The sequence below is a fragment of the Indicator indicator genome, chromosome 19 (genome assembly GCF_027791375.1).
Source record: "Indicator indicator isolate 239-I01 chromosome 19, UM_Iind_1.1, whole genome shotgun sequence".
In the NCBI taxonomy this organism is placed as follows: domain Eukaryota; kingdom Metazoa; phylum Chordata; class Aves; order Piciformes; family Indicatoridae; genus Indicator; species Indicator indicator.
In genome coordinates, this window is record NC_072028.1 from 18,146,002 (window position 1) to 18,199,692 (window position 53,691).

At 40.9% G+C, this 53,691-nt stretch overlaps 2 protein-coding genes across 2 annotated transcripts; both read left to right on the forward strand.

Annotated features, from left to right (window-relative positions):
- The first annotated feature begins 423 nt into the window (after window positions 1–423).
- LPCAT2 (lysophosphatidylcholine acyltransferase 2) lies at window positions 424–31,770 on the forward strand. Its single transcript, XM_054389639.1, has 15 exons — window positions 424–431; window positions 844–955; window positions 6,796–6,935; window positions 7,988–8,205; window positions 9,487–9,599; window positions 13,211–13,271; window positions 14,222–14,280; window positions 15,294–15,328; window positions 17,656–17,710; window positions 20,572–20,654; window positions 21,478–21,603; window positions 22,815–22,968; window positions 30,359–30,457; window positions 31,109–31,250; window positions 31,523–31,770. The coding sequence occupies exons 1-15, from the start codon at window positions 424–426 to the stop codon at window positions 31,768–31,770; spliced, it is 1,653 nt and encodes a 550-aa protein (XP_054245614.1).
- Window positions 24,351–25,210, forward strand: CAPNS2 (calpain small subunit 2). The gene has a single exon (XM_054389640.1). It carries the CDS (start codon window positions 24,464–24,466, stop codon window positions 25,208–25,210), a length of 747 nt encoding a protein of 248 aa, XP_054245615.1. The 5' UTR covers window positions 24,351–24,463.
- Window positions 31,771–53,691: the final 21,921 nt, after the last annotated feature.

Here is a 53,691-nt window from a genome sequence, read left to right on the forward strand (position 1 = left end):
TGCTTCTTGCCCTATCACCTGTTACTTAGAGAAGAGCCAGACCCCCACCTCACTTCAGTCTCCTTTCAGGGAGGTGTAGAGTGCAATGACATCTCCCCTCAGCCTCCTCTTCTCCAGCTAAACAACCCCAGTTCCCTCATCTGCTCCTCACAAGACCTGTGCTCTCTTCAGCATTGTTGCCCTTCTCAGGACCTGATCTGGCACCTCAACGTACTTCTTGGAGTGAGGGGCGCCAAACCAAACCCGGCATTTGAGGTGTGACCTCCACAGTGCCCAGTATGGGGGAACAACCTGCAGTCGGTGCACAAAGAAAAGCTGCAACAGATCTCTAGATTTCATCTACTCAGGACCACAATCTCCACACCAGCCTTCTGCAGTGGTGGGAACGCATCGTTCTCCTACAACCCACCTCAGCTGCTGGCCATGGCCGCGTTCGCCTCTTTTTCTCTCTCAGGTAACAGACCCTGTAATCTCCAGTAATTCGTGCTTACGAACAACGCAACTGCGGTACCAGCCTGCAAACACCGCCTCGGCCACCGGCGTTGCACTGTGTACGGGGGGCGTACACGGCTCTGGCCAGCAAGGAGCAGCCGCGAGGCAAGAGGGAAAGGCGAGAAAGGCTCCTGAGGCAACCTGGCCACGGCAACCCGGAACACCTCCTCTGAGCTCCCCCCTGCTCAGTACCCTGTCCTCAAGGCACACCCGGCCCACCCTCACCTGCCCCGAGGCGGGGCTCCTCGCAGTGGGCAGGGCCGGCTGAAGAGAGCCGGACCGAGCCGGACACGGCAGCTGCGGCTCCCAGCGGTAGCTCATGCGCAATAGCCCGGGGTGGCAGCGCGACAGGAGCATGGCGCCGCGGGTGCTGCCGCTGCCCAGGCAGCAGTCCTTCTGCCCGCCCCCCATCCCCAATCCCTTCGTCCACCCGCGCCGCCTGAGCGCCGGGGACAAGCTTCGGGTAAGGCTGGCGGCGCGCGCGTGAAAGGGTGCCGGGGCCCGCCCTGCCCGGCTGGCCGGGGCCGGAGACGCCTGGCGCTTCGGGGCGGGCGGGAGCGCGGAGGGGAAGGCTGACAAGCGCCGGCTGTGCTGCGCCGGGCCTGAGCTTTTGCCGACTTGGCTAAACCGGCGATACTCTCGCCACTTGGAACCCAGGGATTGTCACTAGTGCGGTGTGAAGGTCAATGACCACTTTACAAACGCCTCCTTCCAATGACAGAACTCGACCGTGTGAATAAACACGGTTTAAACCTGCCGCCTGCTCCGCCGAAACCGCGCTGCTATGACAGGAGCTGGGCTGCAGCCGGGCCCGCCGCTGTGTAACGGGAGTAGGAAAGGGACAGCAGCCAGCCTGACAGTTAAACATCTGCAGCTCTGGGCCTTTCGAGGAAGAGGCATCCAGGTAGGATGCTTCCTTCCCAAGTGCAGCAGAATTTGCTTCCTGATCTAGCCTAGCGACAGAGAGCAGAAAATAAACAGATTATCTAAATTGTCAAAGCAACAATGCAAAAGGTATCCAGTGTCCAAAAGTTACGAAAAAGAAGTTCTTGAAGCCATCACTCCTCAGAGTCCCCAAACTGCATGCGTGCTCTGCACACACACAGGCTTATCGACTTCAAACTTCGAACGCTAGGTTTGCAACAAGCTTTTGAAAAGATGTGCACAATCATTACAGAGAACGAACGCTCCAGCCTGAGTCCAGTTTGCTTCCAGTCTGAATCACAGGAATGAAATACTACCTCTCTGTCCATGATGTCAGATAGCTCAGCTCTGGAGTGAAGATGTAATATTCTGAGATATTCCTAATATGATAATCCAAAACAGAAAATAACTTTTTGCAATAATCCTGTTTCAGAAACTTTATTCACTTCAGGATGATTTTAAGCCTGGGTTGTGGAGGGGCAAGGAGTTAATGCCTTGGTTCCATATTATAGAGTGGACAACAAAAAAGCTATCCCCTGTTCCATTGGGTTACTGACTGGGGTCACTGGCTGAACTGAATGAGGCTTCTGAGATGAAGGCTCTGCCAGCACAGCTGGTGTATGAATTCACACAAGACTTACCAGGGTACTTTGTCAATTAAGAAAGTAAATAACATGTCTGGGCTTTGATTTTTAAAAGCAGTCTCTTTAAAAATTGAGTTGATAACAAGCCATGAACTGATTATCTCAGTGAGGACAATGAGGATGTCAGCATGTAGGTGATGTAGCAATTTCTGCTGATTGTTATAAATATGCAAGGCTGATGTGCAACTGAATATTTTATGTTTCATACAGCTCTTCCTCAACTTATAAACAATGTTTGCCCTGGAGGTATCTGGGTGGAGGAAATGTGAGAACCCTGTAAAACAATTTCAAATCCTTTTATCTCACATGTTTTACTAGTTGCCTGAAACATATTTCAAGTGCATCTGAATCAGGAGCTGTAGGCATGAACCCCCAAGGTAAAGAAACCTGTCTCTTAATGAGGTTCCAGAAATGGACAGCTCTCTCTGCTGGCTGTTCTTTGTAGGGGATACACACACTACTTTCAAAAACTTGTAATTTTAAGCTACAATAATATCCTATTTGTTCAGGAGGAAGGGATGAAAACCATGTTGTCTTAAGACACACTCCATACATAACACCACAATGCACTTGGAAGGAAAAGCACCTGGCTGGGTCACAGCCTGATGCTAGTGAGCTTTGAAGTAAAACTGCCAACAGTCCCAGAATTTTAAAGCAGAGAGACAACTTTTTTGTATTGTGTGTTGCTCCCTTCTGTTCTTTTTCCCCTGTAGTCACAAAGAGTAGGATACTTCCTGCTGTCTGTTTTATCCTGTGAATAACTGCTTCTCTCTTGGTCAGCACTGTGCCTCAGACCAGCTGGGTATCAGAGCCTTACCAGAGAGCATTATTATAACCTTCAAGAAAGGGAAGTGTTCCTTCTCTTTCCATTTAAATTGAGTGTAAGGTATTGCCATTCTTGCGTGTTAAAGAATTGGTTTGTTATATTCCACTTATTCTATACAATTCCTTTAACATGCACTGATAAAACCAGATACAATTTCAAAACCCTCTGTGGGAGGCCAAAGCTGGTTTTTCATTTCTTGGTGAACTCCTTGAATGTAAAGGCTGCTGCCCCCTGATGAATGGAGCTTCAAAGTGAGACTGGAGAGCTGTCTGCATTTCGTTCAGCTTAGCATATAAAAGGAGACTTTTTATCAGACTGAAAAGTGGAACAAGAAGATTTACAGTTTTTTGCCAGTCCTTGTACTGCTAATAGTTTACCAGGCAAAGAGATTATTCTTTCTTTAGAATGTGCAAAACAAGGATCAAATGTGCTGTGCTAAACATCTGCACCTGCCAAACAAGATTCTAAAACAGTTGTTCAGATACTTCTGGTTTCCATCCTCTGACTGAGGCTGGCTGCAGTTCAATGTTGGGATTTATTCTTGGTTTAGTTCTGTTCATCCTGGTTGCTCACTTGTCCTCCTAACTTCTGAACTGCAACTACAAAACACAAATACTAGTTAAGGCATTACTAGATCCTACTTTAATCAGAAGAAATACTTGGTGGGTTTTGGTAATGGCAGAACCAGCATGACAACATTGTATTTGACCCTGTGCTTGGAAGTAAGCAGCTAGAGTGCCTGGCAGAGTTGTGACTGCTCTGGATGCTCATGAAAGACCTTGCCTGCTTTGGCAGGTGGTCCCTCAGTTTCAGATGTCAGAGCAGCTCGGCTGGAAATGGGCCTCATTCTGGTCCCCAACCCACTCTTCTGCTGCTTCCTGGATAACTTACCAGCTGAACTAAATTTCAAACTGAATTCTGTGGCTTTCTCATAGACTTGCTTTTCTCCTTGCCCATTTCCTAACATCATGGACAATATAATCCTGTGTACTGCTCTAGCAATGGGAACAGCCTGGACTGCAAGGACTTCTGCAGGTGTCTGCAGCAACTGCAGTGTCAAGCTATGTCACTGAAAGTACACAGGGGACTCCAAATGTGGGAAAAAGTTCTTTGGATGACTCAGGATAACTACCTTTGTGATTATTGTATACAGAGGCTAGAGTGGCTCAGATCCTACTTAGTAAACTAAACCTTTATTTTCTTCTGTATGTTCTTCTCCTATAATTTTTTATTTTCTAGCCTACCTTGACCTTTCTCTTTTCTGTCCTTTTCTTACCCTACTTTGCAGCTGATGGAGCAGAAATCAACTCTGCCTCATTACACAGTGACCTAGAAAGCCAATAGCTTGCATCAGCAAATCGGTACCACCTGCGCATCTGCCTAAAATAGATTAATGAATTTATTAAAGTTTTGAGGAAGGGATTGTTTTCCTTTTGCTAGTGCATCCTGTATTGTTCAGTGTAGGTCAGTGCAAATAAATTCTTTCTCATAAAGAAAAAAAAAAAAAGAGTTATTTTATGTCCAAACATGGATTTATGCTTATGCTACCCAGTCTTGATAAATGAATACAGCTGAAATGTTGAATGGGGACAACATTCATAGTAGAAGAAAAAAAGACAAGAAAATAGGCTTGGTTGGTTTCACTTGCTACCTGACATTTTCAGATTTACCACATCTGGCACCAAAGAGAGTGGGAGCAACTGATCTCCAGGGATAACTCTCTCATACTCAGCTATTGAACCCATTTCTGTGATCCAGTGCAGTCCTTTTCCCGGTGTCCATGAAGTTAGGGTTACCATTCCACAGCTAGTTATATAAAAGAATGAAATAAGCATACCTGAATGTTCAGATCTCTCCTGGAAACACGTGGCAGTGTTTACAGAACATAAGCATCAACACCTTGTATCTGCTTATCCTAATTTACACTGTATCCATTGTCAGTCACAGTGCCTTTTGTAGCACAGAACTGAGTCCTGGAGGCCCAGAATGCCGGTTACTTCCCATATGTATCACAGGGTTTACAGCCAGAGGCCAGTTCTTCTCCTGAGTATTTATCAGAGGACAGAAGAAGGACTCAATGTAAAGATGGAAAGGATTTGGTGGGGAGGGAAAGGATCATGTTGATGAAAGGAAAATTAGAACTAGCTTAGTGTATCACAGAGTTGGATAAATAATCCTTAAAGATGCTTGTATTCCAGACATACTGCAAATACTTGTTCCTTTTTAAAGAAAAGAGATAAATAAAAAAAACCACCATTGCTTAATATCATAGCTGAAGTAAGGTGCAAACTGCTTTGTAAAACTTAATTAGTAAAAGCCTTGTTCTTCCTGTACCCTAAGCAGCCATTACTGAAAAGCTGACTAGAAAGGCTGATTTTGAGAGTTGAACACTGTTATTCAGCTATAGATTTTCTTCAGTAAAGCATAGAAAACACAAGCAGAAGTTAAACTAGCATAACTCTCCTTCAGTAACTCCTACCATACTCCCAAAACTTGGGGAGCTGTCAGCCTGTGACCAATGATACACTCTCATGTAAGTTTTGAGGAGGTTTCAGAAACATAGTTCAAATAAATGTTTTTAAATCACTAGTACAATTCTGCTTGGGTGTGTGTCACTGTGTGCACATGTATGCACACAGAGCTGATCCTCAGTGAGTGGCAGCAGAGCTGGACTAGGTGTGAGAGAGAGCTGAGGTTTTCAGTAGCTTAACAGGAATGCTGGACTAGGACTTGGACATGCTCATGCAGCAAACCTGCCTGCCAGACCTGTGCTTGCCCAATCTGCACACTGCTGTGTTGTGCCACACAGACCAGCCTTCAGGATACAGTAATCTAACCTAATGTAGTGGGGTGAAACAATTAAGGATTTCCTCCTGCCCTACCCTGTACCACAGCTGCCTGTTAACAGCCCTGTGCCAATGCACCTGTTTCCCAGAGCTGTGCCTGAAAAAATGCACAGTAAAAATTCCTTGGGGGAGGGGCTGGGGATGATATTTAAGTTTATTTGCAACCAGGGCATGTTAGTGTTTCTCCTTCCCTCCATTCCTATTACAAACACATACGAAGAAGTGGTGAACAGGCTTGGATCTGTTTTATACTGAGTTTGCTGCCTATACTGGCTCTCTGCAACTGTCACAGAACTCTCCCAAAGCAAGATGATAGCAGTTTCCTGATTGTGAGGTGGAAAGGGAACTAAGCTTCCTTGATTTATTCTGAAAAACCAAGGAGGTCCTAGCACACAGGTTAATATCCAAGACACTTCAACAGAAGGCAACAAGTTAGTCTTGATAATCAGAAGACTTCTGCTGTGTGTTTACCATGAGCAAACAACTTCCAGAAGCAATGAGCCAAGATCTGCTACAGCAGCTTCAACAGCACAGTAAAGTCTGAACCTTGCCTTAAACCACAGGTTCAGTTTTACTGAAAACCATTTTCCTGAAGTCCCAGCTCAGAAAAATGAAGTTGTTTTGTGTGTTCACTACTCCAAGTAGCAGTAGTGAGGGTCACTTGCAGCAAGTGTGACTCAACACAGATTTATCATTTTGAAAGGGCAAGAGTACATTTTATTCATCTTGACAATTTCACTTGGCTTCTAGGCAGGCTGTTAGTGACAGAAGGCTCTGTACAGGAGATATGTATCAACTGAGCAGACTGGAGCTGTTGACTGGAGCTGTTTTTGTGTTGCAAAGTCCAAGTATAAACTAAACCAGCAGACTCTCTTTACCCTGCTTAACAACATCCAAGCCAAAAACTCAAAATACTTGAACACTGAAGTCATTGGTGCTTTCCTTACCAAATCACACAGCAACAGTGCTGGTATTTTGAAATCTGTGTAATGTAACTACACAGATATCAGTGTCATCCCTCTTGATGCCATTTCTTAAGATTATTCCCCTCTGTTTTTTCCAGACTGTCCTCCAGGGGATTATTTTGCTACCCCTTCGTGCCATATGCATTACAGTCATTTTACTGCTAGCATGGCTGTTTGCATCAATCGCAACTTTCCGTCACCCTGGAAAAGGATCTGTGCCACTTAAAGGATGGAGAAGGTAAAAAGTGACCAAGAATTGTGAAAATTCTGTGCATTTTGGTTTTTTAATAACACAAAAAGTATAGCCTAAAGTTCTTTTTTTTTTCTCCTTGCTCTTGTCCTTTTGCTTAACAAAGAGTCCTCTGTCAAATCCTAGTTTTACCCATTTAGGTGAAGTGACTTTCTGATAAGTGTATTTTACAGCAATAGTGGAGCTTTTTAAATAAGTACATTTTCAATTGTCTAATGGCTAAAACACATCAGTGTAAAAATCTTTGTAGGCTATTTGTATGCCAAAACTCATTTTAGTAATAATACTGATAAAAAATATTTGAGAAAAGAAAGTCATTAAGAAAAATGTTTGGTAATGTCCCATAGGCTGAGTTTCTGTTTAGCCTGTCATTCCTGCTATGCTGTAATTTGTGACCAAGTTAGCTTTGATAGCTCCTTTCTTAGCTATGTTGTCCTTCAAGTACTATTTTATAGTGGCCTCTGTGGGTTCGAGATTTCAGCTGCTCAGCTTATGACCTCAGGGTCATGAAGTTCCCTTCTAGCTGCCTTGCACTGTAGTTGCATACAGGCAGAGGAAGACTGAAGTGAATTCTAACAAGGCCAAGAGATTATGGGGAGTCCCATGAAGGGACCACATCCCCTACTGAGGGAGCATGTTCCAAAAGGACAACATTTGCCTTACTTGCTTAAAAGTGCTAGTAAAAGAACAGTATCAGAGTTACCTAGGTTCTTACAGAAGGGATACTGAACCCACCCTCCCCTTACAATATCCAAAGGAAATAGTGTGCCAGGTAGGAGGGCTTAGCAAGGGGTTGTACATTGCCTTACCTCCAGAATTCTAATCTCGTTTCCACATGAAAAGGCAAGGTTCTACTTCTCAGTTCTACTACTTCTACAACTTCTCCTTTAGCCCTGCACTCTCCTTATGAGTAGCACTGCCACCTGTGCCTGGTCCCACTGCTGGTGAGAATTATGAAATCTTTTATGGACTTTTCTTTTGAAGTACAAAAGAGATACTAACTGTAAGATGGCTAATATTTTCATATTTCTGTTTACAAGGAGGATGATCCAGACAACCCTCTCACGGCTAACTCGTACCTTGTTCTTCATAATGGGTTTCCAAGTTACAGTGAAAGGGAAAGTAGCAAGTCTGCTGGAAGCTCCGATCTTTGTTGCAGCTCCTCATTCAAGCTTTTTCGATGCCATTATTTCTGCCCTAACTGGAATGCCATCAATAGTGTCTAGAGCAGAGAACTTGTCAGTTCCAGTATTTGGCAGTAAGTATTTATGAAAAAATATAATGTTAGAAGTCAGCATTGTGGCATGAGGCCAAAACCCTTCTCTCTGAATGGTTTATCCAATTCAGGAACAGATTCTTTAATTCTTTAGGCTCCATATATATTGATGGATTATTTCCAGTGAAATCCCTGAGACAAGTTAACATTCTGAATTGCCAGAAAGTCTAAAAGTATGCTGTTTCCTTTCAGATATAAAATACAGTATCACTTTAAATTTGCTTTGTAACTGAAAGCATGTTTCATAACTGCTCAGGCTGAGGCTTTCTCTTAAAATTCTCTCAGTGGGTAGTGTGATAAATCTATTTGACTGCATTGGACTGCTATGTTTTACCAGGGGTTAGTGAAGGCCATTTCAAAACAGACCCAAACTGCAGCAGTCTGGAAAATACCATACGTATGAATTTAACCTTGCAGACACTCCTATAGATTTTTTTTAATGGGAGTCAAACAAGGAAAGGATAAAAGAGAAGTTACTCAAAAAGGAAATGTGGAGAATGGAAAAAGATCAGGTGACTCATGCTTCGATTATTTTCTTCTCCTTCTGGCATGAAAAGAATGACCATTTGCATTATTACTAGAGTCAGCTTTAGACTTTCTGCTGGCTGTACAGTAACTCAATTAAATTCAGTGGGCACCAGAGAAAAGTGCTTTGTAAGAAATAACCTAACTGATAATATATTGATCTTCTCTTAAAAGCACAGGAGTGGGATATAGAAGACAATTCTTCCCTAAGTTTCTCATCACATCTCCATAAGTCCATACATTCTGACGTAGACTTCTGATTGAAGTACGGTGTTTTTCTGTAACTTATACAGAAGCTGTGCATGCTTGGTGGCTGAAGAGGCACATCTTACTTCTTCAGTATAGCTCAAACTATTTGTTGGTGGTAGTCTGCATGAGTCAGGCCTGAGCGTAGCCCACGAGCAAAGACCTGATAAGGTCTGTTCCTTAGAAGTGCGTGGAAATGCTCAGTGAAAAATAAGAACAATATTAGTAGAAGGTGTTTGGGTGAATTTGGCATGTTTATACCTGCTGTAGAGGTCCTCAGCTGGCAGTGTGTCTTCTGTATCTTACTTCCCATTCTGCAGGATGAGGATAATAACAACAATGCTCTTCTTATCTACTTAGACTGAAAGCTGTTTGTGCAGAGTCTGTCTCCTGGCATGAGAATAACAAGTTTTTGCTACAAGCAAGCCTTGAACCCCATGTGTTTTTTAAGAAGTAGTATAAAACAAATAAAATATATTACCTCTTTCACAGCAATTTTAAGTTCCCTTCAGCCTGTGGCAGTTTCTCGTCAAGACCCCGATTCACGGAAGAACACAGTCACTGAGATAACTAAGCGGGCATTATCAAGAGGCCAGTGGCCACAGGTAATACATATACCATCACTCTTCTGTTATGTACTCATATTCCATATTTACTGTGTATCATAAGATAATGGGTGCCCAGCTGAACAGGATTCTGTTCATATATGAAGACGAAATCAACTCTGAGGTATACGACTGGTTTAGGAAAGGACAAGAAGAGGCCGATGCCCAAAAAGATTTTTGTTGTGAAAAATGGGTCAGTTAAAGGCCAGCCAGTACCAACTGCTGTTACGAACATAGATGCTCTTGACTTTTTCTTTTCCCTATTCATATGCTGTCTTCAGCATAGCAGTTAACTTGCAGTGGTGTATGTGAATTCATATCCTCAAGCTAGGACATGCATGAGAAGCAAAACTGTTTGGTAACAGTTTCCTAACTGAGCAGCTGATGAGATGGGTAACCCAGGTAAGGTTGTCCAGGCTCCAGCATGCACAGTACTTAAAACACAAGTTTCATATGTGGAATAGAGCTCAGTTCGCTCTTTAGGTTAATAATGCACTAAACCGAAGACTTTCAGATCAGTCTGAACTACGGAAAGATTTTAAGATAGAAGCAATCATTTATGATTCTGCACAGTGTTTCCCATGCTCATTCCTCATCAGCAAGATGCTGTTGCACTTCTAGGCCTTTGATGGCTTTCCATCTTGAAGCAGATGGAGCAGGGCTTTTTCAGGAGGGAGAGAAGTGTAGAGGATGCTGCTTTCACAACAGGCAGAGGGCTAGAGTGGAAATCCACATCCTTTGCAAGAATTAAAACCTGAAGCAGTTGTGAACCTACTGACATTCAGCAATGTCCCTGCTTGCTTCTGTTCCACTGACTAGTCTCAGATTCCCTTCAGATACTACAAATACAGTATCACTGCCACTGCTACACAAATACAAGTCCTGTCTCCAAAGACACCATGTGCAAATTTGTGTATAAACTCATGGGTGCTGTTTGGAATTAGTTCTTGTTTTCTTAGCAGTTCAATTCACTTAGAATAAAAACTCAAAGTGACTGATTCAGTAGCTAAAGTCACAAGATCTCTTTAGTTATAGCTGGTTACGTCCTAAAGGACTGAGAAAAGTTAACTTCTCCTTTGCTTTTGTTCCAGTGAATGGCTTTTCAGGAAAATTGAAAGAGTCAGTGAAACTCTAAACTTCAGTAGCAGATACCTCGACAACAGCTAGACCTGAATGCACTGCTCCGCTTTCTGAATAATATCTAGAAACGGAGGACAGGCAAGTAGGGAAGACCAACACTTGCCACTTTTTCAGACTTGGCATTATTTAGACATTTCATGCATTTTTACTTAGCACGCACCTTACAAAAAGCCTTTTAGTTAATGTTTAGGCTGCTTCAATTGACTTTTAAATGCTTTTTTTCTAAGATGCTGTATTTTTAGAGCCTCCATTATTTTTTTTCAATTTGTCAGTTATATGAAAGATTTTAAATATGCCCACATCGAAGCTAGGAAGGGAAGATTTCAAATATGCCTGTGTCAAAGCCAGGAAGGGTTTGGGGTTTTTTTTAATACTGTGCTTACAAACTATACTGATGTTTACAATGTGCTAAACTGTTATGAATAAAGTGATTCCAGCAAAGCCCTGGTAGACCTAATCTCTGCATAAGTAAGCATGGGGAGGAAAGGGGAATTGGCTCTATACCAATACTGCCCTTGGGATGAAAACTAGGTATGTATTATGGTATAAATAGTCCATGAGTCAAGTAATCTGGGAATCTCCAAAAGTGAGTCATCAGTACAGATGACAGTGTCACTGGGTGATGCCTAGTCCTGCACCCTGGTCACACCTTCTTCCTACTCTGGGGTTTTTTTTGAGAAACTTGACCACAAAATGATGTCTGTCATATCCTCCCCAGAGTGCCTGGGCTGCATTCTTTTAGCACAATAGAAAAGAAAGAGTATCTGGGTCCTCTGTTCCTTCCTCCTCAGACCAAAACACAGCAGGCTGGGCAGCGCACATGCTTATTAATAGCATGAGGTTCTGATTAGTGCTTCTCCCAACCCTGTGCCAAAACAAAGGGGAAGGACGGAAGGATTACTTACCCTGTGGTCAGCCATCATTAATATGTTTTTTGGGGCTTATGACATATGCTAAGCAGGAACATGCCAATTTTTGTGTCCATAGCACCAGCCAACAATTTCTGTAGTTGAGAACTAACTGTAAATCTGTACTTGCAGCTGTCTCTTTGACCTAAGAACAACCTGTGTCTCTGGGGTGTGACCTCCTGATGTCCTCTTTCATCAGGCCTCAACCTGTTCACTGGGACTGTAGGAGGACTCCTTCAATTGTCTTTTTGATCTAGACCAGTTCTTGTGCTAAGTTTTCTTCTGAATGCTGCTTACGATCTTGTTGCCCTGTATCTGGATTCTTTACCCATTACACAAAAGCCAATCCACACACAGAGCTGAGCGGAACAGGGGCTAGGTGAAAATTCCACAAAGCTGGCATACCAGTTGAAATTTGTGGCAGATATTTACATAGTAAAATTTATTAGCTACGCCTCATGTCAACATCTGCGAACTAGCCGTTGGTTGTTTCCTTTCTTGGTTCATCTTAAAGATACAGCTACCCTTGAATTCACTGTACACACTCAGAGGATAAGGGGCCTATTCGGGCAGGGGGCTTCTCTAGGCTAGGATGTATGATTCTTCACATTATGATGATATTATACTGAGGTAAGTTCAACATCAGGGCACCAGTTTGGGGAACTTTGCTGACTTTACCAAACAATGTTAATTCTCAAGAACTCAGGTCTGGTATTTTGGGAATCTTCAGCCTTTCATTCTGATAAGGTTCCTTGGAACTAGTTATCTTGGTGTACTCTTAAAGTAGATAGCATTAGCATAACTTCATCAACTCTTCTTTCTGAGACCATCTTATCCTAAGGTAAGCAATGTCAGCCTAACTTTTAAACAATCATTCAGCAATCCCACGGTGATATGAGAAACACAAAGCTTTCTTGTATTCCATCAAGGGCTGGATTCAGTGTGTCCCGCTGCTGCTCACAGTGCATCTAACCCAGTATATTTCAGACACTGGGTGTTTGTGTCTGAGTCATTCACGTTCACAGGCTGTGTAACACCTTCAGAGCTCTGCATCACCGTTGCACATGCTGTCTCTACCTTTTGCTGCTACCCCTCAAGCTATGATCTCATCACAGCCAGCATCTTGCTCAAGCTGTACCTGCAAACAGATAAGTTCATGTCAGCCCAGACTCTTGATGTTTATACACCCACCAGTTCAGTAAGGAGCTGTCAGTAGAGAAATAATCCCCATATTGTTACCAATACTAAATATTTCAAGTGAAACACTTAAAGCCGTATTTCTGAACTGATAAAGGGCATTCTCCAGAATTCTACTCTTACAAAGCATGTGTTTCCAAATCAAGATGGATCAGGCTAATATTATTGTAAGCATCCTTCCCTTTTTGTTCATTTCCTTTTGAAACAGTAATGATGCAGTGCACCATGTCACAGAGCTTGCATAAAAAGTCAGCCTGTATGTAACTGATGCTGAAGTACAATCTTCTCATGAAACCTCTGTGTGTGTATGTGTATATATATATATATGTATATGTATGTATGTATTTCTTTCTCTTTAAATCCAAGATACTGATTTTCCCAGAAGGCACCTGCACAAACCGGTCTTGCCTGATCACCTTTAAACAAGGTGAGAGTTTTTTTTTCCATCCTTGTTGGAAAATAATGTCTGTAAGATTAATGTGGTAGTTCTAGTAAGAACTATTAGCAGCTCTGTAGTAATGTCTCCTATCATTAAGTTTTCAGTGCCTCTAACCCACAATTTTATACTAGACAGTTTACTTTTTTGACTCTGGGTATTTTGTAGGATGCAAACTAGTTATGATGAATATGGTTAGTTGGTTGAAGTTTTTTCCAGTTTTAATGTAACTTGTTTACCCAGTTTATCGTGACTGTGATTATTATGAGTTGAATTCCCAAAACACATGCTTCTTATGATGTTCTTTTAGCTCAATTTACAGCCATACATTTTGCTATACAAGACTTAACAACCAATTTATGAAAGCTCTTAGTACTTAGCTAGGCAGGCCGGTAGATTATTTTTAACAAAGAAAGGTACTTGGTAGCATCACATTGTGCTGCACTTCAGTTAAAGCCAGGTTGCTCTCCTTTTTTACTGTTGCCCAGTGTTTTGGCTAGCAAAGTTACAAAACTAGTTCTACATACTTAGATTCTTACCACTTATGAAGATAATCAGAACAGAGAAGGCTTCAGGAAATGCTCAACAGCCTTGTGGGAATCTAATCCTTTGAAGTAAATGCTAGTCAATGGAGAGATAATACACAGAAAATTAATTTGAAGAGTCCAGGAATCTTAGGCAGCTTCCTCCTTGAAATGGAAACGAGCACTTCACTGTCCTGACATCTTGCTAGTTGTGTTACTGATTTAATAATAAAAGAAAAAAACCAAATCAGTTCACCCCCCAAAAACAAACCAGAGAGACTGCAACAAGAAGAAAACTTCCCATTCTTCTCAGCTTTTTAGAAATTTCTCTTTCAACATACCATGCCTTACATCAATCACTTAAAGCTCCCAACTGGTGTATTAGTCTTAACAATCAAATCTAATGTGTGGTTGCAGGTGCCTTTGTTCCGCGAGTCCCTGTACAGCCCGTGTTGCTCCGATACCCCAACAAGCTGGTAAGCAGAGTATTCTTCTGTCACTGACTGCTAACACAGAAGTAAAAATCCTGACTTAAACACTACCTACAATAAATGTTTTGAATTGTCACTGAGGAATCTGTTGTCCTGAGCTTTAGCACTGGAGAGTTCTCGGAAGCACCCAGGCTTCCCAACTGTCACCCAGCTGCTATTATGACTGTGAAAACCTACTGCTGGGCTTCTTAACTATAGTTACGTAAGAGAGAGCACAGGAAAGTATTGCAGCGGAAGTCAGAAACTTCCTGCAAAGCCACAGAGTCTGTACTTTGAAGTCTAAAATGCACAGAACTTCCCTATTAGTCATCATTTTGCATTTAAGCTCAGAATTCTCTTACTGTAAAGGGGTTTGCAAAGTTTCTGAACAAAAGCAAAGCTGAGCCATGTAGTACCGCCAGCATCCTTCCATTAGGCAGCTTGGGAGGGCATCATTGCAGATAGGTCTTTTTTTCCAGCTCTCCCTTGTTTTTCCATGTAAATGTTTACACTGTCTGCCAGGTATTGGGGTACAGACATACAGCTCTGCTTCACTGACAGGTATGTAATGCTGGGACAGGAGTCTAGCAACTCGGTAACTTTTTTTTTTAACCATCTAATTATCCAGCAAATCCAGAAAAGACCAAACTTCTCATTCCTAGTGGTTTTTAAGATGAAAACCAATGGACTGTTGTTACTGTTTACAAAGATTCCTTTGTAGAATCCTTCTACAGATCAATGTCAAAACCGAAATGAACTACTAAAGGGGACTAGTATTGCATCTCACTGACAAGATTTAAGGATCTGCATACATTGTCAAATTTGTATATAAGAACTAATAAACATAGAATAAGGAGTGGTGGGGGGAAGCAAAGCAAAGCAAAAAAAAGGATGGTAGATTACCTATACAGGACTATGAAAATATCATCTGCTTTTACTAAGCTTGTGCATGTTTATATTGTAACTTATCTGTTCTCTAACTTTTTCATCTGGTTCTGTCACATTTTTTTTTTCTTTAGGATACTGTGACCTGGACATGGCAGGGCTATTCACTGTGAGTTTCTTAATCCTACTGAAAATTACATACAGAATTTTTTCCCCTGGTTGCTAAAGAATCTGCCAAACAGATTCAACTAAGCCAAGACACATGTTCTTCTATGTCTGTTTTTATGAGAGGGAAATACTTGAGGATAATGCTGTCAATGCAATAGATTCCATATCTGAATGGATAAAGAAAGGGAGTTCAAATGGGGAAGCGTTATTGCCACTGTTTTGTTTCATTTTCTCCAATGCTTTGCGTTTTAAACTGCAGCAAAAGAAAGATTTGAAATTCTTTTCCTTTGGGAAGCAATCTAAATCCATGGACATTTACAGTTTCCTACATAACAGGAAACCATAGACATGGTAAGAAAGTTCCTCCTACCCAGTAGGAAACTTTAGACAAGAAAAAAAAAAAAACACTTAAATCCCCTCTGGTTTTTCATTCTTCCTCCTTATTTGAAGTCATATGAGAGTAAATAAAGAAGACAGGCAAAACAAGGATTAATTTTCTTGTCTTTTCCCATTCAAACATCCAGAATTCTCCTTTAGTTGTTTGCTTTTGTCCAATTCAGTGGAAGTAATTGTTTTGAGACCCCAGTGACGCACCCATATATATAGTATCTGATATTGAAGTAATTAAAATTATTTTGATAAACCAGTTATGCAACAGATCTGTGTTTACTGCTCAGTGCAGGTGGCTTTCTAATCTGCTAAAATATCCAAGTATTAAAAAACCTTTACAGCTGCACTGACAATATGGCTGGAAAATATTTTTCACCCTATAAACATTCATTAAAATGTGGATTTGTAAAATGAATATACCACATTTTCATGTGGAACATGTAGGGTATGTAAGTACAGTAGTACTGATTCACCAAGTGACTAAAATCTTTCAGGCAACTAATTCTGAAATATATCTCAAGTAGTGGAACAGATCATGAGCACTTTTAAGCTATCATTAGTTAATCCTAGCACCTGCACACTTATAGAATGGACATTATCAAAGCTGACCTAGATTTAAATGCCCACCTCACTTGCCTAGGAAGTTTTTGCTATTAGTGCAGTTATACTTACCAGCACACTGAGAGTAATGAATATTGCAATTTATGAGAGATGGTGTAGGCAGAGGTGAAGAACGATATTAAATCATAGGGAGGCAGCTGCCCGTTCACGAGAAATGGAAAAAGTTCTCTAAGCCTGATAGCTGGAAGATGAAGGCTCAAAACCTGCAAGAATTTGAAAGGAACAGCTTGGCAAAGTCATAGGAAGAGAAAGGATCATAGAATCATAGAATTGTTAGGGTTGGAAGGGACCTCAAGGATCATCTAGTTCCAACCCCCCTGCCATGGGCAGGGATGCCTCACACTACATCAGGTTGCTCAGAGCCACATCCAGCCTGGCCTTAAAAACCTCTGGGGATGGGGCTTCTACCACCTCCCTGGGCAACCTGTTCCCGTGTCTCACCACCCTCATGGTGTAAAACTTCTTTCTAACATCCAATCTGGATTTACCCACTTCTAATTTTGTTTCATTCTCCCTAGTCCTGTTGCTACCTGACATCCTACAAAGTCCCTCCCCAGCTTTCTTGTAGGCCCTCTTAGGATACTGGAAGGCCACAATAAGGTCTCCTCGGAGCCTTCTCTTCTCCAGACTGAACAGCCCCATGGAGGGATGGCATAGAATCTAGAGATTCCTAACAAAACTATCTGGAACCAGAAAAACATCCTCCATGCAAACCTGCAGATCACAGAATGCAGAACTGTGACATTTTTTGTAAAATTTGCTGGATATTGTGGCCAGGATGGGGCATTACCAGTCTCCTCAGAAACCTCCTGACCCAATTTCTGCTTTCTCTTAGTACTTCTTTCTTACTATTGTGCCTTACTGGGAGCAATGCCTAATGTTACCTGTTAGAAAATCAAGCATTAAGAATAGATCCCTATAGAAAGTAGAAAGGCTCCCTTTAGCTATTCTCCTACCTTTCCCTTTTGTCTTTTTTATTTTGTCCAAAACAAGAACAGAATAAAGGTTACTTGAAGGTTTTCTGTTATAATTTACTTGATTTAAAGAGCAAATGCACATTTCTGTTTAAAAATCACAGTGAAAAAAAAAAAGAAGTCAGAAGTGGAGGTAATTATCCTTATCTTCTTTTGCAGTTTCTTTCTCCCCCTACCTGTGGATACTAAAAGTTGTAACTTTTCCTAAAAGCATTGAAGGTCTTAAACATATTTAAAACCCTCACCCAGTATTGGCTGGGTCAATGCTTTTGAAAAGTAACACCTACTGATGTACTTTGGGTTTAAGTAAGTAAAATATCTTTTTCTTCCTCTTTGCTTGCAGAAAAGAGCTGTGTGTAATGACCCTCTGTCAGCTCTTCACAAGAGTAGAAGTTGAGGTAAGAATTAGAAACATTTTTGTACTTAGATTCAGCAACCAGGGACTGTATACTTTAATATAAACCACATTATTAGTCACTGTTACTGAACAATAAACAGATGTCTCAGAAACAAGAACAGAATCATGGTAATATATTTAATTTGTTGTCCATAGCACCTCATCTGATGAGTTCCTAAAAGAAAGCTGTCAGAAATGCCTTTATTTTTAAAGCATTGTAAAATCATTGTTAATTATCACCACATGCATTTTACAGGCATTAGAACTAGGAATTATAATATGTTCTTTTAAAGGTAACCTCTCAGCCTCTCATTTTCCTGCTCATTTCAAAATACCCTTGGTCTTCCTCACCATCTTCCCAGACTGAACTCTAAAAGCTTTTTGCAACTAAGAGCTTACTTAAGGAGTAGTACTTGTACTGAGCCTCACATTATGCACTGGTTCCCTGGATCATTAAAATCAGCTGCACACCACAAAGACAGATGAATGACAACTAAAACATCCACACTATGACACCTCATAGTAGCAGTACTTTAACTGCCACTTCTTAATGTCAACATTCAAAACACAGTAGTGAGGAGCCAGATAACTGTGGTGAGATCGGTTTGTTAAAGTGTAGTTTACATTCTTTACCAGACCACAAAGGATTGTTAGTGTCATTTGGTTTAGGGACCTGAAAAATGGGAGCAATCCACACAGCTTTTGCAAAGTTGTGCCAAGTTCTGTGTACAAGTAGAGTTGCTTCTATTGACAGTCAGCAGTGTGGTCTTACGAAACAATGAAATTACTCTTAAGGGAGCACCTTGCTTACTGTCTAGTACATGCAGTAGACATTTATAGGTGGTACACTAAAGAGCTAAATTTAATGATTTTGTACAGGATCTATGTAATTTATATACACAGGAGCAAGAAATAATTAATGTAGCCCCTCCAGAAGAAGGTTTATTTTAACTCTGCTTCAGAACAGAACTCAAACTTACCTGTCAGAAAATTAGTTTCATGCTCCAAAAGATGAAACATGGAAAATTCTGCAGCTTTCACAGCAGTGTGTGTCCCCAAAGCAGAACTTGTTTCTTAGCAATGATGCAAAAGTCCTTCCATTCCTAAAAAGAGAAGGGAAAAATTTGCCTGGGGAAGGAGGGAATCAAACATCTCCTTTTAGGAGTGGACATTTTTGTTGCTGTCCCATACAGTAAGAAAATAGCTCTCCACTCCCATCAGCCCTAAGCTGCTTCTGCTTACTGTGTGTGAGCAATTCCTTACAAGACTGCAATCTGACAGGGAAGCTATACTTTAAATGGTCTTCACCAGGTAAGAGCTGGGTGTGTTAGAGAGCATGCATGTCACTTCACAATGTCAGGGAGCCAAATTCATCACCCCAGCTGTGGTTTTTGGCAAACTGGTTTTATTCCTAATTGTAGGTAGCTTTTTTGAAGGAGATGGAAGCATGTTTAACCTCACTAATTTAGGTTACTGTCTGAGCAGGACCTTAGCCCCAAATGATATAATGACCACTTTCAAGACCAAGACTCATGTCTGCACAGATAAACTTGTCAGTTATGACTTCATCTCACCTGGTGATGACACAGTTCTGGCACAGTGTGCCTGTCCTTCCTTTATTTAACTGATTTCTGACAGGGCCAGATGTCTGACAGAACTGGCAACTGCTTACAGAAGAAATGAAATCTCGACCCTTCCTGTGAGCAGCTGGACCTTTGCTGTCCTTGCAGGGGAGAAAGCTTTTAGCTTTTATGGCTATTTGACAGATAACCGATTCCTTAAACTTTCTGGTTTTAATCATGAAAAGGCAGCATTCCTTACAAACATATAAAGGCTGTTTGGGAGGGACTGCATTTAATGGGACAGACACCTCTGTATTAGTGCATTGCCAGCAACTCCAGTAGAACTGAAGAAACATATTGACACATAACTTACAACTATGTCTTCCAATGAAGCATAAGCAACACTTATTCTGGAATTACTGTATTCTAGAATTTAAGGGCAGGATTGCAGGGTGGAGAGTATCAGAACTCAGATCAATTATAACCATAATATAAAGCAGAGTTGCAAATGAACCCTGTAGACCAAACTCAAAAGAACAAGACACACACACTACTTTGTAAACAAACAGATGCTGATCCGTGCCGTATTAGATAATTCATCAATGGTGTATCTTTAGTGTAATGCTACTTCAGCTTCTTTTCTTGAATAAATCCTCAACAGTGAATGTATTGGCACTTAGATATCTGGAGTGTTTTCTAGGTTTGGGAAGAGGGGCTGAGGGAGGCAAGGGGGTGGTTGTTTTGTTGGGGATCTTTATTCTCTGCTTGGAGTTCTAAAGTTTTACAGTATCTGATTAGTGCTGTACATACAATTCTGAGCTAAGAGTCCTTAACGTTTTTTCATGGAGGAAAAGCTTACAGGAAGCTTCTCAGTCACTTGCTGACAGATGCAATTACCAGGTAGGAGATGGGACTGCAGTAGTAGTGTACTCACACTAGACTGGTATATAACATCACTTATAAAGGGGTGTACAGACTCACTTTCTTGCCAGTGTAGCATTTAACTTTCTAACTAAGTATGCATTTATTATACTTTCCTTCTTTGGGCGGTTGATTTTTTATACTGAAGTAGCTTCTACCGATCTTAAACAGGTAATTTGGGACTAAACGTCATTTGTGTGGCTAGAGCAGAAGAGCCAGAGTGGTTTCCGAGGCGGTTGAGACCTCTAGTGTCCAGTTCCTTCATTGCATGGCTGTTTTTTTCTTTTTCCCCTCCTGTTCCAAAACAATCTTAGCAACATGGACAATTTCTTGTTAAAGAGATGATTATTGAATTGATTAGAAAACTCATCTCTTTCAGTTCCTGCCTGTACATGTTCCCACTGAAGAAGAAAAGAATGATCCCATTCTTTTTGCCAACAGAGTCCGACAAACCATGGCAACGTATGTACTCAGCTAAGAGTAAAATCTCTGAGAACCTTTCTTTTATATCCTACCCATATAGTACAATTGAATCAAATCCCAGATACTATATATAGGAATTATTAAATTCCTGTACTAAAACACTGATTGCTTTTACACAGAGCATAAAGAAGGGAACACAGCATGTTCAAGTAAAACTGGAATAAACATTATGAAACTACCATATGTAGTTTCTCTGCATAGTTTCACAAAATAGTACGGAAGGGTCCTTTATTATTTCATTTTCCCCAGTTCTTCTTGAGTAAAAAGGAAGGCAGTGATACTAAAATTATCACAGTTGAAAGTGGCAAGGCTCTCTTTTTAAACACGTCAAGTCTAGACACTAGAGATTATTTAAAATCATAGAATCAGTCAGGGTTGGAAGAGACCACAAGGAGCAGCCAGTTCCAACCCCCCTTCCATGGGCAGGGACACCTCACACTACATCAGGCTGGGCAGAGCCTCATCCAGCCTGGCCTTAAACACCTCCCTGGACAACCCATTCCAGGGTCTCGCCACTCTCATGATGAAGAACTTCTTCCTCATGTCCAGTCTGAATCTCCCCACTTCCAGCTTTATTCCATTCCCCCTAGTCCTATCACTACCTGATATCCTAAGAAGTCCCTCCCCAGCTTTCTTGTAGGCCCCCTTCAGATACTTGAAGGCTACAATAAGGTCACCTCAGAGCCTTCTCTTCTCCAGCCATATCATAACTACCCACCAGAGAAGTTCCCACAGAAAGGAAACAGTCAACTAAAAGTAATTTTAAGATCTTGATTTTTCTTTTTTCTTAATTTTGTTTCAGTGCTTTGAATGTGCCAGTCACTGATCACACCTTTGAAGACTGCAGACTGATGATTACAGCTGGACAGCTGACTTTACCCATGGAAGCTGGGCTGGTGGAGTTCACCAAAATTAGCAAGAAGCTCAAGTAAGGAAGTTTAACTGTTGGTTACTGTAATTACTGCAGTGCTGCAGGTGTTTATGGCCATCTACAAAAGGATAAATGACCTGACAATTGACTTGGCCATGCATAACACAGTGTATTTATGGATCCAATTACATACATAAGATACATGGAAATCAGAGATGAGAAAAATCCCAGTCTAAACTAATCCCAAGTAATTCTGGGGGGCAGTGTTACAAGAAGAAAAATGCAAGATGATTGATCTCTGATTAATGAATCCTGTAACATCTGACAAAGTCAGAGACTGAGACTTTTGCAATAGCTTCAACATATAACAGAGCTGCAGCAAAAGTTCAGCATATATTGAAGGTGCCTTCTAGGTGACATTTAGCATGATTTGGGTGATGCAATAGATGTTTAGCATCTACTTAGTTTGGCTCTGGGTGTTAACTTTAATATTAAAATTGTGGTTAATTAGGCAAAGGGCCTCACTCAGGCACTCTGGCATTCAAAATCTGTTTTGAAGTTGGGCATTTATGTTATTTTAACCTTGCATCATCAGTTGGAGCCAAAACAGAGACATCTTATCTTCGTAAGACTTCCTCCTTCAGCTCTTTGGTGGGACAGCTTCACAGAGCTTCATTGAAAACAAACACCTGCTGACTGCAAATGACCTTGGTCCCAAAACTACTAAATCAACTTGCCTTCCTGTCCCATAACAAGCTAGGCAGTTATCCCACACCTGGCAATCCTAGTTGTTCTTACTGAGGTGCAGTGGTGTGTGTTGCAGAGAGAGCAGACAGTTCTCAGGCTGTAGCAGTAGTAATGTTTGGGTGGAGAGTCAGCTAACAGTGCTGAGATCTATTCCCTTCTGTTCAGGAAATACTCACCTGAGAGCACAATGCAGCAAATAATGCTGCACCTGAATTTATGGTCATGAAAAACTCTGCTAGACTAGCCTAGTAACTGCACCAATGATTCTAGGTTTGGGAAGTGACTCTAAGGAAATCTAATATATCCAAACATAGTACTATCTGCTTTTAATGTTAATAACTGTCACTAATTGCTGATTTCATATAAAATACCAAGTTGGGAGTGCAACATTTCTAAATGCTGTACACACATGTTTTGTTTGGCTATTTTTTTTGTCTGAACAATGCAATAACTCCTACTGAAATTCCATCTGTCCAAGATCTGCTGTTTACAAATATCTCCTCCCTCTCTTGTTCACATAGCCTAAAATGGAACCATGTCAGAGAGCAGCTGGATACCTTTGCTGCTATTGCAAGTGCTTCCAAAGGAGGGAGAATTGGAATCGAGGAGTTTGCAGAGTACTTGAAGCTGCCTATTTCAGATGTCCTTAAAGAGCTGTTTCTGCTCTTTGACAGGGTGAGTAGCTGCTACATGACTTGTTGACAATGTTTTGTTAAAAATCACATCCCAAGAGGATATTTATTTTATGTCCAGCTTAGTAAATGCTTCTTGATTAACAACTCCTGCAGGCAAGATAGTTTCTATAGAAAAAGTTTGGTCAGTTTGCAGCTTGTGAGATGACAGCCGTTTCTTGGGCCAACCTGTTGCACCACCATCAGATGATAATCTTCATGCTGGTATTGGCTGAGTATTTCTTTCTGCCTACCCCCCATTATGAGTTTATGTACACCTTGACAGCGTAATTAACTGATGAAGTTGTAAGTAGGTAACTTCAGGCAGACTGAAGCTGACTAGCATGTATGTTCCTGCTGTTTGTGAAGGGTGCTATTAGACATTGCAAGGACTCCTCTTGCCTACCTTCAGCCATAAAGGAGGCTGTGTGTTCATCTCATCAATGGGGTTTTCCCCCATAGTCAGTGGTGATCTCTCTTATTTCCTGTTTCTCTCTGAAGATGTGAAAATTTTCTGTATGGATATGCCCCTCTGACTATAACAGAAGTATCAGTGATGACAGCATAGCATAGAATTCATCTTACTTCTAGGCACCAGTATGTGCTACAGTACAAGCAGCACGTTGTACTGCAAGAGCTTCTGGACTTTGTTTCTTATTACAGCAGCTCTCCCAACTCAGCATCGTTCTTTCTGACCAAGTTTGCTTTAGCAGTACACCTGTCCTTGGAAGGTCACTGCACTGTATAATGCTGATAAAAGCTGTTTCAGGATTTTTCCAGATAAAAGGATTTTACATGCTCTAAAATAGAGAAGACTCAAGTGTATTTCCTTAATTGCTGACTGCACAGAAGCTCCAGCAGAGCTAGGTACTCATCTTTTCTTCATTCTTGGCTCTCCACCCTGGGGCATGGGCTCCTATGAACACATGTATGAGTCTTGAAGCACAGTACATATGGCAGTATGGTGTGGCAACTGGAATAATTAAAGCAGTCAAGACTCCTTTCACTTTTCCTTATCTGGCACAACAGTGCCAGTGACCAGAATTAGCGATGTAATGCTCAGTTCACTAACAAGTTGAAGGCATAAAACACTGCAAGAACAGGCAAGGCTCTAGTAAGCTTTTGCTGTGTACATCTCTGAGGAACAGTCACACTGATGTGGCAGAGCTGTTTTCAAATTTCTTCTGTTAGGAGCACAGGTATTTTGAGGCTTCTGCTCTGTGGCTTTCAGCCTCATTATTGTTTTTTTTCCTAAAATGATTCCTCTAATCACATAAAGCCAACCATGCAGAGAAGAGAAAAAGAAAGAGGCATGTCTACAACTGACAGAAACTACTGACACCTGAGGTAACTCTGGCAGCTGTAGACATGCACAGACAGGTAAAGTCTGAGCAGGCAGAGCAATTGTGTTTTGCCCACACCCAGCTCAGACACAATACAGCTCCCCAGAGTTACAGAAGTGCTGGATCTCTGTGTAAATCCCTTCGCAAACCTTCGCCATGTTCCTTGCTAAAGCTTTGCTGAGTGGAGCGACTGGTAGTAGTCGTGGAGCGAACCTTGCACGTGGCCTTGGAGGTCTCCTAACAGGAGGTGGACATGGAGGTAATATTGGAGGACTTGTTGGAGGTCTTGTCAATCTGATAAGTGAAGCAGCAGCTCAGTATAATCCAGAGCCACCTCCACCTCCTCACAACCATTTCACAAATGTGGAAGCTTATGAGAGTGAAGAGATCAGACAGTTTCGTCGCCATTTTGCTCAGCTGGCTGGAGATGATATGGAAGTGTCTGCCGGAGAGCTAAGGGACATTCTTAACAAAGTCATTTCCAAACATCAAGACTTGAAGACAGATGGCTTCAGCTTAGACACATGCCGTAGCATGGTAGCTGTCATGGACAGTGATACAAGTGGCAAGCTGGGCTTTGAGGAGTTCAAGTACCTGTGGAACAACATCAAGAAGTGGCAGTGTGTATACAAGCAGTATGATGCCCATCAGTCAGGCACTGTTGGGAGAGCTCAGCTGCCAGACGCCTTGAAGGCTGCAGGGTTCCATCTGAACGAGCAGCTCCGCCAGGTAATTGTGCGCAGATACGCCAACGAGGATGGGAGCATGGATTTCAACAGCTTTATTAGCTGCCTGGTACGACTGGACTGCATGTTCCGGGCTTTCAAGTCCCTGGACCGAGATGGAAGTGGACAGATCAAAATGACCATGGAAGACTGGCTGCAGCTGACCATGTATTCGTGAAGGCACAGCAGAGAATAAGCTTCATCTGGAGGATATGCATGGAAAATGACAATCCTGTACTACAGAACTTTAGTCTTTTCCTTATTCTAGGGTAAATGTTTCTAGCAGTAGATAGCTCAGCTTAGAAGTGTGGTGATTCCTCTTGTGCATGCATTAATCTGTTAAGGGTTTGTGTCAGTCGGACAGCCGTATGTGTCACAGAAAACTCTCTCTAGACCCTGAAGTGAGGGAATATGTTTCAGGATCAAAGCTTAGTTATTTCTTCATGTAAAGTGACTTATAGCTGAGTATAACTAGGATATAAAAGGCTTCTAAGTTTGGTGTTGATGTTACTGTTCAGATTTGTCAGCACTCACTAAGCAGGAATAAAACTCCTTTTGCCTGAAGGCAGTCACTAGTAAAGAGAGTTGTGCAGTTACTTCTAACAAGAGGAAAAACATGAGAGTTGCAATAACTGTAATGATAATTAATTTACATAAGCCTCTTTCATTTCCTCCCTGCTTCTGCTTCTTCATGCTTGTCTGCTGAAGCAAAACCTGAGTGGTATTGTCAGGTCTACCTGCTGGCCAGAACAAAATCGCAGACTTATATAAGGCTACTTCTACAACCTTTTCCTCCTTTGTACAATTCTATCAAGTATTTTTTTCTGTCTTTCCTTCTAGCCTTACTATAGGTATAATGACAGCAACCTAAAATACTACATTTATATTTAGAGATGCCTGCTTTAATAATGCAGTAACATAGCAGTCAGCCAGCCAAAATCAATCTCTGGCTATCCCAGGTAAATTTTATCAGGGTGCAACATCATGCTCAAGCTAGTGGGAATTGAGGCAGTTTTAAGTTGTCAACTTTTGAGTAAAAGGGCAAGGAGTAACATAAACAGTGAAAGAAACATTTCTTTGCATGAAGAATTACATATAGTTGATGAAAACAGCTCTTGCACTGCAACATAACAACGTGGATTTCTCATCAGGGCTCTGCTGCTTTAAAAGAAAATTAGCTAAGGTGTGTGCTAGCTGCCTGGAGGCAGAGTTGAGGAGTGAAATCTTCCACTACAGGATGTCTCCAAGATGTTAAGAGTCCAGGTGCCCCTCCCAAAGGAGACATCAGTGACTAATTGAGAAATACCACACAATACCTACAGGGCATCTGAATGCTAATGGTGTACTTTGGGTTGGGTTTATTTCTAAAGTTACCTCACTCTGATTTCTGAATCTTGCAGTTAGTTGGCACTTGACATTTTCCAAAGTGACTCCTCCCTGGTATACTTGCAGAAGAAGCCTTTTACTTGCAGCTTAGGAAAAAATAACCTACAGCTTCTGCCCAGGCTTTTTTATCTTTTGTACATTATTTAACACCAAGCTGGGTCACAGAATCAGTAAAAATATTTGTGTTGACCCGAACTGTGATGGAAGAGGTCAGCTCCTTCCTAATGGCATTCACACTCCTCCCAGTTCTTCAGTGCAAATGCACATTTACCCACCCACTGTGGTCTTTGGTCTCAGAGTAACAGAAAACTGAGCACAAGGGACAGTGTGACACCTCCAGGTAAGCACTATCCTACCAGGTTTGTTTCAGAATTTCCCTTTCTGACATGTTCGAACTTGCATGTATCAACAGGTGGTGGAAAATTTGGAGTTATAGCAATAGCCTCTTACATGATGAGCCTGGATATTAACTCAAGGGGTGCATCTGCAGTTCCTCCCCAAATGGCCCAGTCGTAGCTTCCCTGTAGTGGCCCTGTAAGTGATTGAGGGTTTCCTTAGCTAAACGTGAACGACTGGTGCATGCACACACACACACACTTGGGTTTTCCCATTACTTTGCATAGCGAGAAAAAAATTTTGAGGTGGTAGTATTTGAAACTTTACTGACTGCACCTGTGTTGCAGTCTTTGTGCAATTCTAAATAGGGACTGCTTATGACAATAGAAGCATTGTTTCTGGAAGTGTAAGATTTACTGTATTACAGTAAATAAAAATCAACAACAAAACCCTAGTTACCATAGCAGTAGTAGTAAAACTGTAGTGAAAACAGTAGCAGAAAACTAGTTTCCATAAAGAAAACAAGGGTTGTTGAGGGTTATATTATTTTATAAATAAAAGTACCTAAATATTGATACTCTACTAGAAAGACTGTTTCAAGTGCTTGTTTGCAGTTGTGCTACACAGGCAGTGAAGGTTTTCCTGCATTTGAGTTTAACTCCCATCTCTTTTTCCAGGCCACAACACTGTTGTTTCCCCTTAACCAAAATGCCAGAACATTTGGAAGTTAGCCAGCATCCTAGGGTTTAGTACAGCCAGTCAGAACATGATCTTGCAAGTACATCTTCCTACTCAAATGGCTGGAGTTGTGTATTTCAGACTGCACTCAATTTTGTTTACTAGGTTTTTGCATTTTTAATGAAAGTACCATGATCCTCATTAGCTTTTATCATTATACCATGTGCAGCCAGAGACGTGTTAACTTATTTCAGAAGTTGTTTTTAATGAGGCTATTTTATTTAAAATTTACTTTCCAATTCTTTTACTGTGATACATGTTCTCAACTTTAAAAATAAATTTAAAAAAATACTCTAATCATATCAATGAATCCTTTGCTAAGAACAATCTATGAAGCTGTCCAAAAATAATACTCCATGGAACGCGGAAGAACTGAAGCACTCCTGCTTCAGTTGTTCAAAGTTTAGGTTTATAATGATACCTTTATCTCTGTTATGAGAACTATGATGTAGCCAAAATATTTAAATCAATCTCTGCAGCAGAGTCAGAGCAGAGATGAGATTTGTAAATACAACAGCATTTATGAGAGAACCTTGTCCTTTTCTAATAATTAAAAACTGGCAAGTTATAGTCCATGTGAAAGTAACTTAAAGACTGTTCATACCTTTGCTACCTAAAGAGTTTCCCTAAAATTCACAGGTTTTTAAAATACAAGATGTTCAAAGGTTGTGTGTCTTCAAAAGAGATTGGTTAAGACCATCAATATGAAGAAAATAAGAGCTGTCTGTGCAGATAGTCCTGAACTGGATTTGAAGGCTAAAAAAACTTCTAGCAGTTTTAAATCCTGTCAAATTTATAGCTTAGTACAGAAAACTCAGTACTGAACATGCTATTACACATTACTTTGTTACTCAGTGAGGGTGATGGAGCGATGGAACAGGCTGCCCAGAGGCTGTGAAGTCTCCTTCTCTGGACACATTCAAAACCTGTCTGGATGCATTCCTGTGCAGACTACTCTAGGTGATCCTGCTTTGGCAGGGGGGTTGGACCTGATGATCACTGGAGGTCCCTTCTAACCTCCAATGTACTATGATACTGTGATATTAAAACCTAAATTCAGTAACAGAAGTTTCATAGAACTTTTCAGAGCGCTCTGCAGAGCAGCTTTAGCATACTCCTGTTGCAAGCTCCATACCCCACTATTCCCCAGCAGAAGATCAAGAACAGAAAAGTTGCAGCTGGTGTGCTCAATTGGGCAGAAGTTGGTAGGATAGCCAGAAACAGAATCTAGATCTGGTTGTTCACTCCAGATTTACTGAGGAGACCACCTCTCTCTCTCATGGCTAAATAAGTTTTGTGCAGCTCTCAGATCAGAAATGCTGTGTCCAGCAGAAGTAGGAAGAGAAAATTGTCCCCTTGTAGTCAGCTCTGGTGAGGCCACACCTCAAGTATTGTGTCCAGTTTTGGGCATCTCAATACAAGAGAGATGTCAAGGTGCTGGTGCAAGTGCAGAGGAGGGCAATGAAGCTGGTGAAGGACCTGGAGAATAAATCTTATGAGGAACGACTGAGGGAGCTGGGGCTGTTTAGTTTGGAAAAGAGGGCTGAAGGGAGACCTCATTGCTCTCTACAACTACCTGAAAGGATGTTGTAGCGAGGCTGCTGCTGGTCTCTTGTCACAGGTAATTAGTGACAGAACAAAAAGGAACAGCCTCAAGCTATGATTGGACATTAGGAAAAAATTTTTCATAGAAGGAGTGGTCAGGCATTGAAATGGGCTGCCCAGTCACCAACCCTGGCTGTGTTTAAAGGTCGTTTGGATGTGGAGCTTGGGGATACGGTTTAGGGGTGAACTTTGTAGAGTAGGGTTATCAGTTGGACTTGGTGATCCTGAGGGTCTTTTCTAACCTGAATGTTTCTGTGATTCTGTGGTCTAGGGAGTCCACTTCTTAAAAATCTTTCCACTTATGTTTACGATGAATGCCCTTATTGTGAATGTTCCAAAACAGGAGCTACTAATCATTCCTACCATGCTTTCATTAACTACCATGTCCCATCACCTAATGCTTATTATATGGCCTTTCCTCAAATAAGATGTCTCCCAAAGCTCTCAAGAAACTTTCAGTGTGGTCACAGGAACACTGTTGACTGAAGCATGTATTTCAGCAGGCATCTGTCGTTTTCCCTCTCTGCAAATACGTAACATAGCTTACAGAGAATTAATCACTGATCCCATCAAAGCGAGCTGCACGTATTTTGTTGGTGTAGCTTTGTAGTTAACACAGATGGAAATGTCCCTTCAGAACTGGAATTATCAGAGAGGCTGTTACAATAAATTCATTGCACTTACAGCCTAAAAGGTAGGGCAGTGTGCTGGCTTCAAAACAGCATGTAGGGCAATGCATTTGCTTCAAAGATAGGGTAAAGATGCAGACCATGTGGATTTACTGCATCATCAGGCTGTACTTCTGCTGGCATATATTTTATTGGTGAAGGTTCCTGGGAAGAATTAATTCAAGGCAACAGCCTCACTGGTGGCCTGTTTATTCTAGGATGTTGCCTTGATCCCTGAACTTTAGCAGATGCCAGTGCTACAGAAACTGTCATGGTTACCTTAAACACTTGTATTCCAGTTCTTGTTAGAGGTCATGTGCTACAGAAAACCTTGTAAGCTGTTTTACATCTTTTTTTGGTGGTGTTTATAGGATAGAAATTGAGACCAAATTTCCAGCTATTGAAAATCCTTATATTGCTACTTCATTCCTAGTATTACAAGCATTAAATGAGCTGTTTCTCTATTTTCCAAGAAGGAATACTTTTAGTACTGTAAACTCTCTTAGTGCACATTGCATAGTTGATTTATACAACCACTTTTGAAGTGATTTGCAACGCTAACTATAACTCCTGCCACGTGCTTTTGGTAACAGAACGGAGACAGCACCATTGACTTCAGGGAATATGTCATTGGTTTGTCTATTCTTTGTAACCCAGCCAACACAGAAGAGACTATTCAGATGGCATTTAAGGTAAGTTCAATTTAGTGTAAATCTACAAACCTGACAAATGAAGTCTGACTGTAAATCTGTTAGCTTTCAAATCATAAGTTTATAGCTTCAATCCGTTATGCAAATGTGAGCAATACTCTTAAACCAATTGACATTTAGAAAGTGAAGGGGAGGGGGAAAATTGCAGGTATCAGCTTCATAGATAAGGATTTCCAAAGCCATGTGAAGGCACTAATGAATATGTAACTTGGCAGGCTAACTCCAAAAAAGATTCAGCAGCACTTGCAGGTTTTTTGCCTGAGGTTTTTCCTGCAGTGATTCTTCAATGTCGTAAGTAGACAACAGATGGAGCAATATCCCCTTGTGGATCAAGCACTCAATAGGGGGGGGGGGGGTCAGAAAACAAGAAGGACTGGCACATCCAAAACTGGGCTACATCTAAGAACTTCTATTGGTTTTTATTACGGTGTCTTGCTAGTACATTCAAGGGAGCAGGAGCTCCTTTCAGATCTCAGGCACAAGCAGGCAATATGTGACCAGGGATGCCCAGGTTGTGAGTCCTAAATAGGAAAATGCTCAGGTGATCTTTGATATTGATTCAGTTATTTTAGCCACAGCAGGTTTACAAGTGAACTGCTGCTGAGGTATTTCTACCTGTAATGTCTTTTCCAGCTCTTTGACATGGATGAGGATGGCACTATAACAGAAGATGAGTTTGCTTCTATCATTCAGTCAGCTCTAGGGGTGCCTGAGCTTGATGTTGCTGTGCTCTTTAAAGAAATAGATGCAGATAAGACTGGGAAGCTGTCCTATGGTAAGTTACATCCTTCTGTAACAAAGAACACTTTGATAGTCACATTGATAGTGAGTTTCCTGCCTTTTTTTCTCCCTGAAATTATCTGGTGGTCCTAATACTCTGACCTCCTGGAGAACACAGTTGAAGCACAGACCTTGCTATTTTGGTGATGTGCCTGAGATGCTTCAGAGGAAAGTAACTGGAGATCGGCTTCAGTTAAAATGCACAGGCACTGAAATTTTCTTTGATTCTGCTGCTGCACTATAGTATCTGCGTTTTGCATTTTTCAGATGAGTTCAAGAACTTTGCACTGAAGCATCCAGAATATGCCAAGTTATTTACTACATACCTAGAGCTACAGAGATACCAGTCAGATTTGTTGGAGGAGGATGGCGTAGAGCCACCTGAAGTCAAACACAGTCCAGTTAGAAGGAGTACAATCCCAGTATCAGAAACAACACCAATCACAAGAAATAAAGTCTGTCCTGAAGGCAGTGAAGAGGATAACTCAAGTACCTCTGACAAAAAGGATGACTGAGAAGAGTGAAGAATTCAGCTCTTGAATCCTACATTATTTCCCCCAACCCCAGCTATTAATAAGCACAATTGATAAAAAATAGAGGTGGAAGTTAAAATTTAAAAAAAAAAAAATCTTTTTTTTTTTTCTTTTCACTTTCATATCAGGAGGATTTATTCCTGTTTGAATGTAAAGGGAAAAACATTGTAACTATTGGGTGTCAGTATCACAGTACTGGGAATGTTGTTCACTATCTTCCAACTTCATGCTTCCACAAAAGTAACAGGTGTGCTAAGAGGGGTAAGAGGCTCCAGCACTGCAGTGACCTCTCACAGTGGAGATAGAGGAGTCTACTTCTGTAAAACCAAACGGAATTTTTGGTGCTGCTCAGTTCCTGTATATTCCCAATGTGTATAAAGGGAAAAGAGTGATGCCAGAGTGTTTTCATTTGCAGTATCCTTAGGGCAGCTGTTCTCGAGTTTCTGAGACACAAATGAGTTACAAGAAGCTGAAAGCTGAAGCTGGTGTTTGCTTTTAGCTGTCCCTAGATTTCCCTTAACTACTTATGCACTAAGCTTCTGAACAAGATGTGCTGATTCACTGATGTTAACAGCAACAGCTTTAGGCTTAGAGGCTAGTTAGAGATGGAAATGGCTGCACTTCTAAGAGCAAAAACCTAATTGGAAGTCCAAGACAGCAGCTCTTCGTCTACAAGAAAACGCAGACAATAAGACCCAAGAATTAATGCACTATTTCAAAATAAACTAAGTGCTGTTTACAGTACCAATTGCAGGAGGAACATTTCAAACTTCAGCATATTTTTATTCTAGTAATTATCAACAGAAGAACGTGACCTTGCTCTGCAAAACTTAAGAGGCAAATATGCTGCCAAGCCATAGGTCTAGTAGTTAGTATCTACGCTAAAGTTGTCTCCTAGAAACCATGTGTGCATTACTGTGCCATTACTCAATGTGTTCTTAGGGTTTGATTCAAAACCAAGCTCTTTCCAGTCAATGATTTGAGTATGTTTTGCCTCAGTCCCCTCTAGTGCACTGGAAACTGGGCTTTTACCTTTTTCCATCCTTCATCTGAATGCACTTTATACATTATTTAACATACACTGATATTGATGCACATGCTTCAGAAAAAAAACTTGGAAGGGGTAGAGTGACAGGCTATTTTCAAATTAAAACTGAGCAAAGTCTAGAATGTCTAATACCACAAAGAAACAATTTTCTGCAGGTTTTCATGTGTCAAATGGTAACCTCTACCTCCAAGTTGTTGCTTGCATTGTCTGGCTGCAAGCTCATTGCCATGTTTAACCTTTCTGTGTTTATAACCGTGCCTAACTTGACGTTTCATATGCTTAAAATAAATCTATATTTTTAAAAGAATTGACTTGACCATCTAAATCTTTGTAGTACAGTAGGAAGGGAACTCAGTCTACCCTAATGGACTGGGAGGATTTCTGGGATATCACTCATGTTTTACCTTGATAAACACAATGCAACCTGAAACTGGCACTTTTAGTTCTAAGTGTGGCATTTTCCTTTATGGTAAGGCTAGAAAAGTATGACAGGGCTGACACTCTTCTAAAGAGTTACTTCTGCTGATGGCCTCAGCAAGAGGGGCTGATACAATAATTTGCAGATATGTGGAGAGATACCTGTTTTCTGATGGAAAATAAGGCATCACTATTTATAGGTAAAATGCAAAAACTGTTGAGAAGTAACAAGTATGGGTTTGTGTGGTATAAACATTAGGTTAGGGTTTTCTTTCAAGGAGAAGCAGACATTACCCTAAGCTGGCTGTACAGTTGGCTGTGTTAATTCCCTGGCAAGGACACCTTACCTACATTAACCAAAGTCCTTCGCTTTTTAACCAGCAGTAATCTTTTCAAAGATTAACCAGTAATTAAAAGATGGGTGGACAGAGATGACAAAGACTACCACTTCAAGATCTCTTGGAATGCCAAGGGTACCTTACACATGCTCTTGTTGGGTCCAGCCACATCCAACAACTGTGGCACTACACTGCCCACGAGTGTAGCATACTTAGAACTAGTGGCTTTATACAAACCTGCAAGTCACACAAGCACTTTGCAGCTGAAGAGAAAAATACACAGGATATCTACATATCCTAATAGTTTAAGAAGGAAAGGCCACAAGTGGGTTTGGTATGTAGCAGTGATTTCAGCTACACTCTAAAAAGAAATCAGCTAAATGTTAGAGACACTAACTCAATATACACACATCTGCTTGATGTGCGGGAAGGGAATACATTAATTTCTAGGCATCATTGTGCCTCAGGGAGCTTTTAAAAGGACGCAACTAAAAGCAGTCTACAATAAACAGGCATTACATTAAGTGTCAGGGCAGGAACTAAAACAGAAGAAGGTTAAAAAAAAACTAAACAGAAAATGGGTCTCAGTTACCTTTCTCCCCGAGACTTGCTGAGGTGCCAGTTCTTATGGATTATTTTGAGCCCTGCACAGTAGAGCTAGTAGAAAGATGTCCTGTGTCACTGTAGGAAACATTTATTTAACCAGTACTTCTCTATCATGCTATAACATGGATTTCATAATAAGTCCTTCACAGATGCCAAAATGAGACACTGTAAAGTATATAGAAACTCCATCCTTAATAAGGATGAGAATCAGACAAGGACAAGAGGAAAACACAACTAATTCTCAATAACAGAGTCCCATGGGATGCTGTTTTTCAGGTTTCCTGGTAACTCTGCACATATTTTATGAATAAATCTCATTTACATTGTTTTAAATCTAGACTCCTGTTTTTGAACACAGGAAAGGCAATGGTGGGTCACCTAGGAAAGTTTGCCTTGTTCATCCTGGAACACAGAAGATATTAATAAAGAAAATCTTGATCAATTTGTTTAAGGAAGGTGAATTCAACAGGGTCTACACTGGCCACACCAAGGGAAAGATCCTCTGATCCAAGAAAACTAAAACTTGTTTGTACTTCCTTTGCTGTATCAGAGGCACTGCCTAAATAAATACAGAGATAGAGAGAAGACCTTCAGGTTTCATACTGGTACCATCAGATGTGGTCCCTCAACTACCAAAATCATGTAATTCCTGTCTGGGTGCTGTCCATTAGTAGAAGTATGAGGACACCAACACTGATGAACAGGATCTGAAAATGGTTCTCCTGTTTTCACAGTCAATAGAAAAGGGACCAAAACAGACAGTGGATGCTGCCTCTCAGCTTCTGCGTTCATCTGCGTCAGAATAAGTGAGGTGCCAAACTGTATTCCAACAATGTTCCTGTGGGTGTTGCCTCATCATCAGGATCTTGCTCCATATCATGGAGAGAAAAAAAGTCCACTGATTCCCTAATGGTTTTCAAAGGAAGTTTTGCAAGATAGCTGTGTGCTCTACATGTTCAGGCCCCCTCAGGAACACAGCAGGACTAAGAGCCATGGGAGACCAAAAAAGGGTTGTGTTGCACAACAGACCCAATGACCATTCTAAGGACTGCTGCACAGAATAAGGGCTGCTTGGCCATATTTGTCCTCTCCCTAGCAATTCCCATCTAAAACAAAGTGTTCCTTGGGCATCAGACATCTGAGAAATATTTCTTGAGATTTTTTTTCTATGGTGGTCAGCACAACAGAGCCTTATTTCTGGGTAATTCCTCAGGCACTATGGCAGTGCAAATAAATACACCATTCTGCCTGATCAGGCTTGGTAGTGCTTGCATAGGTGCCATGGGCTATGCAGAATGCATGGATGTGGAAAATCAGAGCCTGAAGTTTAGAAACTAAATGTAAAAACTATCAGTACATGCACAAGCACATCCAGACTCCCCTGTGGACAGTCTGCCTGGGAACTGTTTAACCACAGCCTTCAAGCAAAACAGCCTGAGACTTCATGCCGAGAATTACATAGCTCTAACTTTGAGAAAGCCACAGTCAAATTGTAATTAATTGTTATAAAGGTGTGGGACGTTGTAGTTACACTCTGTCTGACCTGCTAGGGAGGCCAGACTGGTCAGAGTGGCCTTTAGTTACGTTTTTCCCGTCAGTTTTGCATCCCTTGGAACAGCTTGGCTTTTTTCCTCTCCTTTGCCCCTCCATGTTCCTGCCCAAAATGCAGCCACTGTCATCAAAAGCCATATTTCACAATAACTGAAGTATAAAAACTGTAGGACTAAAGCCTAAAAATTACTGAGCTGGGTGAGATTCAGGAAGTATTTATGCAGCATTCAGATATCTGCTTTTACTGACCTGCAGTAAAAGCAAACTTGTCAAAGGTTGCAAGGGATTTTAATGACATTTAATTAATTAATTTTCACCCTTTACTCAATGAAATAACATTTAGTAGACTGACTAGCAGTAGGGAGACGTTTGTCAGCAGTGCTTAAGTTGGTAGACTCTTTGTTACTATACATAGCCGGAGAGAGAGAAAGTAAACATCTTATAGGATTAGCAGCTATGTTCATAGCTGAGATGAAATTTGGACATTTCATTAGTATAAGATTGATTCTGACATTTCCTAAAGCCAAAATGCAAACAAAAAAATGTGTTTGATATGAATACAGTATGCAGCAGTTACCCAGATAAAGTTCAAGAAGCGCAGCAGGTTTAGTGCAATGACAAAGGAAATACAGGAGGTTCATTCAGGGACCCAACTTCTGCTAAGCACTTACTTGTATGCTTAATCCTGTGGGCATCAACCAGATACTTTGTACTTATTAAAAGTACACAATAATACTAATAATTTGAGTAACAGGGAAAAATTCCATAGCTAGTTCTATTAATGACGGTAAGAATGACACCAACCTCCCCATAGAAAACACCACCACAGCTAATTCTATTTCATCAAACTTTGCATTTATTGTGTCATCCTCTCAGTTCAAGATACTCTGTAACATCCAGGGCTTGCCTGGTGAGACTTCAGAGACACATGCCAATGTTGTAAGAGGAGATCCTTCATTACCTTAGCAAGGCACTAATGACTTGTCTGTTTTTTAAGCACCCTGCACTGTAACAGGTTGAATGTAAATATATGTCGCTCCTCAACCATCACATCATGATTATTCTTCATTTTCATGCTATTTCGTGCTTTAATGTGCTGAAATGTAAATCAGTGATAGTATTTTTTTTTACTTTTATTACACTATCTAGAAAGTATTCTATTGAAAAACTTCTTTTGTGTGTTAAGATAAGGTTTAAGTGAGGCTCATCTTTAAAGCTATGCCTGCATGCACATCGTTTTCTTCTAAACTGGGCACAGGTAAGAGCATGTTTCCCTAGTTTCTAGAGGTCTTCTTGAGCATGTTATGTCTTGAGGTTATACAACAGCTGCATGATGCTCAATTTAGTAGTATCACAATACAAGAGAAACCATTCAAACCAGCCATAGGTCTTATAAAGGAAATTGGGCAATTTGTGTTTTCTAGGAACTGAGAAAACTGAGGGATTTTGAGGATGTTACTGAGGTTTTTTTTGTTGTGAATTTGGCATAAACAATATCCAATAAGCATACAAAGTATCATTCCCTTTTATAATCCCAGCAAATAGAATTTGTTTACAGAAATGAGATTTCATCAGATTAAACCTCATTAATGGCCTCCACAGAGGCAGACTGTACAGCCTTGCCAATCTAGTCCACTGCTGAACAATTTCTACTATTAGAGAAGTTCCTCTAAGGGTCTAGCATGCACACTTCCTCAGGTAAGTCAGCAGGTCTGGTGTTCACCTTGCTCAAGGAGAACTGATTCATTTCTGTTTCTCTGCAGGGTAACTACTTCCATCTGTACATACCTACATCCAGAGCCTACCACCATGTCTGTTTCACTCCTGTGCTTCCCACCCTACCTTTAAGACGAAGAGCAAAACCTCTTGCTTGCTTTCTTTCCTCACAGGATGCACTTTCTAGACGTCTCATTATTTTCATTTAGGTTCTCTAGAGACAGCACTTCAGCTTCAGCCCTAGCATTCCTCAGTAGATTAGGCAGCTTTCTTTCTGTAGTCTGCAGGCAATATACCTGCTCATACAGATCCACCGTAAGACCAGGCTTTACTAAAGCCACACACCACTGCCCATTCACATACAGCTATCACTGATCTGTAAGTCCTAGCTCCTCTTCTAAAGAACTACTCCTTATCCAGCTTTCCCTTTTCTCTCTCCCTACAACTGCACATTCCAGGCTATTGCAATATCTTAGCTTCATCCTTACTGAATTGAAAAGACCAGTTGATCAAGAACATTTTCTTCAGCTCTAACTGTTGTTAAAAAAATATTTATTCTAATAATTAAATAAAACAATTACTTCCTTTTTGCTAAGGACATTATCTTCCTAAAACTTCACTAAGCATCTGACAGTACACTAAAAGCAAAGAACTGCAAATTAGACACGATGAAAGCTTTGAGGCTATAATTGTTCAAAAAGAATAATTTCCTTTTCAACAGTAAACATCAGCCTTGCAGACAAAGATAAGGCCAAGTGTACAAGTAGATACACAAACCTGTGTTGCTGCTTATATCTCCTGATATCAAAGATTGCAGGAAAATTCAGAATGTTTTCTTAAAACGTAAAAAAAATGAACAGGAAAACATGTAGGAGACTAGAAGGAGTCACAGCAGAAGTGCCAGCAGCTTTTAGGAAAGCTGTTTTCCTCAATGGCGGAAGTCTTTGAAATGGGAGATAACCAGCCATGAACTACAGCAGCCATTCAAAGCAGAAATTATTTGAAATGTTTAGATTTTATAGGCAGGTCTTTTGAATGAAAGCATGCCAACCTCCAGCATGGTATTTAATGACATCTCTTTGACAGCCTGTCTCTTGTAAGCAGAAAAGTATAGTGTCAATATGCACTGGGGAGAGAGAAACAGCAGCATTTCCACCCGTGCAGTTTGAATGCTGGTCTTAACTCAGAGATACACTAAACCTAAAGAAACTTGTGAAATAAATAGCAGCAGGAGCCATTCTTTCTATCTTTCCATTGCAGGTTTTGAAGGCAAAATTCTTTGTTTTAATAGTGGAAACTTCTCTCTTAGTAGAAAAGAGAAACTTTCTCTTTGGCTGGACCAAAGAGAAGCAGCCCATCAGACAATGACAAGTTAAAAGACACCTTTGACAAAACTCTCCACTGTAAATTTATTTTATTACAATGGACTTTGCAACTCTAACAGAAGAAACAGTCATGCAACTAAGTGGTATATAAAGCAAATAGTAATGGTTTCTCCATTTCCTGGATATTTAAGAGTTTATAAACAGACAAGGCAAAAGAAAAGAGACTATCCTGCCAGAAGTTACAGAGGAGGACATGGGCACAGCAGAGATGGAAAAACACAAGTTCTGACTCCTGATTAAGTGATTTACACATGTGTACTTGTGGTGAGCTTTAACGCTTCCACTGACTTTTTTTTTTTCAGCTACAAGAAGGTGAACTCAGCATCAGATCAGGAAAAGCCCAGATTAAGCTGATTTGATCATTTGTGGCATGATGGCACATTTAGACTTTCAGCATCTGTTTCTGTATCAAAGTGCTTGTGCTTCCTACCTGCAGCTATCCCTGACTTCCTGACTGTCACTAGGCGTTTTCAGTGTTATCAAGCCTGATTCTTTCCACCATGAGTTGGTGCAAACTAAAGTGCAATTGAAAGAGATCTCAGGTCTCCATACAGTTAACCAAGGGTAAGTAGAGTAAGCTCTGCCCTAGCAGACACTGGCCTGTCAGTACTGGTCAGTGTCTGACCTTCTGGTGGAGTCAGTAAGTCTCAATTTACTCTTCTTCCAGCCTAATGTGAACAATTTCATGGTAGACAAAAAACCCCTCCCCTTCTCCTAATCTCTTCTTATTTTCCCAAGTGCAGTCCATCTAGCTTACATCAAAGAACTGGTCTCATTAAGCCATTGTTTTATAGGTCTGCTAATATTTTTCCTGTCCATAATACAGAAGACACTGCTGATAGAAATATGTCAACAGGAAAACAAACAGGCAGCATTTGACATGCTATTAGTCCAAGTCTGGGTGGATAAATAAATCATAGATCAAATATTCACTAGGGGGAAAACACTGTTTATTTCCACGGGATTCATTACGCACACATCTCCCATACAGCACGGTGGCAAACACATCCAACAAAAGGATGTCACAATGTTCCCAAGAAAGGACTGTTGATGCAACAAGGACAATGTATTCCCTCCTTAGAAAGTGCTTCAGTCTCTGGGGAATATATAGAATAGAATCATAAAATGGAATTGTTTTGGCTGGAAAAGACCTCTAAGATCATCAAGTCCAACCTTCAGCCTAAGACCACCATGGCCATTAAACCATGTCCCAAAGTGCCATGTCCATACAACATGAAGCCAGCTGGGAGCATTCTTTAGCTCTACCACTGTGTAATGCAGGGCAATTCATCACGACTGAATCATTCCTAATCACTGGATGTTTCTCTGAAAGTAGTTTGTGCTGTAAGCACTTTAAGTACTTAAATTTCACCCCTTTCTTTAAAATATTGAAACTGCCACACTATCCTTGATGAGAAATATGTTCTAATCCTATTGTGATTTGGTAACAAGCCATCAGGGTATTCCACTATCTTCCAAGTGAGAATATACAAAACAACTTAAAGACATCAAGTTTTTAACCATCTATTTATATTTCAGCTCACAATGCTCTACATAATAAACAATATGGATACAGCAAAACTGAACCCAATTTATTTTGGTGATGCTTCCTAATTAAAACTATCTGTAAAGTAAACACCTTGGCAATTGCTTCAGATGCAGCCTTAACTATAATAAAGCCAGGATGATAAGGTTAGCATCTCTTCTCTCCTATTGCAATCAGGACACTCTATGGAACAAAAACACAGGTAGATGTGAAGATTTCAGTTACTGTAAGTCTGTAGCTCATATCTTTAGTGATGAAACAAACCATCAAACAAGAATTTTGGGTTACAAGTTTGACTCTAGTCAGATGCCTGTGACCCACTGGTGGCACCCACTTTCAGAGTGAAGGGAATAGTTTAAAAAAATATCGAGAGCTCTTTCCTATTTCTTCAGGAGCAGTTACTTCAGAGGAAACATCTCGAATATGTAAAAATTACCTTCATTTCTACATAAATGCTGTGTGGGAGCACCTAGAGACAGAAGGTCATGCTGTTTAAAGCTCAAAGGTGCTTCTGTGCCTGAAGAACATTTTCCAAAAGCCACCTACAGTTTAGAGGACCAAGGGTTGCTAAAATACATTTTCAGTCTGTTTCTTCAGAATATACATCCAAACCGATCACAGGGTACAAAGTGGGTATGATAGAGGAGAAGAAAATCTCCATTCTAACTGTGAAGATAAGCTCTCTGGAGGACTTGAGCACAGGACTGGTCAAAAAGGTCAAGCCACTCTTCCCTCACTGCTTATGTAGAGCCAACAAAGACTGAAGAGAAGCCAGGTAGCATCCACAGTACTGGAAGAGCTCTCATCCTGGTAATTAAACAACTGCAACTAGAGGCACAGCAGCAGCATGACACAGCCTTTTTGGCTTACAGCAGTGAGCCAAGTTAATTTCCAATTAACATTGCTATGGGGGTAACAGCAGGTGTTTGCCACCCAGTGCAACAGGCCACTGTTTTCCTGAAAGCCTCACTGATGCACAAGGAAGCTCATCACATTTTTAGAGCACCACGCCTGTTGCTGGCATTGAGTCAGTGTCAACTCACAAGGCAGGTCTGCATGTGCCAGCTTTTCTCCAACAGCAGCTTCTAGTCACTTCTCTCACTGATCAAGGCTGGATGAGGGAACATTGCCATGGTGCCATATTTAGTTCTGGCCTCTTCTTGCTTATGAGCTTCTACTACAATTAGTCAATGTTCACCATTATACTTTGGTCTCTCTTTAATTGATAAGTGGTTCAAAATCTAGTGCTGATTTTCTCTGAATCCACTCATCATGAGGGAGCAGCTAATCGATAGCTACAATTGAACACATTCAGCTCTGCATTACGCTGCAGACTGTCTTCTACAGCTTTAGCCTTACCTGCCCTAGATGGTTGTAACCACTGTGTGTTTGCTTTTCCTTGGGTGAATAAAAAGATTTTAAATATTCCAAACCACCCCATGAATGAGGGGATACAAACTACTAAACCACAGCTTTCCAGGAAATATTCATGCTCTTCCAGGCAACATTAATGCTACAATCAAGTTAACTTTAGTTGCATAACTGCTTCAATGAACGGCTGGCAATAGCAATCTGAATTTCATTTGTTTCTACAGAATATAAACTGAATTTAGTTTTTTTAATTGCTGAAACATTTCCCAAACAGGTGCTTATCGCTCCCAAATTTAGCCAGTGCTGAGTCTTAAGCCACAGAGTCATTTAGATTGTACAAATTCTCCTTTACCTTCACTCCCTCCATTTCTGTTGCTTTTCTGTACAGAACACCATACGCTGGAAGTAACCCAGACACATCTGCATTTCAAATAACTACACTTACTAACTGGAGGCAGACAGACTGTATAGTCTCAATAAAAAATAAAAATAATTTTAGAAAATAATTAAGAAAAAACCCAGCTGCATTCAAACCACATCTGTACATCAAAGTACTGTCTGAAAAACAAAAAAGTCCATGAGCCAAGAAATGAAGCAATACCATGTCTAAAGTCAAACAAATAGAAGTGTCCTACTGCCCCTTCCTTGGGCCTTACTAAACACATTTATAGGAGAAGCAGAGCAGCAGAGGCTTTCTCAGGAACAGATGAAATGGTATCTTGTCAGTCCAGAAACATATCTCCCCCATCTGTTTGTTTTAAAAGTCATTAAACTATCCTGAATCTCAACTTTACCCCTCTAGAGAAATGTTAAGGGTATTGGGTTTTTTTTACATATTACAGGCAAATGGTCACCATTAAAAATGAATGCGTGGGGTTTTCCTAAGAAACTCCAATAAAGTCATACACCAACTATGTTATTGTTGTAGTGTGGTCATTCCTTTGCTTAATTCAGTAAAGGATGCATTCCCAACAGGAGATAACAGCAGATTTTAACAAATGCAGCAAACCTCAAGGAGGTTCAAAGAATGGCTCCTGCATTCCTGCAAAAGAAACCCATTAAAGGTCCCATGCTAAAAGGAATTTTGAATGTATTGCTCTTGAATGAAACAATGTTTGAAGAAGGAAATGAATTTGTTTGTGAGCCACATTGTGGCTTTGCTGAGTTTTACCACCACAGTTTTCCTCCAAGAGGAAACAGGTTATTAAACAAGAAGGAAGAAAGACAGTATCAGTCCCCGTAAGGCTGTCAGCACTGACATGGTAAGGCTCCTACCAGATTTTTATTTGACATTTTTAATTATAAACCCTCCAGCGCTGCTGAGTTCTAATTTACATCCAAATTCCTTCCAAAAGGTTGGTATTTTGCCTTGAACCTATTACACTTTTCTTCTCTGTTTTTTGTTTTGCTTTGTTTTTAACTTTAATCCTTTAGGGCTTGGACTGAGCCTTATGTTAGACCTTTTACCGAGCCTATCACAACAGGGCCCAAAATCCCACCAAAACACAAATGAAAATTTATTCAGCACTGCGGTCTGACCCTTTCATGTACATTTTTGGGAGCTGCATTATCAGGTAGATCTGCCAAGAAACAAAGAAACAGGCCCCAGAAAATAGGTCCTACAAACCGTATACCAGAATCAGCTAATTACATTGTATGATAATGAACCAGCACAGTTAAGGAAGCATCAATACTGCCTTAGTGGTTCCTAAAAGTAAAAAAACTGAATTAGTGTGCCATCAGAACAGTGTTATTATACCACAGAAACACAGCACAAAGCTTCCAGCACTTCTCTGTTGCTGGCTCATACTCATTCCAGTAAGACAGCCATTCTCTGCTGCTGCCTCCTGTAGCTCTGACCCATTTCTCCTCCTCCCTGTAGGGACTGCAGAGACTTACCCACAGCAGGGACTGGAACACAGATTTCCTGAGATAAGCTCAGAAGAGAGGAAAAAAGAATGTGGGCAAGAGGAAATAGGGAAAAGTATAGGATAAAGAATGTGGGAGTCAGTGATCAATGTTACTGATTAATTTACTGAGAAAGAAAATAGTGAAATGCTGTTGCTGCACTAAACCCTCCTTACAGACACATAGATCAAGAGCTGCGGGAGCTGAAGTCCTTATGTAAGGGAGATATTGAAGACAACTGCAGCAATTCTAGAACCTAAAGAAGCAGACTAACTACTAACTGACCTAGATGTAGTAAAATAAAAGTTTTGCCTTCAGTAGCCCTCTCCCTGGTGAAGCTATTAACCATATCAACTTAATTTACTTCTCTCTTACTTTCTCTCTTCCAGTCTCATTAAGTCAGCATATACTCACATAACTAAATACTACAATACTCCTTCAAAGTAGTTTGCCTTGCAAATTTGACCTACAGTCTCATAGAGCACAGTTCTGATTAAAAAAACCAAAAACAACAACAAAAAAAAAAAAGATGCAGGAAGCTTCAGAGAAGTCCCACACTCAAACGACTTATCCTCCAATCCTCAAACTCCCCATAATGTTTTTCTATGCTTGCTAATTTATTGAAGGAGCTCCTATGTTGACCAGAGCCCATCAAATACACTAGCCCATTCCTTCCTGCAACCTAAACAACAAACCAGCTCTCAGCTGCCAGCACATCTACATCCTAACCACGTAGTACCTATACCTATCTGTGGTTTTTTTCCTATTTTCTCTTTCATAAAGTAAAAAAGGAGAAATCTCACTTCCTAACTTTCTCTGGAAGTTTTGAGTCTAACCCAGCTCATCTGCCTCAGAGTGCCTTAGCTCAGAGCCCTTGCTGGAAGGACTCTAAACTCCTGTCTGGAGTTGAACTTGAGGCAAACCACACTACTGTGTTGCTCAGCATGAGTCTGAGTCCTTCATAAAGGGGCGCTGAATGGATACAACACTTTCCCACCCAAAAAAGATAATTTACAATCTGCTAATGAGGTGCAGAAGGCAGGGGTGAGACCAGCCCTTTGATTTCCCTCTGCAGTATGCATGGAAGCACAGGCAGATTCTTGTCCAAACTTTGAAAATTAAAACCAAACTAACCAACAGCAAACATTAGGATCAAAAATACATTGCCTGCATTAATAATATTAATACTAGTAATTAACAACAGCCTGCCATTAACAGCAAAAGTTTCCTTGAGGAATTAGCAGCTCACTGTTCCATGTTGCTCAGTAGCTCACACTATGTATGCCACTATAGCTGGACATGCCGTAATACTGTGCCACTTTGCTTTTGATTTGCCATCTTTTGACACACATTCAGCTCGCTCCCCTTGCCTTTCTTTGTAGTATTTTTTAAAATCTCAGTGTTCTCCTTTGTGCAGGAGATCTCTGCACTGCACAGCTACAGCACAGCACAACTGAGGAGAACATTATGCAATTAGGGCCCGATCTCATTTGCTTCACTGTCTCTACCTCCTTTGCCATGGTAGCACGGCAGACCTGCAGAACATGACTTATCTTAGAAATGTTCTGTCTCCCTGAATGTTCACATGGTTTTTCTCTCTTGAAGATATTAAAAACCATATTAGAAACCCTTCTAAATTCATCTTTATTTTTCTTTCCAAAAATAGTAAGGCATTTATTGTTATTAGGCTTCTGGGTTTGAGCCCTTATAGGTCACATTTTCAAGCTTATAAGATAGAAATGCATCTTTTAATTCTTGAATGGATGCTGGGTTTCTAACAGAATTCAGAAGGCAGGACATTTTGAAACACCAAATACAGTGAGGTTTGGACAATTTGACAGCCCTGAGCCCACCCACAAAGGCAGAGGACCACTGGGGAGCAGCCATATAGCAGCCAGTCTGCCCCAGGTCCCACCACCTCTAGCCCTACTTAGCTCTGCTCCAGCTCAGCCTTGCTGCTGGGCACTCCCAGAGGCTGGCACAGTCTAAGATTCTCTTTAAAAAAAAAAAAAAAAAAAGAGTTGATTGTGAAGAAGATCCTTTCAGAATACACACTGCTGATCCACCCTGTGCTCATCTTCCTGGCTTCTTCTCTATGGCAAGAGTGATAGCATTTCCTCATCCCAGTTCCTCCCCTGAAGACAGGCCCAGGTCCTATCCCATTCCCATTGCACTGTCCTTAGGATACAAATGGTGTCATTTAAACCAGGAGAAAATCATTTGGGTTCCCATTCTCTACCCAAATCCTAAAAGAACAGTGGCCACAGCTCCCCAGAGGCAAAAGCACAGATGACAGGTAGATGGATGCACAGCAGAGCATTCTGCCATGCCTGGAGATAAGCTGTGTAGCAGCTTACCCTGCCTGTCCTGCACACAGTCATACTTTCTATGTCTAAACTGGAAAAATACACATTGCAGGCCCAGGGAAGGTAGGCAGAACACTCTTCTGCTGAGGCTGCATGGACTAGTCAGCTAACTACAGTGATCTGTGGAAGCATAGAAGACATCACCATAGGCACAGAGAATGGGGAGACTGCAAATGCAGGTGTTCCCTGAGAAGGAGCACAGCTTTCAGCACTTCTTGACAGGACAAGTTCTCCTTACATCTCATGAAGTGCAATGGGACCCCAGCCACCACTGTGGATTCCCAGTGTTAACACACTTGCCACCATGGTCCCTCCCGGGAATGTGAAAAACTTTGTATTTTTGTATCAGAAGGTCAATCATCCCAACACCAAGCTACCCAGGAGACAGATGTCAGGTAAAACAGAGACTGTCTAGTCTGCAGGTTTATCCTCAGTCTGCAGAAAAGGTAAGAATTGACACTTGGAGGATCTGATGCTGCCCATGGACTAGCAGATGACTTCTTCCACAGCATAATCTGAGCCACTGTCTATGTCTCTCTTCTCCTCTCCATCTGATCTGTCACCACCATAATCTTCTGTCCCTGTCTCTAACCATGCATGAGCACAGGATGACATGCACTGTAGACTCATTATTACCATAGGGTTCTAGACTCTGCTGTAAAGTCACAATATTGTCTCAGAAACAGCACAGAAATGACAATACAGAGTAAATTCTAATTCTCCGTCATAGCTTCTCAATGAATAATTTTTTACCTTGATCATTTTCTTATCATAACTTGGGCATCAAGAAAACGAAACATGCAAACATTCAAGAAAGCAAAACCCAATTTTTAGTGTTGAGGATACACCTGAATGCCTCATCTTTCCTTCAGAGTGTGATGCTTCTCTTGCTGATTAATCTTCCGGTGTTGCTACTCTTTCAGTTCATACAGAAAAATTGAAGCTTCAGCTGGGAAAAGTATAAACATATTTTTTAATTACATAACTTAATGTTTAGCCATTTCCATGCTTATGCTTTACTGAGATACAGGCAATGCAATTAAGAGCAATTTGAAAACTAAATGATCACTGCAAGGAGGGATGACTGCATGTTTACCTGCTGGTTACATCTCAGCTCACTTATTTGAGATGAACAAAGAAACAACCAATTCTCCACATCTAACTTTAAAAATCAGCATTTTTGTTCCCCTTCCTTTTACATCAAAGTCTGCTCAGGACAAGGAGCAACCAGGCAAAATTTGGTATTAGCTTTCAGAAATTTATATGGAATTAGGAGGTCACTGAAGTTTCAATTCCTGGAAATGGCAGAGAGACAGAAGACATTTGGTGTGTGAGAGGGCTGGCTGGCAGAAGAATGTCCAAGGCACAGCCATGTTCTAAGCGCTAACACCAGCTTTTCTATTAGTTTGTGCCACAGCAAAGTATTAACTAAAACATCATATTGGCAAAGTTTCCTAAACTTTGATTGCCTGACTTTGCAGCCAGGGCTGGCTTTTAACACTGCTATTCGTGAGTCCCCAATACACACTTTTTAAATCAGCATAATTGCTGCAGCATGAAGGAATTTTGTGTCTTCCTTATTTTCAAAGGAGGTGTCTGATTTCTGTCGAAAACCACTGAGCTCCAGCCTTTTTAGAGGTTAGAAGTGCTTGACAGGAGTAAGAGAACAGGCATACAACCCAAGTCTCAGCTTTCCTTAAAGGACCGATGAAGTTCCAGGTTCAGCAGGATCAGAACCCCCAGCTGCTGTGCGTCCTCCACCGCAGAGCCCACCCGGCAGCCCCGAGGCTCGGGGAAGGACCACCAGCAGGTGGAGCTTCAGGGCAAGCCAACAGCACACTTCTTGCCTTGCCTTCTGCAATTTTGTTTCAAAGTGGCTCTTGCGTTTCCCCAGCCAGCCCCACAAGGCTTCCTGCCAGGAAAGCACAAGCCAAGCCACTGCAGTTCACTCTCTAGACACTTAACTCAGTAACCTCGACCTGAACACATGGAGCCCATCCTGGCATCTGCTTTATCTGCTCTGCAGGACACGTAACAACAGAACTTGCTGCAACATCCTCACAGAGTCAATACTGTCTCTGCCAAGCTGTGTGCCCTCAGCTTCAACAGCCATGCAAGTATATGTTTGCTTCAAGGTATGTACACCCAAAACCCTGGAGCAGCTCACTTTAATACATGCACACCCAAAGCAGTAAGAGAAGTACTCTTTCCTGTATGTTTTCATTCTTTACAAAACAAGGTTAATGCCTAAGAAACCATTTGTGCTCAGTCTGGAAATGCAGAAAAGGAATTATACAATCAATAAGTAACAATATGGAAATCCTCTTTTCTAGTAGCCTTCAGTATTTCCATCTGCATAAAATACATACACAAGTTTATCTGAAGTTGCTCTCACTGTGTAAAGTTTGTCTCTGACTTTTGAAACAACAGATATAGACAAAAAATGTATTATTTTTGCTTCTTTCCATAGCCTCACACTCCAGTGCCATTTCATTTGCTGATACTCAGCACTGGATGTCTCTGAAAGGAATTTACTGCATCCTACTTTACTGGCCAATATTTCGGGTCTATCTGCTTCTTTTGCACACATTTCACCCCTAAAAGATTGATTGCTCTGTCCACTGTGGTTGTCAATGGGCAGCCTTCCCTTGTAATCTTTGAACTGAAATGCAGTGACATATACAGGTGCATGAGAGAGTGAGGGCATGGGTCACCTGTGGCTTTCAGTGACAAATTATTTCAGATACACAGAGAGATGGCTAATTGAAATTCTTCTTCCCCCCCACCCCCCCACCCCCCCTTAGAAAAATGTGTCTCTTCTGCAAGGATGTGCAATCTGGGGTCTCCTTCTTGGCTCTCCCCCAGCACTCCACAGCATTCCAGCCAATTTGGAAGCTCAAAGCCACTTTCAGGGCTCAAGGGTCTGCAGTCCTTACCACATTTAGAACCTAAAGGTTAACTTATTTTACCTAAACTTGCTTTTTCCCAGGTCCACCTTTCTTCAATTCAGCTTCTTGCTTCTAACCTTTCGGCTTATCAGCATTGATTTATTTAATATAAAGTAGTGAGGTTACCTTAGATCAATTAGACCTTTTTTTTCTGTGCAATTTCCAATGCTTAATACATCTGTTACTGCTCAGCCGCAGGGACAACTTGTCCAGCTGGATCCTAAATTATTTCAATCCTTAATTCAATTGTATTTTTGCCACAGCCCAACCAATGAGCATAATTCTTTTATGGCCAAGAAGCCTCTTTAGAAATAATCCAATAGCCCACATTAAAATATAGGTCATTGTGAAAACTGCCAAGTGCCTGACTTGTCATAACTTTGAAGACAAGCTCTGAGTCTCCTTTGGCATTGCAGATTCTTTCTGTGCTTGGAGGCTTAATTTTAAAAGAATCAGCTCAACAAAAACAATTTACTTATAACTGTCCAAACTAGTCAGTGTTAGCTGGGAAGCTAATTTGCTACTTGGATAAATGCTACAACTGAGGGCAGCTGGAGGTTTCCAATTACAAATCAGTTCACAACCTGTTGCTATAGAACAGCAAAGGCAATAGTAAAAATAAGTAAAACCCACTCAATCCTGCACATGAGATCACCATGTGAAAACACCTGTATAATGAACATGTAAACCTATATAAGGCAAAACAAACACAGAAGTTCCTGAACTTTGAGAAGAAATTATTTTTGGCTTTTCAGCTAACATCCCTGATGAGACTTGGATCCTTTTGAAGGTTTATGTTGTTACAGATACACATTGTTTTCAGAAGCAATAAAGAACTGGTCTTGTTCAGTGTTTTGGTAGAGACTACTTTCAATTAGCTATTGGTTTTTTTTTTTTCTCTCCTTCTATCTCAAAGAGATATAATCACAATATCAAAAGCTTAAGGATATCAGCCACTTTAGGACCACTGACAGACACAGTGGTCTTTTTCTTGAGCTACCAGGAATGGGAAGTTAATTCTAGGCAGGTAAGGTGAATCTGTTTTTTTCTGTGCTCGTTCAGCACCCAACACAATAGAATTCTGCTTTGGATATAACTGCAGTATACATATTGGGCAATAGTAGCATTACTGCTGCTTGCACGTCTTCCTTCATTGAAAGGCAAGTTGATCTAGCAAAATTTACTTGTTTCTGAGTACTCTTAGAAAAGCCAAAAATGACAAACAGAACTTAGCGAAGTAAGCCTGTGTCATTGGCACATCTCTTCTCCAGATATGTGCAGACCACAAAGCAAATTCTGTCTCTATACCAAAGGAAGTAATCTGGTCACAAATGTTAATATTAGGGCTAGCAGGAAGTAACAACAGTGAATAATTTAAACGTTCTCACTGTTTGCTTGGGCTTTGGTGTAATCAGAAAAATCAGCCGCTTTGCATTTGGAAGAAGAATGAGCCCTATTGTATCTTCATATATAGGTGCACAATAGGTCCCTGCATATGGGAGAGGGGTGGAATTAGATGGTATTTGAGGTTCCTTCCAGCCAAAATCTGTCTATGATTCTGCTGATGACTATTAAAATGAATGAGACTATATACAAATTGGCTTGAAAATGTTCGATTATCAGGGTAGTACACAACAAACTTGAGATCAAAAGCCCATGTTAAGGTGCCTATTTCTAATTAAGCAAGTTATCATTGCTCATTCTCAGTATTTTTTTGCAGCCAGCACAATTGGACATATTTTACTTGCTGTACAAACAGAGAATCAGCAAGAGACTGGCACCAAGAGAAAGGGCAGGTCCTCCCAGCAAGCAAGGACAGATTGCTTCTGGGGTTTTGTTCAGTCTTTTCAACAGTAGGAAAATAATATTCAGCTATCAGCAGTGTAGTTAAAAAAATCTTATGTTAGGATCATCTGAAATTCACTGAGTTTTCACATCATAATTTAGTATTTTGGGACATCTCTCAGTCTAGCTCTGGACATCAAGTAAGGTGTCTCCCCTTCAGGGTCTGACATAATTTTGACAGAAATTATGAAATGTCTTACAAAAGCCTTGCTTTTGGGAGATGCACATAATCCCATGACATCTTGGACTTCCCAAGTTCAAACACTTCTTACAAATAATAACCACAGACATAGAAGCAGAGAAGGCAGCTACATGCAAACCAAGCTTCCCAAATGAAGCCAGGCTACTGTGGTGCCTTCTTCTGGTAACTGCCTTTTATAAAAGCAAGGGAAGTGTGATTGATATCAATGTATCACAACTTCACAAAAGCAGCTGCTACAATGACACCTGTAATTGTTAATCTGAGCAGAAGAGATGAAGACAAATAGAATTGTTAAGACAGGAAAGGAACTGACTAAAGAGGACATAATACTATGTTATGCTATAAGGATAATTACAGGCTTGGGAGTGAGATTACCCATCATGAAAGATGTTATTGGAAAAAAGCTTATTAAATATTTGCATTAATAATATGCACCCAAAACTCTGTGTTTGCTAATGAAATTTGGAGATGATGAAGTTGGCAGGCAATTTTAATCAGTGAAGAACAGGACTCGGGGTAAAAAAGAATGCTGAAGTAACAGAAATGGGATGGAATCAAAACCTGGCCTTTAAGACTTAGAGAAATGACAGAGAAAAATGGTTTGTGTGTTTATAATCTGTCTCTGGACAAACATTTAATATAGGTGAGGAAAAGGCAAGTATGAGCCTCTTCTCACTGAAGTCTTGGCTGATAATCCTGGAATTATTACTGTTTCACTAAATGTTGATAAATTATCTGAAATATAGGCCATTTTTCTCAGGAAAGGTTTCTTCCAACTAGAAAAGAGAAATATTATTTGAACTTGACCATGGTGAACACAGAGGATGGACTACAGCAGACGCAGTGCATGCCCTTGCATCCCTCTGGACCTGTATTCTGTCCTGCACAAGCCAAGATGAAGGGAGAAGTGTGGAGTGTACCTCATGCACAGTCAGACTGAAATTGGGAGTTTCACCCCCCTGATACACAGCTTTGCAAATTGCTCTCATACAACTTTCCATGAGATAAACCTGATGCTAAAGCATCACCAAAAAGCTAGTGATTCAAAATATGTTCTGAAGAATAATATTGTTGAAGCTGAAATTGAACTATTTGTGGTGTGAAATGTTTCAGTGTAGATTTCTTTTCTTTAAGAAATAGTGCTAGTAAGCTGGAAAGAGGCCAAAGAGAGGCGAAAATGGTTTGCCTATAGAGCAAGGGGCAGTGGTGAAATTCTGAAGGATAAACCTCCTACACACACACATATTCTATGTGACAAAGTGATAACCATGCGATGGGATAGCTTGCCTGGGGTGACACCAGTGGCTGCCTTGAAAAAGCTCACCTGATGCCAGGGGTAGCAGATATCAGGCGAAATAAGCTTGGAAGGTGTGCACTTGTGATATTCTCAAGCAACCTGATAAGGAAGATACGAATGCTACTATCATAAGAAAGAAGGAGAGGCCTAGTCTTACCCTGCAACTTGGCATTATCGCACAAATGGAATACCAAAACACTGTAGAGTGTTTTCATAGTACTACTTTCAGTGTGAAGTCTGTTTGTAGCATGACAGATGCTGACTGTCAAAATGCAGAGTTGGACCACCCTAACAGGCCCTCTCAGTGAAAGAGATGGCTTTGGCTCTAGGATAGAGACACTATGAGGACAGCCTGCTAACAATACAACACAAAGCTTTTAAATACCACTGGAATGGCAATGTGATTTTAGAGATGCTATGAAGCGAACCTGCCCAACTCATTCATAACAGTCCAAGAAGCTGGAGCTGATACATTTACTGTCAAAAGGTGTCTGATACAGTCTACAGTGTGGTATTCTTTACCTGCTAACCTAGAAAGATGGGCACTCCTGCCACTGCCATGTTCCCATCACTGTGAAATTGTTTTAACATTGATTCAGTCAGAAGGCTGATGTCTACTTTGTCCCCAGTTCCTGTAGCAACTGGCTATTCCCCAAGTTTCTTCCAGCACAGAATAACCAAAGCTAACTTCATTCAGTTTACCCACTTCATTTGAAAAAATACCTTTCAGTGCTGGTAAGCCCTAAGGCCAAAATGAGCTCACAGTTTCTGTGGATGTACCAGGATGTGAAATTACATAGTTGGTGTACATGTCCCTTGCCCCTTTTTACTCTCTTTGCTGTATCTTGAATTATAATACGAAAATGATGTCTTCGGTCTTCAAGCCCAAACCCCAGCCCTCACAAGCAAACTGATCATACAACCCTGCTCATAAAACAATATCCTAAACTCCACATCTTTAGACTCTTGTGTATTCACTGCTTTGATTATTCAACTTGTCTAATTTTCTAACTAAATTTATCACAGTTCTTTTGTCCTTTGGTTTAAATGGTGGTGGTGATGGTTTTTCTCAGTGACATTTACTTCTATTTATAAAGCAATCACATCCCGTTTCAGTCACTGTTTTGTTTGGCTCCACTGCCAAGCTCTTTTGTCCAATATATCAGACATAACATGAACCAAGACTCAGATGCACCAACTGTAAAGTATGAGTTCCAGTTCAAAGTATTGAACACTTTGATACAGCCCTTTTCCAAAGCTGGCTCACAGGAAGGACAGTAGCTAGCTCCTCTAGTTCTATATCAGTTCTGTAATAGCAATAGTAGAGGGCTGTGCTGCCAAGGGTGGGGAATCCAAACC

What these genes read in the sequence shown, in the direction of transcription:
- LPCAT2 (XM_054389639.1), top strand. An exon ending in GTCCGACAAACCATGGCAAC is followed by an intron (nt 20,655 to 21,477) that starts GTATGTACTCAG and finishes ATTTTGTTTCAG; the next exon opens with TGCTTTGAATGTGCCAGTCA. An exon ending in CTATTCAGATGGCATTTAAG is followed by an intron (nt 30,458 to 31,108) that starts GTAAGTTCAATT and finishes TGTCTTTTCCAG; the next exon opens with CTCTTTGACATGGATGAGGA.
- CAPNS2 (XM_054389640.1), top strand. Translation starts at nt 24,464, where the DNA reads ATGTTCCTTGCTAAAGCTTTGCTGAGTGGAGCGACTGGTAGTAGTCGT.